The following is a 68,715-nucleotide window of genomic DNA, read 5'->3' as shown; positions in this document are numbered from 1 at the left end:
AGTAACCCGGGAGTGGTTGCGCGGAGTTTCTTTTTTGCGCGCTAAGTGGACGACACGCATCGCGCGGAGCAGAAGTAAACATTTTCAATTCCGCTTGACCCAGCCGTGCGCGAATCGAAAAAAATTTTCGCTCGCGTGTGCAAAAGTTTTTTGCGCATAGACGGCTTGCTTCCACATCGTCATTCTCTCGTTCACAGACGCTGCAGCCTAAAGTGCGCGTAGGCTTCTTCTTTAGATTTTACGTCAGAGCTATTAATTAGTGAGGGTGACTTTTATTTAGTAGCGCAGAAATTCTTACGGTCAGCGCGTGTATTTGTTAGTTCGGATAAAAATCGCATGAAGAGATTTGTGTTTGTAGATGCGCTCATCAAGCTCATTAAAAAAACAGCTTAAATATTTTCGTAGTTAATTGTAAATATCAATAAACTATTTGTATTTTTACGTATCCACTTCAGTTTTTAAATACACTAAATCGCATAAATTTCTTACTGTGTAGAATAGTGTAAAAACTGTACACATATCATGATTTATGACCGCACGTATAACATAACATTTTTTCATGGGGATCGTCAAAGTTTCGTCTATGAATTTAATATCAATCAGGTAAACAAAAATACAGCTAAAATCGTATGTAATTAACAAACTGGTGCGTTAAGTGAATAGTTTTACTTTCAGGACTATTATACAAATCTATTTTATTTGCACGAAAATCTTTGGCAATCGAGTCTTGAAAATTTATTAAAATTTAATTGAGATTGTATATTGCACTTGATAACTCAATTAACATGAGCTTTCAATGTACATTTGAATATAATGCTTGAAAGTTATCGATTGTTCGGAAGCCTATAAAGGTTTCGCAATTACTTATATAATTTGGTCGAAAATAAACGAATGGCGCAATCCTACAATGTCGTTTGTGAAAATCGAAAAATGAAAGACAGAGAGAAGCTGTGACCTAGCGGTGTAAGCAACCGAAGACAGAAAGAACTTTTTTTTAGCCAAGCATTCAAATACGACTCCTTAGGCGCACATCAGAGCTCCTCGGTCGTTAATTATCAAACAGCTAAAAGACGAAGAAACCGCGGCAACCCTCCTTGCGAAACGCAAGAAAGTGGCTTCTCCCGCGAGCGAGACGTAGCATCGGGAGAGAATCTCGGCGGACAAACTCGCTAACTTTTCAATCCCGCTCGAATAATTCGCAGAGAGAGAGGGAGAGAGAGAGAGAGAGAGAGAGCTGGAACGGGAGAGAACGAGAAGTGGGGTGACGGCGTGATAGACGAGCTCAGCCTCGGAAGGTTACCTCGGCAACGATCCGAGCCGCGATTGGCTGAGGCCGCCCTGGCGATATACCCAACCAAAACGCCCTCGGCTCTCTCTCTCTCTCTCTCTCCCACATCGCAGCCCACTTAGCCCCGTGGTTAACTTCAATGAGCGGATAACAAGCCTGCCGAGCCCGCAGCAGCGCCGAGCTGTTTCAACTCCGACGACGATCTAATGGACGACGGGAGCTTTGTCAAATCAGCGGGCGTTTGTCGCAAACGAGCTCGCGCAACTGCTATTTTGCCTTGATTGTGACTGACTGGCATCTCGCGGATGGTTGCGTTAATGCAGGGCCGCCCCCGCTATTGCGAGCTCGCGATCCCTTCCACGGCGAGGCGCTCCGTGGCGCGCGATTTCGCGATCGCGGCCGCAACCGAATGAAAAGCAAGTCTCTCGCCGCGGCTCTCGCTCTTTTCATAAATAACGCGCGCGCGTACGAATGCATTCACGAATCATCCGGCTTTCCTATCCAGTCAAAAAAGATAGCCCGCAAAGAGAAACCGGGCGCATTCACGTATCAATAAAGCGTAAAAAAGATGGCGCACAGCGATGAAAGAGCTGAGAGAGAGAGAGAGAGAGGGAAAAAACGAAGAAGAGCGTATGCCTTTCATGCGCCCGCTCTCTTTCCACGATAGCAGTTATATTCACACGCGCGGGAGATCCTCAATGGGCGAAGGCCTCGCGATTGTTAGAGAGATATTCCCCCGCGAGAGCTCCGCCTCGGCCTCTGTTCTAAATCGCTCTGGCGTGCCGCCACGATGATGATCCGCCTTTTATCTGCATTTTCCAATTTACAGGTTATTGAGTGCCGCCGCCGCCACCACCGCCGCCGCTACCGTCGACGACGACCACGACGACGAGGAAGCCTTTTTTATTTATCCGCTCGCGCGACTGTGCCGCTGCATCGCTGAATGTCGATTACGAGGCTGAATGCTTCCAAATGAGCGGCTGCCACGTTGTGCCCGCGCTTCCCGCGTCTTCACAGTTGATTTTTGATTCTCAAGGGAAAGCTTGACGTTGATTTGCATGTTTGCAATTTGGTCTGGATGGCTTCTTTCATGATTCTATTAGTCATATGGAGCATCGCCTAGCTCACATCGTTTGTTTGTTCGTCAAGTACAGAGCTGCGAATATCGGTAGATTTGTTAGCTGTCGGTTTGTCAAAAGATACAGTATCGAACCAACTCGATGTCACCTCACCTCTGGCATTTCAGTAATTTTTGGTGTCATTGCACGAGAATATCTCGTAAAGATATGACTTTTCTCAGCTCGATAGAAAAACAGCAAATAAAAATAAGAAATTGGTTGAATTACACAGACTTCTATAATCAGGCTCTTGCGTATAAATAAAAATCCTTGACCTGCGGCTAATAGCACGTTTATTCTGTACATATAAAGGTGCTTGCTTTTTCAAAAGTGAATTTTCCGAATGGCGCTGTCTGAAATAGATGTAGATAATTTTCTGTTGCTAGTTTCAATATTCAGACGTAATACGGTTCATTGCCAAGGGAACAGCCACATTTGGAAGGTTGACGTTGTTACAGCCAATGTAAAAAGGATTTGTTGAAGCGCAACCCCGTTAATTGCCATCAATGTAGCGCCGCAGAATCCCGAAACCGCACTTGACGATTCGCACGAGAGAGAAAGAAAAAGTATACATCTCGTCGAATCAATTCTTGCCGCCGTCGTCGTCGTCGAGGCACTCGTCGATAGCCTATGGGAAAAGAGTGCTTGAACACGGACGCTGGTCAGACCTCCTACGGCTCCAATTATAAGAGGAAAAAAAATAACCCAACTTCTTTCCTCGCGCGCGCGTGTGTATTTTTTCCAGCACCCCCGTACAAACGCGCGCGCACACACGGCGATTACGTCGTTGACTTCTTGCGCGGTAATTGAAGTGCCTGTGCACACGCGGCTTTGCAGTCACGTACGCGCGGCTTACGTGGGCATGTTTTGCCGTCTCCCGTGGCGCGTCTTTATGGCGACTGCTTCTCTCCTTTCTCTCTCTCTCTCTCTCTCTCTCTTCTTTAAAGCGAGGGGGTCAAACTGAGGTTTCCTCGACGTTTTGTCGACTCTTTACGGGCTTAACGATCACTTAGCTCCCGCGTCGAGAAATCCGATCGATCGATCGATCGCGAGAAGCCAATAGGACGAGAGGCGACGATAGCGACAGCGTTGCGAAATCGCTCGTGTAATCCGACAGCACTGTGAACAAGACTGCACGTACCCGAAGCAAGTTCACGCTCAATCAATCTGCCAGACGTCGAGTTATTAACAGCCAATGACTGCGCGCCCGTTGATTACACGGCGTAATAGCCTAATAATGGTATAGCGAACGGCCGGGATACCCGGGAAATAATAATTGCAAATAGGCCCTAATGCCGAATGGCTATGTATGCGTATTAGGTTTTGATTCTCGGTGTTCTGGCTCTGTTTACCCCCTCGAGCCCGCCTTCGTGCCCGCTTTTGTGATCGTTATCGGCAAATTGTCCCCTCGGGCCAACTAACAAGCCCCGATCCTTTTACACGCGCGCCGCCAGAGCCCAGCGTGGATATGACGATGACGTATCCGCCCCTCCCCCTCGCCGCGATAAGTGGCAAAGCGAAACTAGAGTAATCTCGTTGAAGGAGGGTAGGTCGTGCCGCTTGCTCAAATCTGTCTCGTTTGCTTTCGATTTTCCATGATGCGCGGTTGGCTTGCAATCAATCCACGCTGCCAATTGGTGCTTCATTCGATGGGCTATGCGTGCATCTTTTTTTTATTTTTTCACGTTCGGTTGAATGATTAACTGGATATGTAATGCGTAAATGCGTCGGAAGCTCTATAACTCAATTATGGATGCGTAACTCAAACGAACAATCCCTTAGCGAACTTTCGTTCATCTCATTCATTCCGTTCGAGCCAAAATGTTTATTACTTAAAAATGATTGATAGCTGCGTAGGTGAAAGTGAAAGATATCATTGGGTACAAGATTAAATAGAACATCAAACAAATATCGAAAAAGATTCAATTGTTACCTGACGTAAGTAGGATTTCTCGCGTGATTTTGACTGGAAGAATGCAGAAATATTAGATTACGAAAATAATGGCAACGAATGGACAATTTCAGCGGTATCATGTTTCGTCTAAGTAGAAATAGCTGAAATAAGAAAGAGGTTTTGCAATTTTTTCATCATTTTAATCACCTGTGTAAACCTATTTTAAGTTTTCCAAGAGAGGGGTAAGAACTGAGTACGAGGGGATGGGATGTCACCACGAATAACCAAATTAAAGATGTATGACTATATGAGAGGAATGCGCCATAGGAAATAATGTACTCGCGAATCGACTGACTCGGTGACTTCGGTAAAGCTATATTTTGCAATCACAGTACTTTGAACGGTTTGTTTTGGATCAATCGATAATATCCTTTTTACTTTGTGTCCGGTCGACCTGTTATTTCATTTGTGACGGTACAAATGTCAATGCTGTAAACTCTGCAGGTCTCAATTACGCGTGTAATTTGTTGAAAATTGCATAGTACTTACAATGCGATCTGTTACATGAACTAAACGTTGTGTTGTGTGTAATCACAATACTTATTACGTGGGCACAGCAATTTGTATGAGTGCTTTGCGCTCGCCCTCTGCCTTTAAACTATAGAAACTTCATTAAAACGTTAAACTATAAACACTGCATTGCTACCTCCTACGAGATGAAAGTTATTATTGCGCTGGCTGATGGGCCGTTACATTATGGAGTGAGTTCGAGTTCAAAAATAATGCGGCTGGGTGAATAACTGAGATACTTTGTTCGACCAATAATTACACAATTTTTTTGCAGTTGCAAAGTATTACCATTTTTATAGCTTCTTTTGAATTACATCGATCATCGTTTAAACATAACACCGATTGCTTCTTCGAGTTCTTACTTTTCTTAAAGGTCATTTTTTAATGTATTAAAGCTACTTTGTCTGCCATCTATGATAGACGTTTGCTTTTCTACGTTTCAATATGTGAGTTATGATATAACTTTTTTTAGTAAAATCAGTTTGGTTAAAGATGCGTGCAAACTGTCGAAAATAACTTTATTAAGGGAGGAATAATTTATCATTATATGATTGTTGTAGCCTTATTGGTATATTTTTTACGTACGTATAAATAATTTATTTATATATTTACGATTCCTACATATAATATCTTCAATGATTATTATTTCTTATATAATACATACGTAATACACATGTCCTGTTTATAATATATACATGTATTACAGCCAAAAAATAGATTGTAATAATTCCTGTAGCTTCTTATAATGCTTGCTACTCTTACAATAATAATTAATTAGGCTTTTATTAGAAATACTCTACAATGAGTTTTTTATTGTTTTTCAGAAAATTAATCCACTGTGGATGAACAAAGCTGAAAAATAAGCTATTATATTTCAATAACATGCGTTACATTTATTGATTTGTTACTTATACGATTAAAACTACTTCAGTTATCGTAAAAATTAAAAGGATATCTTTTTCATTGAAAACATATTTTTTGAAATTATGGATTTTTTCTAGTATTTTCAATACAACTATTTTTTCGAAAGCAATTGAAGAATCTACTTTTCAAAATTGAAGCGGAATTAAAGCATTAGAAAAGTACGTTATGGCAATTAGCTTACTTTATATTGAAAAAACTGAAAATTTCATATAAATTCAAATTTTTTAAGACTTTCTAATAAGAAACGTATGAATCATTTTTCCATTCTACATTGGTTAAAGAAAAATAAAATGGCTATTATGCGACATTTTTTATCGCAGAGAATTCGAATCGAAAATGATTACATAGGTGCATTCCGCACACACGTATCCACATTTATTACATGCAATCCACCAAAAAAATGCACTCGTATAATACCCAAAATTCAATAATTCTATTTTCATTTCCGGACTTTTAAAACGAAATTTTTTTTGTTTTGTATACTATAAAATAATTATAAACGCTGGGGAATATTGCAAAAGTTTTCTGTAAATTTATTTTTCCGGTTATTATTAAAACAAAAAATAAACGAAAAATGAGATTTTCCAGCCAATGGTGAAGCAGCTCTGGAGAAGACTAGACAAATTTTTCAGCACGCAAAATGATAGTAAAAATGAAGACCTTTATGCAGAAAGACGTCTCGTTCACTGAAAGCTATATATCCGGTACAGTACTATAGTCCAACTCGTACCGTCCAATATACTACTATGACGATTTCAATGAAAGTATTTTTCTCATCGATCGCCTGTAATCAATCGAGCATCTGTAAGAGAACCCGATTGTTTGTAAAGGACGACAAGTTTGCAGAAGCGCATGCCGAAAAAATTCGCTTCGAAGCATCGAGCGATCGAAATGTAAAGGGCAAAGAAAATTTGGAGCAGTCTAGCTCGGAAACGCGCGCGCAGTCTTCGTTAGCATTCAAATGTATTCCACTTTGCGTAGTCGGTCGTCGGGTGCAAGACGCGCGCGCGTTTATATATTCGCGAGGACGCCTACAGCCGCTTTAGCGGCCACCCCTTGAATTAATACATCGCATAGCATTACCGCGAAAGCTCGACTGCTGTCGCGCTGCTACTCGTTAACAAAAAATGCCCGTCGTCGCGTATACCATTATACGGCGCTGCTCTGTACGTGTACAAGTGGCAGTTCGCCGCTTTTTTATGCGATACCACGGACTCTCATCCCGAGTAAAGAGAACAATTTGCGTGCTTCGCCCAAACTAAATTGCCTGCGTTGCTTCCCGTTAACGATACGCACGCCGTGAGTTCTTCTAACTATACGTTCTCTGGATACAAGTTTTCATTCCGATCCAAAGCGATTCGGCTTGAAAATCCCGATTCCCGATCCCCGAATCGAAAGCTCTCGTCGAAAAGCGAGCGATAAATATACGCGATGCGTCGGCGGAACTACCGAAAAATCTTTTCAATTAACGCTCGACCGCTACAGTCAACTATTCGGAAATTACCATCTCGCTAATAAACCCGTTGGCAAAAAAGCTCACTCTTCTCGGACGTATCTCCACTAAAGCCACTCGTATCTCTTTGTCCACTTTGCGATGCGATGAAAACGGACGCAGGGCACGCGATCGAGTGCCAATTACGTCGTGCGATCCTTTGCGAGTGGATCGTTGCCCTCGTGCGCGTACGGCAATGAATTGGCGATCGGTTTCATTTCAAAGAAAAAATTCATCTTTGCCGTTTAAACGCAGCCAAAGTGATAATTGCAAGTGTACGAACGTATGTGGAGCGAGAGGTAACCATAGTGAATGCTGTGCGCGAGCCGCCTAAGGTTAAATTACGCTAATTAAACTAATTACCAAGCGATCCGGAAGCTTTCTTTGTCCGCAGGACACATCGATCCGTACGAAGACTCGCGATTTGTTTTTAATGAACTCTCTCGGTTAGAACGGGGGAGGGGGGAGGCATCACGAGTGCTCGTGGATAAAGAGCCGCGGTTCCGCGGAAGACAAACTGATTACGCGCTCTTTCCGGCGACGAACGATGAACGGGGCGCCTTCAGCGCCCGCCGTCCGTGGTTGCCCGCCGCGTCGATTCATTACACATTCAATTTGTCCTACGGCGTTCTGGGCTTCGCGTCGGCTGTCGGCATGATAATCGCGGAGCTTTTGCCGTTGCGCCGCGCCGTCTCCGCTGGCGTTTTGGTTGGCGGCGAATGGCGCGCCGAAGGGGTGGAGCCTCGCGCGAGCCAATGACGTGCGACCAAGCCAGCCCCTTTGCCGGACGGCAAAACCAAAAAAATGGCTGCGCGCGCGCACGCTCGCCACCAACGACTGGCTTTAAGCGGCCGCGATTAATTCGGCCAGCGCACACCGAAGCTACACGACTCTCGTGCGTCTCGCCGCTCGCGGGAGCTCGCTCGCGTGGCTATGTGCTCGACGTCCTCGTGAAGCCGAGGCAAGGAAGGGAGGGAACGCTGGATTTGGCTTTTCGGCGGTCGTCCTCGCGGGGGCAGCTGTCGTGCGTCTCTCGTCGGTGAGTTCCGCGAAGGGCGACAGCGCAGAGCCGAAGAGCTGGATTGGTATCAGTTTTGCGCGTGGCGACAGCAGCTGGCGAGGCGCGAGGCCGAGATGATGCAGGAGCACAAGTCATTTCTCATTCGCGACTTGCTCGGCGACGTCTTGGATCACCGCGTACAAGGTACGTACTTGGGACTTTCGCTTTCTTTACTCACCTGTCCATTACCGTCCTCTCGATCGACTGACAACTTGCAATTCAATTTGTCATTGATGGACACCGATCCAACTATAAATAGTCGAAGCTCGAGACTTGCAGCTTGTGCGACACACTGACAACCGCGACTGTCGCTTGTCAGCGAAATAGCTTTTCCAAGTACCTCGGTAATCCGTTTAGCAGTAAAAAAAACACCGTCTGCCGCTATAGCTCCGTGTACACATTGAAATTGACCGAGCACGCTCGAGATTCGCGTCAGCGCGCACGCGACCCAGCATCGAAAATCCAACAAAAGAATAAATCGCGCGTGGATCGCTTGCTCTAAACGTTTTGCTCCCCTCCCCATCCGAAAGAGAGAAAAAAATCAAGGCGCACCTGTCCCTTTTCCAACGTACGTTTCCCGCAACAACACGTGTCCGACGGATGGCGGTGCTCGTTAGCGCGCGCGATCGGGTGCCAAAGAGAGAGAGAGAGAGAGAGAGAGAGAGAGAGAGAAAAGGAGAGCCACAGATGGTCTCGTTTGCGCAGCCACCCACCGAGAAATCCAGGCGCGCGTTCGTTTAAGCCCCGCAGCACGTATTGTCGCGTACGTCGGGGGCTTGCGGAAAGCCAATTTCCGGCAAAAGGGATTCCGGACGTGGAAAAGCCGCTTTTCCCCGACAGAGAACTGTATTTTGCACGAGAAGGGTAGTAGACATGTGTGCCACCATGTGCGCGCCGATTCGATGTCGTTGCTTAATTGAACGCACTTGGCCGCGTGCAGTTCCCGTCGCTCTCGTTAGCACAGAAAAAAATGCAATGCTTGGAATTCGTCGATTTCGCACCGACACAGATGACTCGGAAGACGAGTCGGCGCTACATTCCGACTCCGAGGACACCATTGATCCCGGGAGCAGCCCGTGCACACGGCTGAGCAGTCCATCGCCGGGATCGGCCACGTCGGGCAACGGCAACCACAACCACAACAACAACAACAACAACAACAACAGCCACAGCAGCGGGAAGTCGTGCCTAGCGACGAGTAGCGGCGGCAGAAAGCCGCGCCGCAGGCGGACGGCCTTTACTCACGCGCAGCTGGCCTACCTCGAGAGGAAGTTCCGCTGCCAGAAGTATCTGAGCGTGGCCGATCGCAGCGACGTCGCCGACGCGCTCTCACTCTCCGAGACCCAAGTGAAGACCTGGTACCAGAACCGCAGGTGAGCGGCGCGTCGTCCGCGATGGGCGCCGATCCGAGACGGGCAATGTCGAGCGCAGCTTTCTGCCGCAGGACCAAGTGGAAGCGACAGAACCAGCTGCGACTCGAGCAGCTGCGCCACCAGGCCACGGTCGAGAAGGAGCTGCTGGTGCGCGGAGTGGGTCTGCACCACGGCGGCATCGAGGCCTACTGCCCGAGCGCCTACGGCCAGCCCAGCCAGCAGCAGTCCGCGGCCGCCGCCTCGGCCAGTCCGCCCGCGCCGGCACCCGCGGCGGCCAGCGCCTCCACCGCCGCCTTCCTGTCCACGGCCGCGGCGCTCTTCCGCAACGTCACCTACGTCCACGGCTGCCCGCTCTAACCCATCGCGCTGCAGCCGTTGCCGCTGCTCGAGCAGCAGCGCTGTCTCCAGCAGGCGCAGCTCCAGCGGGACGTCGGCGCTGCCGCTTCCTTCTCCTCGCTCTAAGGACCGGCGCTCTGCCCCGGCGCTCTTCACCGAAGCTCCTCACCCACAACTATACTCGTTTCGTTCTGATGTTCGTCCACGGCTTTCTCGTTGCGACTCGACGATCTCGGTACCATTAGATGATACATGTAATTTACTCGATCGCCTTGCAATAGGCATGTACATATGTAATTATCAGTTAACAGTTAGGACAACAGTACGAAGGAGTAAGTATATTTGTACCTAAGACATTTATGAAACTAGTCGATTTTATTAAAAAAGTAGCCAAATAATTTGTTCGTTCGATAAACACACGTACACACACGCACGCGCACACACGTACACTATTATCAGAGTTACACCGTCGAGTATTATTGAACGAAGCAACATAGAAACGTGCAATGTCTGTCGACTTATAAATAAGCGTTACTACTCACTAGCTTATCGTGCATATATATATATATATATATATATATATATATATATATATATATATATGTATGTATATGTAAATAATGTGTAATCTCGCACACATCTCTACGAACGACAGAGAAAAGAAATTAATCTTCTATAGCAAATGTATTGTATATTAAATAAATGCGTACGCGCGGCAATAAAAGAAAGCAGCGTGCGAAAATTTCGCCCTTGTATCGAGAAAGAAAAAAAAAAAAAGAGAAACGACAAATAAAAACAAACCAAACAATGAAGGTATTGAAAGAGAAGAGAGAAAGACACAAAGGTGCGCGCGCGCGTGTTTCTTTCGTCGTGAATTAAATCGCCCGTAAACCTCTCGAGGCCCGCGTGCGTAGACGCACTTGATGATTTCAGCGTAAGGGGGTTGGGCGCACACTTGACTGCATCTCTGCGCGCACATTGCGCGTATCGATTGGCGCGTGTCTCTGTTGCCTCGCACGATCGTGGACACGTGCGGACAGCGGTACGCACGCCGAGAGCTGATTCTCCGAGCTCTTCGGATTTAATTAACTGTGAGTAGACGCGTATCGCCGACGATAGAGCCTGCGCGCACGGGATTCATGTGCATCGCTTTCACATCGGGCTGCTTTCGATTCTTTGCGCGGAATCAAATTGTATTTACAGGGTAGACCTTATTGTTTCCAGTAAGATGCTTTGCCGATGAAAAATATTCATTATTATTTTTTTTTTTTTGATATCTCGACGCACGTTAACGAGCGCGCCTTTCGTCGGTGTCCTTCGGGACGTAGGAGCGAAAACGAACGAGAGGACGAGCCTGCGAACGGCCGAGAATCTCCGGCAGTGTAGCCGCACGCGCCGCGTGCCTTCGAGGCAAAAATATCGGCGAGCGCGCGGGATGTTCGCCGTCTTCGTACGCATCGCGCACGCATGTTCGGCACTTGGGCACGCGCGAGATCTTTAACCGTAAAGAGGGACAAAGAGCGGCTCGTCGTGGCTGTCCCTGCGCCGTGGCAAACTACAAGGAAAAACGCGATGTTTTTTTCTTTTTTTGCTTCTTACTCGAATCCGGAAAAAGACGAGTAATTGCGACGAGCGCACGCTTTGCATACGGGAAGAAGACGAGGAAAAGCGTAACGAAGCTCCAAGTTTTTAATTGGAATACATTCAGGAAAGCGGAACGCAGTTTCAGCATCGAGCGAGGCTGAATACACGCGGGCGCGCGCGCACGAGCATCTCCGCCCTCGCGGCGCTTTGTATCACCGCGCGGAAAGAGCGAGAGAGAGGGATTTTTCCTGGCTGGCCGACTCTTGCGGGTACGCGGGCTTTCGCGTATGCCCAATTCGCTGGTACACAGCCTCGACTCTTTTTCCACTGATCAATCGCGCGGCCGGTAGCGTTTGCCTTACTTTTTAATGAGTTCGGAAGTCGATGTATACGAGGAGAGTGCGCATTGTAGCGAACAGCGACGCCTCGACAAATTTTTCGAGTGTTCGATTGAAAGGGAACACCTGTGCCGAGACATGTAAAAGTATCTTTATTCGGTAAGTCTAGGGTTAAAAGGCAATTGAACATTACAAAAATGGCTTTTTTTATTCAATTGTCATTTACAAAAATATTATTTACTGATTATTACACTTATCGAACAACTAAAAATAGCTAGCAAAGTGTTTTTAATTGAATATATGAATAAGAAAAACTGAATATCAACTATAATTTACCTACTCAAAACTAAGCAATGGTACTAAAATAATTGAAACAATCGACTTTTTTAAAATAACATTATCTATATAGAAGGAGTTTGAAAAATTAGCACCTTTCGCCAAATGTTGAAATATTTTCATTAAAGATAACATACAGACGATTATTAATTATAATAATGCGCCACTGCAATTTAAAAATGCAGGTTCCGTTTCCGAGAAGCAAATTAAAACGCAACTTTAGAGGGACTCAAGTGCCATCAGCTGGATTGTCATTTACAACTTTGCTTTTAAAGTCACTGAGACTATCGCGAGCATTCGAGGCTTCATGTTTCTTTGAGTTTTTCCTAAGAATTTTCAAACGAAGGATAGTTCGAATACGACAGTCGAGACTGCGATGGCAAATATCACTCAGAACATAACTCTCCGTTTGTTTAGGGTTTAACGAAGCGTCACTGTCCCGATGAAATAATACAATAAAATACTAAAATACTAATCGCTGTTGTCAATTGGCTGTCGATACCCCGTTGATAATGGCAGTGGCGGTGTCCAAACAGTCTGCACTGGCGTTCAGCGGATTGATCACGATGCTCGGCAAAGCAGCTCTCCTGTCAGTCCAATAGATGGTGGTAGTCTTTATGAACGTAATGGAGTCGCAGCAGACATAGGATACGCACTTACTGCAAAGCTAGCCGAGCTGCCGAACAAGATAGAGTGAGTATATACCGAACCAAACGCTAAGCGAGCTTGCCGAGTATTCGGTAAGCCACGGCGTAACCGAGCTGTCAAAGAGTTCACGCAGTAGTTATCCTTCACTGACAGTCCCGAGTATGGAGCTCGGGTACTTGGGTAGATCAGCCACGATGGTCGAATCTGGTCGAATGTCGAATCTGGTCGAATGTCGAATTCCGCTGTGCTTAGAATGGCCGCCAGCATGGACTTCGAACAGAGAATTTTTCGGCACAATGTCGTCGGCATTATTATTATGCTTACGCTCGCTGAGGTAATGCAGTCTAGCTTCGGACACTAGCGGATGCCCTCGCGGAGTGTGATGTCACAGAACCGCGAGCATAGCGCGTACGCGGCGGGGGGGGGGGGGGTCGTTTCCGCCGGACACGCGTGGCTGCTGCGACAGATGATCAACACGTTGTACCGATGGCGCAGACCGCGCCCAGCGATATCGCCGTGTCGACGAGACCACTCATACCTGGGAATTCGGGGTGAGGTTGTAGGGTGTCGATCGCCGGCAAGACGAGCCATGAACGGCAGCGTAAATATTGGAGGCAGTAAAACTTCAAATCTTGCGGGAGCATTCACCCATTAACGGACGTCAAGCGAGTTAAAGTCGAGACGCATTGAGTTTTCTCGTTCTGTGCGTACAGTTTTTGCCATTCGTCGTGACGTTCTTCTCGAAGGATCGGCAAATGTCGTCATTGCCAAAGTCCCCATTGTCCGGTTTGTGTGACAACGGATTTGATTGGTACGATCATTTCTGTGAGCGTGATGTTTTTGAGTTGTGTAGGCATGAAACAACCTGAAAAATCACATCATTGCAAACACCCATCGCTTTTCGATACGTGACTCCATTACGATAGTGAGCAAATTGTTGGCAGATTCGAGTATGTTTCAATCGATTAAATTTTCGCACTCAGAGCAGAGCAGCAACGAAACGTACGTCTTTTTTGAGCGATGACTATGATGTACACTATAATGCGTTACAAAACCGGCCATTTATGGTGTAAAAGCTACAAATACATTTATGTAAACTTTGAACTCACCAATAAGCGATTGCTTTAACAATAATGTAGCTGGAGATGTTATTATTTCAAGATACTAGATGTAATTAGCACAGAAAATAATTTTTTTCTTTGGAAATGAAATTCAGCTACGTTCTAAACTAAAGTATAATTAATTCAGCTATTTCACTGATTCGCAGAGATAATTGGTAAACAAATTTTATGTAATCTTCAAATTCACGCTTCACTATTTGACAAATAGTCTTGCGTCGTCATTTTATTTCTACAAGTTATAGGAAATAATTACTACAATTATGTAAATTGTTTCTCTAATAGTATTTTTACTATTTATGTAAAAAAGTGTTAAGATTATGCTTGTTTACTATGTATAGGTAAGTAATGATAAAAATCTTAATCGAACAAAATCAAAGAAGAAAATATATATATGGCCGTTATAAAAAAACGTCAGTCAAAAGTGGAAGAAAAGTCATTTAAATATACCCAAAAGAATTATACTTTAGTACATAAAAGAATATGAACTTAGTGGCGAACGTTCAAAAATAAAAAAAGAAAGAAATGATAGAAAATAAAATGTTGAGCTTACGCTGCTCATGTGGATCGATATAACCTCCTCACAGGATATTCGCGTATATCTCCAGGTGACAACCGATAACCCTTGTCAAAAAGTCGCCGTTGTAAAATTGCAAACACGCGTGCGCGCGCGGCAAAGACGCTCCACGGGAACGTATCGAGTCGATTATACGCGCTCAAGACCCTCGAGACTCCGCGGTGAAAACGGAACAAGTGAAAGCACAACGTGATAACAAAACACGTATTACAACAGAAAGGGAAAGCGATAATCCATTATAAGAATAATGAGATTAATTGTACTGCGCCTACTAACAATTGTTAACCAAATTAAATAATTTTTTAAATGAATCTGTCTTTTCATAAAACGAAATTCGAAACTATACACGATGAACCTTTGGCGTCACTTCAGAATTAAGTTTTAACCTACTAGTTTTTTCAATCGTTGCAATAATACATCCCGTCAAATTTAATTTCTCAATTGCATATTTTTCGACATTACATCTCTTAGTGATCATCATTTTGATATCTCGAGTGAAGATCATCGTAATATTTGGAAAACATTAATTTACAGTTTTGATACGGTGCGTCATTATAGCTTGATGGGGTAAGTCGAGATAATATCGATCCCACTAATACTAGCTGTTGATATGCCACTGGGTGGACCATCATTCGTCGTATTCGCAAAAACAGTTCTTGTCGAACCCATTGCAATGCTAAATATGACAGTAATGAAAATGTGATTGATTGCTGGGATAGCATGGTGAGATGCTACCACGGTAAAAGAAGCTGAGCTGAACAAGCTATGCACTTGTAGTTGAAAAAGTTACCATAATAGACGAGTCACGTTAGGTCATGGAGACTAAATATAGTAAATCACCGTAGAAAATGGATCAAAGAACGTAGCTGCATACTTTGATCTCAATTTTTAATTTCAAGAAAATTATGCATTTCTAAAATAGTTAGCATCGATGGAAGCAAAAAATTAAAATACCGACGAGAACCGCGGGGGCAAAGAAAGAGACTAAGAGAAGCAAAGTAAAGAAAGCTACGTGACGGAGGCGCGACAAAACGAAGAACACGTACGCTAGAAGAAAAGAGAAGGGCAATTGGTGCGGTGAGCTGTACGAAGGGAGGATTTAACCAAACGTTAATGGGCTGTTTGCTTGCAAATTGCGCTGTGCAGTCGAGCGCTAAAGGGCAGTAGCAGCAGCATTCTAACTCGTCTGTACATTTCAAGTGGGACTCTTGTTTTGTGTTGGCAATTCTCGCGACATTTGCATAATGTCTCGCGCTCACCCCTCAGTCATGTCGCGATCGCACGCTTAACGCGCCACTCTACTTTAAGCTCGGCTCGACGCAGAGTCACGAACTGTCTCCTCATAACCGTACGGGGTCTTAGGACGGATACTTAGGCTCTCTGTGCCGCTTTTTTTTCATTGCTTTGCATTAATGCAGAAGTCTATGGTTAATTAATAATTTCTGCATTTGACATTTTTATAGATATTGTAAGAGTTAAAAATAAGTTCTTTTTTACAAAAAAAAGGGAAATTAAATGAATAATATCTGGCAATGTGTTCATAGAATACAAAATCATTTTTATTTTTTGTTTGAGATTGATTGGATATTCTAAAAAGTATGTAATTCTATTACATTGTTTCGCGTATATTTTACAGATAGTTAAACAAAACAATACATTTCTGATTGACATATTTTTATATAAGCTCTTAGTGCGGTGAATCGACAAAATAAAATTGCATTTCCACTCTATCTGAAATAAAAACTGAGCTTTATTATAGTTCAATTATGGCTCCTAAGCACAAATTCAAAATATCTTCATTGCTCAAATAAGTCAGAATTCTTTTGAAACATATGTCGGGAAGTGAATTAAAGAGCAGCACTTTCGAATAGTCGTATGCTCCAAGTAATGTCTAATCAACGAGCAAGTTATGTCTCCTTTTATAATATTTTTGTAGATACTAATTTTATTGGGAAGATTATAAAAATCATGATCCTTAATTTGCGGGAAAATAACATGCGGATGTTTCATTATTACGGCGTACAAAGTTATTTTTAATCAACTGAAAAGTTTTAACCGTGTCCATCTCTTCCTCCGATTTATCGTACAACTCGTCCGACTCCAAAATTATAATTAGAATATCGAAATCAACTATTTCTCGATATATCAGCTGTTTCTTTACGAAATTCAATAAAAAGCCTTTGAAACTCCAGGTATACTCGAACGAGAGTGTCTTCACAACTTTTTTCAACGTGTGCAATGTGTGCGCCATGAAGTATTATAAGGAAATTCAACTTGGGTTATAAAATATGGTACGATTTCTCCATCGCCATCGAAAAACTCAAGCAAGAGCTGGCGGATCGATAAGACTGGTTACAGCGCTCGACGCGGCGGCTATGGGTAGCGCTGCTTAGAAAGAGACAAACTTATACGGGCAGAGCATGGGCAAGAGAGAGAGACGCGAAACTACCCAGCAAAATAAGTACCCGAAATTAAATAAAAATGTAATTTAATTGACCTCCATATTAGGTAAAAGTGCATGTAACAAGTAAATAATCAATTATAAAAGTACCAGGCGAGTTAATTTAACCTATAAGTAAGCTTTAACACAAGCGGCGGGTACAACTTAACTAGCCTCTGGTACTTTTATAATTGATAATTTACTTGTTGCATACACTTTTATCTAATAGGGGTGAATTAAATTACATTTTTATTTAATTTCAGGTACTTATTTTGCTTGGCAAACATAGTTTTGTGTCTCTCGGTTGGAAATACCCACGTGGGAAACTACGCGGGAAACTACATGGGATGCGACATAGAATCCCACGTGGAAATTTAATAGAATTTTCCACGTTGGATTTTCAAAAACATGGATAGTTAATAATATATTGAAAATAACAATAACGATGCAAAGAAATTAATAGATTTTATCGTAGATGATTAATAACTATTTTAAATAACGATACTTTAATGCTATATATTCATCAATCAAATATATGAAAACTGTTTTTACCATTGATGCCATAAATTTTACTTTTATATATTGGTTTCATAAGATTAAAATGTCTGTCATTGTCACTACTTTTTTTAATTATCATATAACAATTATTTATTAGAAAAAAATAAAAAAATGTAATGATTCCCTTTTAACCTAGCGTTAACTTCATACTAATAATAATCAAACTATATCATTAAAGTATCGTTATTTAAAATACTTTAAAATCATCTACGATGGAATCTTTAATTATTTTGTATCGTTATTGCTGTTTTCAATACCATATATTATTAAGTATCAATGATTTTGAAAATCCAACGTGGGAAATTCTCTCAGATCCACGTGGATATTTCCAATCGGGCTCTCCCTTGCCCACGCTTGGTTCACCTAAGTGTATCTCTGTCTAAGCAGCTCCACTGATACCCGCCACATCGAACGCTGTCGAGTCTCGTTGGAGTTTTCGATGGAATAGTAGATTATGATACAAGTGCGGGAAAGTAGAATCTTGTCTTGTGTAGCGTTTACGCCCGAGCGAAGCGAGGGTGCAAAGGTACACGAGACGAGAAACTTTCCCGAACATGCGCTGTACCGTAGTTTTTGATACGACGTATGGAAAGTGCGATTTTCAATGCATGTTTTCTGCTGAGCGTACGGGAAAGTTCTCAATTATATCGCATTGGAGTTGGATCTCCTTATATAAAACCGTCTCCATCGAAATCAGTTGAAAGTTCCAGGGAATTATGAAGCAATCAGGTTTAAGGAACCTTCTTTTTTTCTGAAGATGTGATAATAAAATTAGTAAAATATATATCATGATAAAGAAAATCATTTTTATTTGAGATGTATTTATAGATTTCAGGTGAAAATGTATATATGCGATACATAAATAACATTAGTTTAGGATCCACAGATTCCATCAATGAACAGCAATTGATAAAGAAAATGTACTTTATTATTAATAAAGTACTACTATAAACAATACAATTTAGTTTTGAATTAAATTTTCATTATTATAGTACCATATTAGTTAAAAAATTTGGAATCAACAATTTCTTGTATTTCTTTTGGCAGAAAAAAATCATATTTAATGACAATACACTGAATTTCTTGATTGGTAATAAGTTTTTCCACGACACATACCTATTCGACAATAATTGTGAATCTTGCAGTTGGTGATGTAGATTACTTTTGTACGGTGCACATCAAATACAAATAAATTGAAAATACTATTAATATATTAAGTACGAATTTTAAGTTATCATTTTTAATGAATAAATAATTTATTTACCTATCAAAATAAATTAATTTTTTAAAAAGCTTTTCATTCATTAGTTCTAAAAACTTAGAAAAAAAAAATTCTAATCATAAATAAAAGATTTATTTTTTGTCCTGTATATATAAACTTGAGGTAAAAATTTATATGCACGCCATATTTATGCACATAAAAGCAATTTCCGACGTCAAGGAGTATCCCTTTCAATAAACAGCAGCTGAAAAATAAAATACTTTCTTATTGTGTGCCTAACAGTTTCAAATTATATTATCATTCTAAAAGAAATGTATCAGTTAAATAGTCAGAATCAATATTTTTTCATAATCCTTTTGGCTTAAAAAAGCATCATATTGTTTAATAATGTATTAGATGTTTCAATTTATAGTAAGTTTTTCAAAAATACATACCTATTTAATGATAGTGATGAAACTTGTGGACGTCCGTGCCAACCTTGCTTATATATTTTAAAGATCACTTCGTACGTATGTATGTTTGCGCATTAAATATAAATAAGAAACTAAAATTTTAAAACTACTCTTTTTTAGCAAGTACAAATTAATTAGTAAGAAAATCATTAACGAACAAAAATTTTACTTTGAAATTATAAAATAACTATCAATAAAAATTAGTAATTGAATAAATACAAATTAATAATTGGAAAGGAACTTCCTCAATAACAACGACATTAAATAAATTGAAGTTCATTTTATATCAACAATCAACATACATAGTATGAAGATTACTGTGCTGCGGTTGCGGCGCTAGCCGCCGAAGCGGTAGCGGCCGTGGCTTGAGCCTGTTCTTCGCGGATACGATCTTTCTTCAACGTGCCCATGAACGATGCCTTGTCGGCAGCGGTCTGGAAACGTCCATGACCGAATTTGGAGCTCGTGTCGATAAATTTGAGATTGATCTTCTCCAAAGCAGCGCGCTTGGTGTGGACGAGGAGTGACTGTAACGAAACAAAAAATAATTACTAATATATTCTAACAGAAAACAAGTACAAAGTTAATTTTTAAAATTAGCTTCAGTCCTATCATTTAGAATCACGTGGTATTCATAATCCTTTTGGCTCTAGGATTGTTCATCATTTGAAAATTTAATGAACAAAATTTTATATTTATAATTAACAAAAATACATACTTTTCTCAATGTGATAACCCGCTTCTTGGGACCCATGCAGCAACCCTTGAACATGACGAAGTCGTTGTTGACCTCTCCATAGTGCGGGAAACCTCCCATAGGAGTTATACTCTTCTCAGTCAAGTCGTACTCGGTTGAAGCGTTGTTTTTGATGATCTGAAATTATAATTTTATATATTATGATTAGTCCGAAAGATTTAAAAGTAATTAAAATTTTGTATAAAAAATGTAGCTTGATTGGGAATCTCCAAAGTATAAAAGACACAATAGAGAACTATGACACAGCATGTTTTTTTAGCCTCAAGGGGTTAAATATCAAACTTGTAATGAAAACAACACAAGTCTAACTTGTCAGAGGCACTTAATTAACGATTTAATAAAAGTAAAATTACCTTTCCGTCTTTTGTATGGATTTCCTGTCCAATACGGTAAATCTTCTTATTCATTTCAGTACGGTGGTGGTAACCCTTCTGACCAGCACGAGCAACGGTGAAAGACACTCTGCTAGGATGCCATGCACCGATACAGGCGACCTTCCTGAGACCTTTATGTGTCTTACGCGGTAGTTTTTTTGTGTGCCAACGCGAGGTGACACCTGAAAAACAAAAAATATATTAGCAATAATTTATTACTATTATAGATGAAACTTAATTATTATTAATGTTTCAGTAGGAAGGCAGCATGATGTTTTCACCAGAAAATGTCTGATAAGGCACATCATGTTTTTTCATCATACAATAGAAATAATTAAACTATTATTTTATCTGTAGAATTGAATTACCAATACAGAATTACAAGTTAATTAAAAAATAGTTCGCGTTAATTTCAATATCAAATAATTTGGCTGATCCTACACGTCGTAAAATTACAAAAACGAAATGCTGATTTTTACCTTTGTATCCTTTTCCTTTCGTAACACCAATAACATCGACCATCTCATCTTGTGCAAAAACATTTGAGACAGGGATAGGTTTTTCCAGATGTTCCCTGGCCCATTTGACTTTGTCTTCAATGGTTCCACCATTAAGTTGGATTTCCATAATGTGAGCTTTCTTTTGGCGCTGTCTCAACAGTTTCATCTGAAAAAACACATTGATCATTAGTTTACCATTGCAACAGATATGTGCTGCAGTAGAATGTTGTTAATATACTAATGAAATTATATTATATGAAGAGTTATGAATAGTATGGTTTATCTGATCTGTCATTGCCCAATGGACTATATTAAGTTCATGGAATATATTGACCTTTGTCTCTCTTACAAGTAAGGCTCAAACTGATTTATGATGCTGCAGTTAGGGACATACTGCACATGTTCAAACAAATCCATACTGCTATTAATATTTCAGAAAAAAATATTACTACCTTGCCCTACTAAATTAATAAAGGCACCAAATAAACTATTTTGAAACCAACTTACTGACACATGCAATATCAAAAGCTCATTGTACGCACCTGAGTGTGAGCAATAACTCTGACAACTTTGCAGTACTTGATGATTTTTTTTAAGTCCTTTTCAATTGAGGCTCGTCCCAAATCATCTTGCCATTTCTTGGAGGCCTTGGTGAAAGCCTTCTTCTTGCTCTTGTACCTATTAACAAATCAAAAATCCTATCTATGCAGGTAGATCCCTAAGTAGTAATGTGTTGGCCTCATCATAAAATGAGCGGAGATCAATCACATTTGTCAGACCAGCCCAACTGAATATTGAAAAATTCATGGCTAAATCTGTCAATATATATACTCTCATCATTAGAGCGGAGAGCCTTTAAGGGACATGTTCAATAAATTCTGATACTTTTTACAATGTTAAAGTGAATAGAAAAAGGCAAATTTTAATCTTGACTGACCAGTTCTTGTAGAATCGCCGTCTACAGTCTTCAGATAAGTGCTCAGCCCAAACAGTGGTCAAAGCACGAAGACCGTGAGGAGTCTCTATATAACCAACAACTCCAACGACAACCATTGGTGGTGTTTCAAGGATTGTGACAGCCTCAACGATTTCCTTCTTATTGACCTCTATAGAATAAAAATTAATAAGTATTTTTATTTTAAACTATGTAACAAATAATTGTTTTTTATGAAAGACTGTGCTCAGTATGGTTTATCCCTCTGTCTTGGCCCAATGGGCTACATCAGGTTTATGGAATATACTGACCTATGCCACTCCTACAAGCAGGGAGCAATTTAATTTACGATACCACAGTTAGGAACATACTGCACGGAGTCAAACAGCTCCAAACTGTTATTAATTTTTCAGAGGAAACATTAATGCTTCCTCTTACTAGATTAATAAAAGTATCGATAAAGTAGTTACACGAGATTTTGAAAATTAAAAATATATTTGAAATGTTGAAATTTTTAACTATTTAAGGAAATTTGGAAAGTTTTAACAACTTAGGTACTAACTAATAATTAACTACTAACGATCCTGGGAAATAAATGAAATACTCACTTGAACCCGGTCTATCGGCTTCACGTACAACATGGGTCATACCGGCCTTGTAACCAATGAAGGCGGTAAGATGTACGGGCTTGCTTGGGTCATCCTTGGGAAAGGCCTTTACCTTACCACGATGACGTTGCGACCTCTTTTTGGGGTAGAACCCCATAGAACCGTGTCGCGGTGCACTAAATTTCCTGTGCGACTAAAACATGCAAAACACGATGTTTGAAAATTTCAGAGCATACATGTGGTTTCGTCAATTTTACAGTTATACTGTTGATCAGACCGCCCTAGAATATTTTCTACATTGTTTTTCAGTTAAAAACCATAAACAAATTAGATCTAAATCATCATTCAACAGGTTGTTTTTTAAAACATAATAAATTAGTGGACTTGAGAACATGCTGTCGTATAGGTTATATTCGACTTTATAATATTCAAAAATAACAATTTAACTGTTGATTGAATATAAAATATTTAGTTTCGAACGAGCATGAATAACAATAATTGTACAAAAATTCTTAAAATATAAGACAAAGTAAGTGAAAAGAAAGATAATAAGAATAATATGGTATTCAATATACTAAGTTTCTAAGGAACAAAAAATATAATTATTAATTTTATTTGAAAAATATTTGATTGGCAGCTAGAGGAAATTATTGATATAAATTTTGGTTCATTTTGCATCTAAAAAATTGTTAAGATGTTAGAGAAAATAATAGATGAGAAAAATCGTGTGAAGACACGTCTTACCATGGTGATGTCAACGGAGAAAATGGACGATTTGGCCGTGCCGCCGTGCGTATTCGGTTCTGTACTTTAGGTTATCTGCGATTGCTTTAGTTATCTGAAGATAATAAGCAATGGCTATGTATCTTGCGCAGCTGCTTTGCGCATTTTCTCAGGCAATGAGTGGTGTTAATATAATATAATATACGAGTGTGATTATGTTTTGATGTGGCTGTATATTTCTAAGATTATGTATTTTTTTTTAGTAAATATTTTGAACAAGTGTATAAATAGATATTAATAATGTCAGAAACGGATACCTTGAAAGAGTCAATTCGACAATATGAGGAACAGGTACTAGTTCGTGAAGGTTTCATGTATAATAAGTAACCACTTTAAATGTGTTTAAATAAATAATAGCTATATTAATTTTTATTGACAGTTACTACAAGTACAACAAGCACTAGCAGTAGCAAATGGATCAAACAGAAATGACTTAATGAGTTTGGAGTCAGATTTGAATGAAATAATTCAGCTTTCTAAAGAAAGTCTTGGAGAATCAGAAAATGCATCTTGCAGTTCAAAAAATGAATCTAGGAATTGTATTGATGATGAATATAATTTGTTCAAAGTAAATATTTTCAAATTAATAAAATTACTACTTTGATTAAAAAATGAATCCATTTTAATTAATTTGTAGGCTGAGTTAGCACAACTGGAGGATCCAAAAAGCAATGAAAGTTCAAGTTCTACAGCTGATTCGACTAGTAAATTAGAAGTCAGTATCATAGTCTATAAAAGATTTTTTGAAAAGATAATTATATAAAAATTATTATGCTACAGGAAGAACTAAAAGTTCTTGAAGGACAAAAATGTAGAGCTCCACATGGAAGCATTTGGGGAGGCATTAGTTATCATAATGCAATGATTTGTTCTATACATAAAAGTGACAAAGAACTATCTGGCTTACATAACATTATGGTATGCATACGTTTTTATAATAACTTAATATTTATAATCTAATTTGATAAAAATCTTTTTTATTATAATTTCATACAAATTTCCAATATACTGTGTAGGTAAGAGTCCTCTTTATTCATCCAACCCATAAAGAAATGTTACCTTGTCCTTATTTCCTAAATGGATCTTGTAAATTTTCTGAAGAACAATGTCATTTTTCTCATGGAGAACTAATTCCATTTTCAAGAATTATGGACTATAGGTAATAAATTTTAGTTTTTTTAGTATTTAATGCATGAATAAGATTAAAATATTACTTTAATCTAAATGTTAAACATTTTTCTCAGAGAGCCTGATTTTTTATCAATTAGAATGGGAAGTAGAGTACTAGCAAAGCAACCAAATAAATTATGGCATAGAAGTGTAATATTAAGAATTCCTGATGATAAAGATGATGAATATCAAGTTAAATTTGAAGCTAGTGGTAAAGTTTTAAGTGTTGGAGTAGACGAAATCTGTCCATTAGGTAAAATATATATCCCAGATATCTTAAATCTTTATGTTTGAAGAATATCTACTATAAGAAATTTATGATTATGTTTCAATTAGATGATGAAGGTTTAGAAATGTCAGATTCATCAGATGATAGTGATTATGAAAAAGAAGTACAAGCTTGTAGGAATGAAGAATTAGTGCATAATTCATTACTGACAAATGCTCCCACTCAACGTTTAGGAGATTGGGAACAACATACACGAGGAATAGGTAGTAAATTAATGGCTCAAATGGGATATATTGTTGGAACAGGATTAGGGAAAAAATCTGATGGCAGAATAGATCCTGTTGAAGCTATTGTTTTACCAGCTGGAAAGTCATTAGGTAAACTATTATTTTTGTTTATATAGTTTTAGGTATAAAAAAATAATAATTAAATTAATGATTCCAAATAGATCATTGCATGACTTTGAGAGAGAATGCTGGTGGTGATAAGGACCTTTTCAGTGTTGAAAGAAAAATGCAAAGACAAAAGAAGAAAATGGATCAGCAACGTCAGAAAGAATATTTAAAAATGAAACACAGGGAAAAGAATGATGTATTTAATTTCATGAATACTACTCTAGGAGATAAAAGTAGGATTTTTATATATTCAAAATTATTTTTCAAATTATCAAGATATAACGTTGTTTTTTTTTAAATTTAATTTCTAGGAAAAGATTCTGAATCCAGCAGTTCCAAAACGTACAAAGATTTGAAAAAAGAATCTGATAAAAACTTAAGTGTAGTCAGTTACAAAATTGGAGGAGATATTTCAAGGCTAGAAAAAGAATCAAGTAAACTGCAAAAACATTTGAAGCAGTTTAGTCAAGGAAGTGTTCAATATAATAACATTGCATCCAAGTATAATGAAACACAAAAACAAATCAGCAAATTAAAAGCCTCTGAAAAACGGATAGCATCAGAACAAAATCAGCGAAAGTTAAAAATGAAAATGACAGAATTTTAGTATTAGTATTATAAAAAAATTTCTTCCACAAGAAATTTTATTTTAATTTAAGAATTTATGTATATATATACATATTGAAATATTTATATGCAATAAAAATAAATGTTATTACATTCAAGTAAATGTCTTTTTAAGAATTATATTTTAAATTTTAATAAATCATAAATTTGTTAACATTAGTCGAAAATTAAATAAATTTTTGGATTGAACCTTTTACGTGTTTAGAATATTTCTATTTTATCAAGTATGTACACCCAACGTGAATTGAATCGCGATCCCCCCAGTTAGGTTGGTATGAGACTATGAGTGCTACTTTTAGTCCATAACGGTGGTTTTCAGATCGGCCATAGTATAACGCTCGTTCTTAAATTATATAATTAAAACCTAAAATCAAATAATCATGCATCTAAATTCATTGTTCGGCAAACAATTAATTTTAAACCTAAAAACAAATTAGTAACGTTTTAGCTTTTTATCGTATCTTAAAACGAATTTTCATTTTTGAATTTTCCCGCGGTTTCTTCGTTCAATGCAACGACGGAATTCTCATACCAACCTAACTGGGGGGGGTCGCGATTCAATCCACGTTGGGTGTACATATATCGTTTCGAATGGAGGGCTCCTTAAGAATTTTGGCCGTAAAGTTGGCTACATTAGTCAACGTAGCTATGACAACAGCAATTTATATACACAGTCGCTGGATGTTCATTCCACCTCGTTTCAAAATTTCAAGTATCAGTTTGCAGATCTGAATTTTAATGAATAAATGAATAATATAATATAACTAGTTAAAAAGTAAATATATGTGTATATTAAAGATGTTGAATATTTAAAGAAAAAATTGAAGGTTCAATTTAGTCCCTTGATTTAGTCCTATATAATCATAGATATTATGATTTTCGGAGATCTCGTTTATCTATTATTTATCGATTTTCTAAGAAATACAAATTGTAAAATTGTTATTTTTAGACGATTCAAATTAAATCATTTTTGTGTTAGGTCTACCCGATAAAATTTTTCACATTCTACCTTTTGTTGAGTGAGATCAGCTGATTTTGTTGCACGTGGTGAATGGAGATCAGGAAATATGACGTGAAGACTTGATCCACGTGAAATTTCGATGGCAGCATCCAGTAAAAAGTTCGTTTATTTTATTATCTAACTTTTTCGATGAATTAAATCAGTTAATTTGATGAACTAAATAATAACTAGAAGTAAACGATAATTTTTAAACTAACCATTATTAATTACTAATTAATCATCATTACTTATTAATTGATTTAGTTCATTTAGTGTTTATTAAATTTAATAAAAGCTGTTAACGGCGTGTCAGTCTTTCAATTCTAATCAATATTTATTTTTGTTTATTTTAGACTAGACACTTGTGAAGTGTGTGTCGCTAAAAAAGCGAAATATACTTGTCCAAAATGTGAGGTTAGAACGTGCTGTATGCTGTGTGTAAATATTCATAAAAAAGAATTAGATTGTGATGGAATAAGAGATAAGATTAAATTTATACCTTTAAATTCATTTACAGATTTAGACATGTTGAGTGGTATGTTAATATTAGTAATTGTCATAATAAGAATTCTTAATTTTGTAAATAGTAATCTAACTTAATATTTCTAGACTATCGTTTATTAGAAAGTATAGGAAGATCAGTTGAGCAACTACAAAGAGATCCTTTGAAAAAATGTACCAGAGTAATGAATCTTCCTCCTGTATGTATTACAATAGTAATGAAATTGAATAATAGTATTTTTGCAGATGTAATTTTATAAATATTATCTTTTAGCATTTACTAAAACTCAAAAGTACAGCTTATGCTAAAGGCATATTTTTGGAATTCATGCCACAACATTTCAGCCGACATAAAGAAAATACCACCTACCTAAATTTTAAAACTAATGAGTTTTTTTGGAGATTGGAGTTAATCTTTCCACATGCAGATAATTGTAAATGGGTTATCAATAGGTTGAAAGAAAATTCTTTCTCTAAACTATTGAAAAAATAAAAATGAATATATATTCTTAATTAAATTTTATTTTTTCAGGGTACTAGATAAGAAAAGATTATCAACTGTGTTGGAAGAAATTTTGAATCCTGACAAGAAAATTGTTGGAGAAAATGAAGAATATTTAAATAGATTATCAGTTCTTCAAAGTAAGTTAAAATTTTATCAATCACATGGACTGACTGGACTGAAAGCTCTTTTGAGATCTGAAAAAGTGAAAAAATCTGATTCTAGGTAAAATCATAATGACAAAAACACATAGAAAATAGACTATTAAATTTAATACTGTTCTTTTTTTTCAGATTTTTTGAATTGGATATGTCACTTTCTTTAAGAGACAATTTGAAAAATAAAATCATTATAGAATTTCCGATTGTTTACATTACATTCAAAGATCATTCTGATATGTTTGAAGTTATAGATAGTGGTATGAATCTTTTTCTTTGAATAATTCTTCATATTATTATGTCAAATAACTTTGCTAATAAAAAAATATTTTAGATGATGAAAAAGTTCAAATGGAAGTTAATAGACCAAAGAGAGGGAAAAGAAAATTATCAGAAACAAACGTTACTTCATTAAAAAATCACCATTCACTCAAAGATAATACTACTTCATTTAACTATTTTTTTAATACTGATTTCAGTATTCTGTCCGACTCAGAAGATGAAAGTACAGAAGTAAGTTATAAAAATAATGGTGCATTAAATATACCAGATTATAATAAATTAGTAAATATGAAACAATAGGCTTAGAACTGTAAATATTCCTTTAAGAATTTTTATTGCAAATACATGATTTTTATAACTATAAAATCGAACTTTTTATAAATATATTTCAACATTAATAAGTTCATTATAATACATAGTCCCTCTTAGTTACAATGCAGACACTTATTCCACAAAACGTCAACCAAATGCATTTCTATCTTGCAAATAATTTTAAAATTAAATTACTATATGATTACTTAAAAGTTCTATGTTCAAATTATTATTGAAAAATTACCTTGATAGTTAAAAATATTTCTATCAGGTAAAAATAAAAGGAATTATTCAAACAAAGCTGTTCAACGACTTGTATATTTAAATAATAGTTTGATAAATAATACCTTTAACTTTATAGAGTATAAAATCAGCCCTTTACAAAATAAAGAATAGTTTGGCAAGCTTTCTTATCACTAAAGAATAAAAAAGTACAAAACAAATACCGAAAATGCAATTAATCCAGCCACTGCTTTGATATACATTGATTTGCTGTTTAAATAAGCAGCATCTTTTTTGTATTTCTGAGATAACATTGATAAATTCTGTGTTTTTGTATCCAATTCTGAAATAAATTGAAAAATTTCTTATTTCTGAATTAATTAGAACCAGTATCAAATTCTACCTGAAAGAACTGTTCCTCTTTGGAGAACATCATCAATGTTTTGTACCATAATTCTTTGAACATCTTGAAGTTGACTATTTAGAGCATTCATGTTTCGTCTAGATCTGCCATCAGAAAAAAGTTTCTTTGCTTTCTGCAAGTATGTGTCTATAAAAATAATAGGTGTATAAGTATAAAACTTTGGATATTTATACATTAGAATCATACCAAATTCAATGAATGTATATGGTCTGGTAACTGTATTTACTTTTCTACCATATTGACTGTGGAACTCCTGAGCAATATCTTCTAAATAACTGTAAGCTGTGCGTTTACTAAAATTATGTTCACACAAAACTAAATAACATACGTCATTTTCTATTAGATAGCTGAAAAAGAAAGTACAGTTTACTATTTTTCCTCTTTATTTCCTATTATTAAATTATTCAAAAAATCTTTGCTCACTGAAATAGATATGGACCAGTTTCTATGCTACACCGAGAAGGAGACTGAGGACCAAGTTTTCTGAATAACATTTTTGCTTGATTCTGGAACTCCAATATACTTCTACCAGTCTAAAAAGTGAAACAAATTTGTAACATGAACTTAAATCTATATAATTATTATCAAGTCAATCGATAATTCAGGATTAAAACTATCCTAAAATTAATTGTGTGTTTACAGTGAGAATATCCAATTTAAACACTCATATTTAAATATAGTAAAGTATGAATTTAGCTTAAAAAATTGTACGAGAAATTAATGGAGAAAGTGCATAACTATTGATAGTTTCTTGCATCAGAAGAAATTTCAAATTTCCATTGTGATATTACAATCAAAATGATAGTATTACGTAAATTTTTGGTGAAAATTGTCATCATATTGTTAGAAAAAGCATTAATGAATTCTTTAACAATGAAATTTCTAACCTGTTCGTCTTCTTGCATAGCAGCTGCTAATGGCAAGCCATCACTTATTCGAGCAATCATAGTTAGCAGAATCATTGCTTTATTTGATTATCTATTTAGTTTTTTTCAACAACAATTCACTGTATTAAAGTTTGCGTGTATACCATTTGGACCTCAAATTGACGTTGACGTTCTAGCCAACGAAGCTTATGCCGAGCGAATATAATAGTGACCACGGTATGACTAGTGTATTCTACCTCTCTTTCTTACATACAGCAGCGCCAGTGCAAAACTACCACGTCAGTAACTTTAAGTCTTCATATAAGAAAGATAAGACAAAGACCGTTGAATTCATTATGTGACTTTAATTGTTCAACGGCATTGAAGTAATTAAGGAAAGTCTAAATTTGCTATTTTGATTAAATCCAAATTATTTAATTTATACTTGAATGAAATTAAAAAATTCCAATATTCAAATTTATAATAATTAAAAATAAATTGTATGGAGGAAATAATGCGAATAAATTAATATTTTTGGTAGATTGAAAGTTTTTTATTAATTCAGTCTTCATATATTATATATATATTACAGTATCAATAATAAGTAGCTTGATGTTATCAACAAATAAAATGCAGAATAAAAAGAACATTAATATCAATAATTCCGTTAAAAATGAGGTTACAAATTTACAACCTTGTATGTTACGTATTGATGATTACGTATTCATCAATTTTGTTCTAAGTTTAAATATTTTATTGTTATTTATTGAAAAGATACCCTCACTGAAAATAAATATGCAAATTTTATACAAAATATATGTGCAATTTTCAAATGAATATATATATTAAATTTGTACAGACTTTGTACAATACTCGTACAAATTTTGTATATATTTTTTCTGAAAAAATATAATCGATTATTGAGTACAAAATTTGTATGAGTCAATCATTGAATAAATAAATAACACGCGTATTATAGATAAAATAACGTGGGAAGATTTTATGAAAAATGAAGTTCAACAATTTTCAGATCAAGTGTAAAAGATTAAAATTAATAATTATCGTAATAGTGATCGGTATAAAGTATAAGTCTCGTGACTTGAAGACAGCGTTGCCGATGGAAAAATTGCTCTCAGGAACTCTAGAAATTCCGAGATTAAATTTCTGAATGTTTAGGTTGCGTCGGCTGCTCGCAGTGCCGTATTCACCTTCAACTGAAAACTTGCAGAAAAAAATGCGAGCAATGGCAGCGGCATGTTTTCAATTGAAGGTAAATACGGCACTGCAAGCAGCCGACGCAACCTAACATTCGCAGAAGTTTAGTACCGGAATATCTAGGGTCTCTAAGAGCAATTTTTCTAGCGGCAACGCTACTTGAAGGTTTTGAGTTTCATTCTTAGTTAGACCGGTTAATTAAAAGTTTTTTTTCCATTTTCTGTACACATTTTATTTTTTATGGAAGCTACCTACGTTATTTTATCCATAATATGTGTGTATTATTTATTTATTTAATTTTTAGAAAAAGTTGATCATTAAGTAATAGAAATTGTACCAATTTTGTGTAATTTTTATATAAAATTTAGAAAAAACTTGTACCTCACTTGTACAAATTTTGTACAAATTTGTTTGAAAAAAAATATGTTTAAAATTTGAATATTTATTTTCAATGGAGACCGCTTTATTAGAATTAGTATGCGAGAACTATGTGAATTGTTATCAACCAATCTATTGTAAATTATAATTATAATTATTTTAATAGTACATCGACAATTTTCGCGCGTAACTTCTTGTGTTTCTATCAATAATGTACACTAATTTTTATATTCTTGTATATACTAACGGCAGTTTTAACCACTGAGGAGTTATTAGCTTATATACTAAATCGCTGTATGAAATTTCCACACACTGTCTGTATATGCATGAGTGAACCAAACTAGGCGATTTTATTACCAGAATGAATACATTAATATATGTATAGATGGCGTGTAATAAAATAATTTTTCATTACGTTATGCGGAAAGTATGATTTTGTCGCACGCTCGTAGAAAAATGTGCGCTTTCTACACGTTGTTTTGAAAAATACCATACTTAACATATTTAGAAAAAAAAGATTCTCGCCTCGTATGCCTTTACACCTTCGCTTTGCTCGGGCATAAACCTTACACGAAGCAGGAATCTATTTTCCCGCACTAGTTAGGTAATATACTATAGTAATTTAGAACAACTACTAATAACTTGCTAGTTGAAACGGCAATCAGTATATGAGAAAGTATCAAATATAATTATGATACCAATAGAGGATGTTATATGTGAAAACTATCAATACAACAGTAAAATAATTAGATTGTGTATTTTTTAAATGTAAATAGTTACAAGTACAACTGAGTGAATTGACAGCAAAAAATTCTATAACTATAATAAGTTCACGCATACAAATTTCAATGAAACACTTTTTTGAATAAATAAGAATATTAATGAAATATTTTTAGTTCATAGGAAAAAGCGATCAGTATGTACAAATTTCGTGTAAGTTTTATAAACAATTTAAATAAAATGAGCTCAAAATATGTGCGAGATTTTTTGAGCAAATTTTGCATAAACTTTGTACACTTTCTTGTACAAGATTTGCACAAAATTTGTACTTTTACGTCTAATGGGTGTAAATGTGAAAAGTTTTTACCTGTATTCAAATCCTTTTAATACATAGGAATTAGGCATTAAATTGTTTTTAAAGAGATCAACGATTTTACATACTAAAATCCACTTCTAGTAACAGGTGTCAAGTTGACTATGAATAACGTTTATAAAATTAATGAACAATTGATTAATTTTGACATTATTATCGATTAGATATTATTCTAGATAAGTAATTTACGGAAGGTGATTAGTTCCAGCAACCACTGCACTTACATTATATTAATATGCAATATGTACAACAGTACATTACAGTACAAGTGCTTTGCGATACTTTACTGCACTTGTATCGTGATATACTATTTCGTGAATAAGTCTTACTATTGTCATAAGAGTACTCTTAAAAATCTTACAGATAAATATGCTGCACTCGATTCAAATTTCGCCAGTCTTGTATATTAAGGTATCTAATTATTTGATCCGAGACATCATAGAAATTATTAGTAGGTCCAATAATTCGACAGATAGCACGAATAGCTTTTTCTCTTAAAACGGCCATCCGACAACTATAGAGTAAACGTTTAAACAATTTTTTAGAATAGTGCGATTTATAACAATATAGCTTGGTCAAGCGCAATAATTTCGAGACTAGTTTAATGTTTTTCGCTAATCGAATAACTTTGTCTTCATTGACAGTCAAATATTTCAGACTCATCGTTAAAATCTCTGGATGTAATATTTTTTTTGCTTGCTTTAGTTGTTTTCGGTATATATTGAAATGTTTCTTCAGTGCACTACATCTGTTAATTTTATTGCGAATGATGTCATTGATAGGTGTCCCGCTAAATTCGAGTGCTGCGAGATGTGCTAGTATTGGTTTACTCAATGAAATATATCTTCTTCTTTTCATTACCATGTCATAACTAGATTCAAAAAAAATTTTTAGATTTAATATTGCATCGAAAATTGTTGTACCTTGATTTGTTACAAATTGTGCATCCGCGCCGTGCTCTAAGAGAATTTCAATGCATTTTTTCATATCCCTTAGTATTTTGTACGATTCAAATATCATGAATAAAGGCGTGATTCCAGTACCATTTTTTGAAAGATTAGCATTCGCACCTCTATCTAGAAGAAATTTAACAACTTCTAGATTGCTGTTTTGTACAGCCAAGTGCAGAGGGCTTATTCCATCTTTATCCACCACGTTCACATCTAATTTTTTACCTTTCAATACTCGACAAATTTCAGGATTTTGGTTTGTCATCAGATAATGCAAACTATTCTGTCCATTCATGTCTCTTACAGTTAAATCAGTGTATTGCAATAGCAAGTGAACGACTTCTTTGCTACCATAACTTAAGCCATAAAATGTTTGCATTTGACCAGTTGAATTGCATGCAGTTAATATCAGTCCCTGATCTATTAATGCTCTTAAGACATCAAAGTTTTTGTGCCAGAATTGCATCAGTGGTGTGTTTCCTATATAATTAGTTTTATTTACATCTACACCATATTCAATCAGTAACTTGACTTGTTCCAACCTCCCTTCTTTAACGGCAATATGTAGTGCTGTATCACCTTTTAGAGAGTTACAATTATCTACTTCAATGCCATTTTCTAAAAATAACTTTAATACTGCAATATTTTCTAACAATACAGAATATCCTGGACAACCAATATTTAGCAAATTATTTGCTATCATTTTAATATCTTCTGGGCTATTACAATCTACTTTTTGGAAAAATATTCTAGCAACAAATAAAGAGAGTTGAGGTAATTTCATGTAAAATTTTGATAGTACAGTTTCACCATCCGCATCAGCAATGTCAATACTGGCATTGGCATCAAGTAAAGTTGCAATAGCATGAGAAATTTTCTTCTCAATTGCAATCATCAGTGGAGTTCTTCCTAGTATATCTTGTGCATCAATGTTTATTCCAAGAGAGATCAAAAATCTTATTACTGTTACAGAAGAATAAATTACTGAAAAGTGCAATAAAGTTGATCCTGTCAGATCAACCAGATTTTTTGGATTTTCATTTTCAAATCTATTCCTTAGGTATACAAAGTTTGAGGTTCGTATGTTATGCAGAAGTTCATCGTCAAAATATGCTCGTCCATTTCTAATATGGAGCTGAAAAATAAAAATTAAATATTATTAAAATTAAAAGATAATTACACTGTGTCTAACTACTTAATGCTGTATAACAAAACTATAAATAATTATAATAATATAAATAGATTATTTTTATCTTCAAGGAGTAATCTAGTTGCTGATTTTTATATACTTTTGTTTGTTGTTTTTCGATTACTCTACTATTAGATTATCTACTATTTATAATGATATACTAAATTATAATTACACAAGTCTTGCATCCAATTTGAATTACAAATAGTTTGTAAAAAGTATAAAATATCTGCTAAAACAGTATTAATGTTTGTTCTAGATGTAAACATCGCTAGCCTCTTCAAAGCATTAACCTGTTGTTACTTACCAAACTACTTCGTGTATTCATCATGAAATAATTGACTAGTACGTTGAAAAAATTGCAAGTTCTTTTTGAAAAAATTCCATATAAAAAATTTTCCTATTCTATGGGTAAAAACGGCAGTTGATGGTTTTTTTATATAGTTTGTCAAAAATACGAATGCCATGCGTTCGCGGCTGTCAACACTCCACCACACCTCTATACAATCTATACTCTCTACTGTTGGTCATTTGATCGTTCTTTCCGTGATGACTATATATAGTTTCCAATCTTGATCTCCATGATCCATTCATCTTACCCTAGCCGGCGAATTAAATTAAAAATAAAAAAAGTGCCTGTCAAAACATCTCTTAACTACACCTTCAAAGTATGCTAAATAACTTAAGCTGCACCCTTCTAGTTATTAACAAAAAAGAAATAAAAATTAACATACGTTCTACAAGTTGTTGCAAGAGCAATAACATCGTTAATTATCAATATTTTTACGTTGTAAATGTACCAAAAAACTGCACCCCGGCTGGTTTTAATTGCACCATCTTTACTTTTTGAAATCATTGATATAAATAACAAATAATCAATAATAAACACTCTTCTATGAGCTATAGAGCAGACGTGATCAGAGCACATGCGCGAATCACTACATAAAGGCGGGAGAGCTAGGTGTTTTAAATTTGCACGTAAAAGAAATTTAAATTCTGAACGTAAAATTTTCTGTTCTTTTCGTTTCCGTAATCAAAATTAGGGGTTTTTATTAAAAAAAAGTTGACCTTCATATGACCTTGAAGTTCAAGGACAAATCCAAGGCCACCATATGACACTTTCTTCTAAACCTTACAACTTTTGTAATGACTATATTTAAGATTTATGCCGTTCCAGAGGAGTTATTCAAGTGAGAGTGTTGCATTAAAATGGGTGAGTCCATGCACTTTTCGACAGTGATGATATTTAATGGCTTCTAACTTTTAAAAACAGCATTGTAGCGAAAAAGTCATGAGTAATAAATTTTAAGGTTTTTTAAAACCTTTCGATTTCATTCAAAATTTTTTACCTATTATCAATTTTTTCAAAAATACAACTGATTGAAGAAATTAATAAGACTTTGGAAAATTGACACTTTTTAAAGTAATATAAAAAATAGAAAAAATGTCTCATAAAAAGTTAGTATTTTGCCAATACTTAAATTTGCCTTTTTTATTTATATTCTCCAATTAATAGAATCGGAGATATTCTTGTTTAAAGAATGGCTTTTCTTCCACAAAATTTTCTGAAATTTATAACTGGTACTGTATATTGTAAAAGTCTTCACTGCTCATCATCTATTTATTATAATGTATTTTAGGACATTTTTATTATATTTTAAGTAATTTTTTACATTACATCGTAAACATGAACTGTTAGATATTCACCTATATACACATATGCCGCCAATATTTTAAGTGTTTTATAGTTAAAATTTAATAAAACCGAATTTATAAATATTTTATTAATAATGAAATTATTAATAAAGTAAAACATTAATAAAATTAATTAATTAATATTAATAAAATATTATTAATAAGAGCGGTATAAATTCATAATACAGACATAAGTAGTCAATTTTTATTGTTTCCATAACTTACCATCATGACATTATTCATTCATTAGAAATTAAGTTATTGCGCCATAACATTAAGCGCCGCTCACGATAATCTTAAGAAATTCTCAACGCCCTGTCGGGACTGTCGGTATTCACAGTTTTCTTTCATTCCATTCTACACGTTTGTATATACATACATAGTAGCGCGCGCTGACGCGGTTCTTCGAGCAGCTCGAATACTGCACACGTATACAGTTATCGGTTGGTAGTGCAGGTGTATGTTGCGGCATTGGAGGACTTTCAAGCAAGCTGTAGTGAAAAAATTGGTGTGACGTGCACGCGAGAGCGAGAAGACAGCGAACTCCGTTTTTCCGTGGCCGTGCGTGCAATGTCCCCGTGATTTTTTCCTCAAATTCGACAAGTCTTTTTTTTTCATCGCCTACAAAGCTCTACGAAGAGGAGTATCACCTGCTTGTAAAAAAACCTAGGACAAGATAATATGCACCTATGAATCAGCTCATGAATGTCGTCGGGTAAGTGTATGAATACGCGCTTGCTGCCACAGAGCTGTTCACAGCTGGCGACCTCGAACACTATTTTCTCCGACAGCCAAACCATCCTCGGCTACGTGGACTACCACGCAAATTTGCATTCTCACCGCTGATTCGTTATATAATTTCGCAAATTAGCAAATGTTGAGTATGAGGACTCACTTTTTATACGCAGCTTTTTCTTTTTCGTTTGTAAGTTTCTCTTGTGTATCTATCCGCTCACACGTTCAATGTTTTGTAAAGCTGTGGCGAAACGTGCTTTGTCATTAATTTTATTGACTCTTATTTTCTCTACATCAATGTCATCTGACTCCATATTGTTTATTTACAGGTTTTGTACAGATATTTTTTCGTGAAGGTACTGTTTTGATACTAGTATGAGTGTGAGTAATTAATTAATCTTAATAGTATATTTTATAAAATTATCTTTCGCTGTATTATCAGTTGTAATTTATTTTCTAAAGAATCCTTATCGCGTAAGACAAACAAGATCAAGAGTAGATCCAAGTCTCACTGGATATGGAGTTCAAAATCCATGGAATCAAAATGCTGTTCAAAGACCACCAAGTGTTGATCCCAATACAGTATTCCAGCCTCCACCAGTTTCATCAAGTCAAATAACTCCAACAGTTAATGATTCTTGGGAGTGGAAAGGAGATAATGGTAACAATGGCAATGATTCATGGAACTGGACCATTGAACAGCCAGAATCTCAGTCACGTCCACATCAACAACAGCAGCATCATCAACAACATCCAAAACAATCACTTCCCTCAATGCATGGACAATATATTCCCCCAGCTTATCATAACCAGAAGCAACCTGTACCACCTCCCAGTCAAGACAACTTTTACAAAAACCTGAATGGTAATAACAAATCTGGTGATACTCCAAATCAACATGGCTCTTTGGACAGAGAAACTCCAAGGACTGTACCACCTCCAAAACAAATGGATCCTACTCCTCAATATTCCAATTACAGTCACAATCAGCAATTTGTTTCTAATCCGTCTCATCCTCCTCGACCTAGTTCTAACTCATCCTACTCTGGTCCTGTTGAACAGCCTCAGTGGCCTAATGAACAGCATAGCCAGAGCTTGCCATATGTGTCACCAAATCAAATACACAACCAAAAACATCAAACTTCATCTCTTCCACCTCCAATCGCTGTGAGTAATATCAATTGGAGCAACACAGATCAACAGAATGTTCCACTGCACAATTGGCAGAATAACACTGAAACCCCTACATCTGGCTATTGGCAGGAACATACTGCTCCAAAGCAAGATCAGTATCCTGACAATACAGCAAGCTCTTGGCCACAGCAGTCACAGCATCAACAAGTATGTGTATTTTATTAATACTCATCCATTTGCTCATTACTAACACTTAAGTTTCTTGACACTTGATACCTCTAAGTAAATTGTAGATCTTTCATTTGTAAACTTTAAATTTCTGAATTAGTGTGCATGGTAAGCTGAACTTACATATTTATATTTCTTTTATAAAGATATTGATTTTCTTAAATCTCTGTTTGCTAAATATGTCACGATACTTGAAGAAAAAGTCACACTAACAAAAGCTCATTATTTCTCTCGCTAGAGCCAGCAATCATCATCGCATCAAGCTCAGCAAAGAGTCCCTAACTCGTATCAACACCCGATTCAAAACACGATTAACAACGATAATCAGTCGAAATTCTATAATCCCTATCATGATACATCGGTGTCGCAAGACAGCTGGCTGATGACGAATAAACAGTGGCCAAAGTGTAATTCCGAAACTATCACAAACGTTTTACCCCGACAGCAATCGTTGCCCACGAACAACACCTGGTCTCAGAGTGAGGAAACCAACGCGTGGCAACAGTCTGGTAGCATTCAAAAAACACAGTGGAGACAACCAAAACTCCAACCGGGTGGTTCACTCGAGGAGTCCGCTTTGTCTGATCATCATAAGGGTGAATGGCACCCAATTCATGCACCACCTTCACACTTTAATTCCTCAACTACGTCGACTACCTCTGGTTCGCTGGCTAATATGTCAAGTAGTACCGAGCAGCTAGAAGATCGTAAGAGATCTTTGACTCCAGCTACTAGTAATGCTTCTCTCAACGATTATCAGACCCACGTAAATTGCAATCATTTTGTACAATGTAATTGTTATACGTGCCGTTAACATATTATTTTTTAAACGCAGACTAATACCCATCAAGTTGGCATTGCGGAGAACAATATTGCCAACAACGTTGAGCCATACAACGCTCAGAATAACGTTGATCTTGACTGGAATAACGACGGAGACTGGAACACTGTGACTGATTTATCAAATAGTGTAAATAATTTAACGTTAAGTCTTAACGCGAATTATAGCCAGCAAGTAGACAGCTTACAATCAGCGCCTCAGCCGCAATCACCTCATAAGGAGGAGCTGCAGCCAAAACAAATAAATCACGCAGCCAATGACTGGAATCGCCAGACAGCCACAGGATTGAAGTCTGATAACGTTGAAAATACACCGGATAATGTACCGGTGTTAAATGTCGAACATGTCAGTTATTTTAATCTTCTTGTTCCTTGTCATTTATTGATTTGCAATGATACTTAATTTCGCATTCTTAATATAGAATCAGTTGGAAAGTGTCACTGGGATATCACAGGAACTCTTCGAACCGCAAACTTCACCAGGTAGCAAGTCCACGGAAAATGTGACACAAGCGAGTTATGATCAATGGTACAAGCAAAATGTCCGCGCACAGCCAGAAAATGAATTTTTCAGTAGCCAAACTACCAAGCAATGGCAACAACAACCGGAACAGAATGTCGAGAATTACGAGAATATTCAACAAGGTACGGAGTTTGTTAATCTTGAAGTCGTCGCACCCGAGATGCAGGAGAGAGACATCTATGGTTCGCGTGACTCGATCAATAAAGAGACGTTGGACAATGATCAGGGGTTGAGACAAAGTAATACACTGAAAGAAAGCGTGCATCGCGGATTTAGACAGGAACAGAACAATATTGAGGTTCCTGTTGTGCAGCAAATTCAGCAACCTTTTCAAACAGAACAAGTAAATATTCTTGATTAACAAAATATATCTCTGTCGAGCACTTTTATTCATGTTGCGTATTTTCAGGCGCCGGATAATTACGAGTTTGCATCGAACGACAGAAATACCTTTCTGGAGACAGGTGAGCTAACGGATCCACACTCACAGGAACCGGCACAGGTTCCACCGAGTCAAGACGATGAGAACGACGAGGTGCCAAACGACATACCATTCCTGCGTGAAGTGCCAGGACAGTCGAGTAACGTCGATCCACGTCGTAATGATCCCACAGGTCAAGAACAGTATCCGCAAAGTGTGGTTGTCCCAAGAATGCCTGATCCCAGAAGGAACGATCCATCCGGCCAGGAACAGCAACAACATGTTACTCGATCTAATTTACTTGGTAAGGCTTTATTATATTTGGATTTTTTTATAGTCTTCCAGGAAATGTTTGAAATTTAGAATAAGACAAATGTCATGATGAAATATATGAATTTGTCATTTTGTATTACAAATGCATTCATTATTAAATATTTACTTCATATTTTAAGTTTGATTGAATCTAATGAAAGTAAAATAAATACTAGTTTGACTATTTTTATTTGCGACGTTAGTTTACAATTATCAATCATATTTATTTACGTTTGAAATTTGTTTTCATAGCCGATAGAATGACCGATCGGAGAGATATGCCTTCTGGCCAAGAAAGAGCGAAACCCATTCAGTCACCTCCTCCGCAACGCAACGCTGAGTTGGAAACAGTCGAGCGTAGAAACGATCCTTCGGGACGTGAACGATCCTTACCGCCACTACCACCTCCGCAACAATCTCGCAATGAACCTTCCGGAGAAGAGCAACGGATTACACTTTCAATAACTCAGCCAACACCACTAGAATCAAGTGCAGTGCGCGAAATTCCTGGTAGAGGCAATGAATCTGAAGAAACAATTCAACAGCAGGATATTGATATTAGACAGATTCCTGGTGGCGCATCATCTAACGAATCTGTACAAAATATTTCCGATGATAGGAGTGGAGCTCGTGTTGTTACTGGATCGCAGCAAGTTAATGTTCCCAGTTGTAAGTCAAGAAACTTTTTAATAATAACATATTCATTCATAGATTGAAATGATTAGTGTTGTTAAATAATTATCTTACAGCTCTGAGTACTACACAAGATCTCACAGTTGATAATAGAAGTAAGAGAGAAGAAGCTGTTGGTGCTTCTATCGTTGAAACTCAAATCAGTGCTGGTATGCCAAATCGTAGAGATTCTTACGAGGATGGCGATGACGAAGGTTCAGGCAATAGTAGAGATGATAGCAGAGATAGACATAGAGAACCTAGCCCAAAACCTAGGCATCCTCGTTATGATTATAACAGAAAACATACATAGTAAGTTAAAAATAATTATTCGTTTATTGCGCTCGTCTTAAACGTACGGATTTCTTAAGAAAATTATTTCTTTTTATTAGTTATGATCGCGATCGTGAATTCGATGATGACTACGGTTATGGTCGTCGTGGGGCCGACTATGATCGTTCTTACTACGAAGATCTTGGCAGACGTGATTCTTCATTCAGAGACGACGATCGCCGCCATGCTAGTCGAGATGATCTTGATAGAAATGAACGCGATCGCGATCGTCATTCGCGTGAAGATCACGACAGAAGAGGTAGAATAAAGCCAGATGAACTGGAAGATAGAGACTGTAGACGAAGACTTGAAGAGCGTAGACGCGACAGATCAGCAGACCCTAGACACGTGGAGAGAAGTAGTCGAGAGTATGATCCGCGCTATCCTAAAGACCTTAGGGAACGTGATTACCATGAGAGAGAAGGAAGGAGGCGAGATGGTCGGGGTAGAAGATATCCTGAGTACGACTCGCGAGAATCGTTTAGGTACTATGAAGATACTTACAATAGAAAGTAAGATTTTATTGCGAATTTCATGGATTATTGGTATCATGTAGTAGTAGTACACTATGTTGTAATTGATATTTGTTAGCTCTAGACCGTCCAGTAGATCTTCATACAATGAGAGAGAAAGAGATCATTATTACATGCGGCCCAGGGAATCGTATTCTTATGGTTTCAGCAGTACGTATTATCATTGTTACTGTCATACGTAATTTATGTTATTCATTTTACTCTTTATCTTTTTTATGACAGATTATTCATCATACGAATATGGACCCAACTACAATAGCGACTACTATGCATATTTAGAGAATCTACGTAGAACTAATCCCGTAGCTTATGCTGAATGGTATCATAAGTACATGCAGCATCAACAACTGTCGCGCAATCCTGTTGCTAATTATCCAGAGGACAGAGCAAGTGTGCATTCAGGGCGCAGTTCTTGTGAGGATAGGTACTAATTATCTTGTAATTTGTTTAAGGCTCATTCATTCTTTAAGACTCATTCATACATGATTTTATGTTTATTTGCTCAAACGCGCCCGAATTCAATTTCCAATATCTATATGTTTAACTAACAGTATATTTATGTTTGTTGAATTTGCATGCCAAAGTTTTAACGAATATGCACATTTATTTCCGTTCACCGAATAGAGCGTTGTTCGCACTGGGTTTCGGCTGTTCCAGATGGGCCGGAAGTCCCATACGAAGACGAAATGTATTATCTCAAAATCCTTCTAGGTGATTTTACTAATGAAACATATAACGCTAGGATACACATTCTTTCTTGCATAATTTTTTATCGTTGCTTGTATATAATGTTGCATCGATAACTCGAAATAAAATCTTTAATTTTAAGAAGCAATCACTCAATAATTAAATTGAAACCTTCGTTTGTAGAAATTCTAGTGAGAAGCGTAATTTGACAGACGTATCGTTACTTGAAGATCAAACCACAGCTTCATCAAGAATGACCCCAACGAAATTCTCTACAGCTCATACAAAAGGTAGATCATTACGTTAAATATTTGTATTGAGCGTTATTTATTATGATAATAATTTGTTGAATATTACAATTTTTTCATAGGCACATTTTCTATTGGTGCACTGATACATGTGCACCCGAGTTATCCTACTGACGGTGAAAGAGCTAGAATAGATCTTTTGAAAATTGATGAGCTATTCCATCAAGATTCAACGTTTCGCGAACTGCGTTCTTACCCTGGACCATTGATAAAGTTTGTAAAAATTGTTCAAGACCTTTTTTCTAATTATCAATGCAATCAATGTTTATTAATACAATGAAATTACAGAGGCGTCACACATAAAAAGACGATTATCGAGTACTGCGAAAATAAAATAAAAAAAGCACCACTGAATGAAGAAATTTTCGAAGTATCGTCATATGTTCTTTTGTACGAATTAATGATAATGCTTATTCAACAAAATGGGGTAAGCTAAATTGTTATTTTTTATTAATTTTTTTACATTAATCTATGAGTATTTTATTATCTACTATTAAATTTACAGAATGTGGTTGGAGTGGACATTGCTTCGCTTCTGTTAAGAAACAAGGAGGCTTATCCATACGAAGCAACCAAGCCCATGAAAGAACCAATACGTCGAGAATCTACAATCTCTGAACGGTCTGGTGCTTCCGGTAGTGATCGAGGTATTACTGCCGATACGGTTCAGTCGCTTGAAAAAGAAGAAGTGAAACCTAGAAAGACTGTAGAGCAGCTTACGGACGAATTTAGGAATACTTTATTGTATGGTTTAGTTCGAGAGGCTTTGGGTAAGCTTAATATTTAAATGAGGATTTTTATATTTTTAACGAACATTCATTAATAAAAAAAATGTGTTTCACTTAGAATTTGCAATGGTTGAGGGCTTATGGGGCCACGCTTTGTTTTTGGCTAGTAAGTTAGATAAACGTACTCACGCGTCAGTAATGACTCGTTTTGCTAATAGTCTGCCAACTCAAGATCCATTACAAACTTTGTACCAACTTCATTCTGGTCGCGTTCCTGCAAGTGTCACTGTGAGTTGATAAATTTTGACAAATGATAAATTGTTCGTTAATATTAAAACAAATGTAAGTTTTAAATTGTTATTTAATTATAGTGTATATCTGATGCAAGATGGGATGACTGGAGACCACACTTGGCGATGATAATTTCCAATACTTCAGCCAATCCGGAGATCAATCGTCGTGCTATTTCTACTTTAGGCGATACTTTAGCTAGCCGTGGTGATGTTTATGCCGCTCATTTCTGCTACATTTTGTCTCAAGTAGATTTTGGAGCTTATGGTCAAAGCAATGTCAAACTCGTTCTCATTGGTGCTAATCATCACAAGCCTTACTCCGACTTCATCAGTACCGATGCTATTATGTTGACAGAGATTTACGAATATGCTCGTAAACTCAGTGAACCATTCACTCTGATCGAATTGCAGACTTTTGAGTTTAACAATGCTATCAAGATGGTAGATTATGGCCTCGTGGAGAAAGCTTTGTTGTACATTGAGCAAGTGGCTACCAACATCGTCAGTGAGCCTGAAAAGTACAAACAGTCTTTCATCAAAGACGTTTACTTGTTAGGTGATCGACTGAAGTACCACGATCCAGTATGTAAAGATTCATGTGAGGATGCTGTTAATCTTCCATGGCTGAACAAACTCGCAAATATCGTTGACAAGTGTGCTACCGGCGAAATTATTGAGAATAATTTCCACGCAACGAACACTGTTGCGCAAGGCACCATCGAGTCAACTGAATATCAGCAATCAAAGTGGAGCGACGATTACAGTGTAGTGAACAGTAATGTTCCAGTGCACGTAAATCCTAACGTAGAATGGCAAATTAATCAGCAAACCACCAGCGTACCACATTCTTATGGTCTTGCTGCTGAACCTCAATACAACGACGAACCGGCCAACGACGTGCAGATGCATTATCAGAATTATCAAGATTATTGGATACAGCAACAGCAACAGCAACAGTCGTACGATCAAGAAGATTATTCGCAGCATACTAGTTTGCAGTATGGCGCTGAGCAGCACGAAGAGCATAACGAACATCAGAATAATTGGGCTTTTAAGGTAGGTTTATGTGAATTGATTATGCTAACAGGCTATAATTTTTCTTAACAGCTTGCGGTTGATGATGAGTTTTCATTGGTTATTTACTAATCTAAGAATAGCGATGCCTGGGCCATCGATGAGCAAAGTAGCCTGCACTGATATAACTTGCCAAAAGTTATTCAATTCGAATCGTTGGACTCAAATAATGCGTATCTGAAACAATACTATTTCAATGTAATATATTGACTGAAACAATTGTTTATATAATTTGTGCGTACACTTTGGAATTGTCGAATCAAATAACTTTTGGCGCAGTGAGGAAGAAGGCAAGCATTATATGAAATTCTAGTTGACAAGAGAAAGCCTTCGAACTCACCTAACACTTAAGGGATATCTGAAAGCTAACATAAATAAAATTAATGCGAGATCTCGCCTCTTTCTTTAACGCTCGCTGGCGGTCGCGCACAATGGACGCACGTGTCTCGCACGTCACACATAAACACACAGTCGTCGGACGAGAAGTCGTCAGCGGTTGTGGCGGTGACGAAGGCAGAGGCTGCCGCTCCATTGGCAAACTCGACCGCAAGCCCAGTCGAAGTAAGTAGTCCCGCCTGTCACCTAACTAGTACCCCCAAGCTCACTCAAGACTCGACCACGCTGCGTCAACGTCGACGACCACCGCTGCTGCTCAATACCGACGACGTCGCACTTGCCTCTTGCTCATCACAGCCAAGACTCAAGTATCCGCGTGTCAAAGCCCGTCCTGAAGAACCGCCTAAACGCAAACCATCTACATCCGACGAGGATGACGAGGGTATCGATGAGGAGGCAAAGAAGAAGCAACCAACGGATTTGGATATTCAGTTTCAACAGATGGAGTTGGAGAATTTCACTGCGCAAATTCGCACGGCTGAGAGACGCAAGACCAGCGCGCTAAGCAGCAAAAGCAGCGGGCAGTCGTTGACGCAGTACTGCAATTTTGACGAAAAGAAGGTAGTGAAAGTAGCACCGCACATACGCAGGAAGGATGTGATTTGCGACACGGTGGACGCGTGGAGTGGCAGGCAAGGCAGTGAGAATAGCCTTCGGCCAAGATACAGACCTTTGATCTTCGGCGGCACGTATCCCATAGATCTGCCTTTCGACGATTATCAACAGCAGAAACAGCCAAAGACCTTTGACATTGACAGGCCAACGAGCTTGGAGTAGTTGTGCGATGATTAACGTATTATTTGTTGTTTAAGTGCGCGAATTTTTAGTGCAGACAGCTCTCTACAAATATTGTACATATTTATTATTGTCTACTCTCTGTCTAAGTGACTATGACTTTATTATATGTATCGAATAAAGTGTATATGACCGAACACAGTGTGATTTTTCATTCACAAAGTGAACATTACTAATAAAATTAATAATAAAGCTTTGACTACTGATCATGGGTGTGTTTGGGTGTTGAAGTATTCGATATTTGCCGTAAATTACAATGTGCATATAGCAAGAAGCATGCAAAGTCTCTCCTTGGTTAGCTCTCACTCCCCAGGAGATGACAAACTCAAGGTCAGACTTTGCGAGGGCAAATTTGCGATGATCCATCTTTTCTTTGTCTTCTAGCAGCAGCAGCCGCAACAATTGCCACCACAGCCAAACGTCTCAATGGGACCTACCGCTAAGAAGCAGTACGATCCTTTGGAAGAGTTGGAGCAGATAGAACCTTCGAAATTCGGACCAGGTAAACCGGCGTCCGAGGGAAAAAAACCACAGGACAAATCACAGGAGAAAAAAGCGACCAATGGCGGAAGTTGGTTCGGTGGACTGTTTAGCAAGCTTGCGATCAAGCCGAAGAATCAGATGATATTACCAGATGATAGTAATCCTGCGGTAAGAATTTTTGAAAGATTATTGCACAATAGTTTTCTTTGGTACTCGATAACACTGACAATGAAGGGTATTTTTGTGACCAAGGGCTCGCATGGATACTTTTGGTAGTTTGATTATAAACAAAAAAAAAAGGCCAGTACCTTGAAACGTGTTTAAACTATGATTAACAGTATTTTATAGTTACCCTTGATTCTATTAAGCAAGCTTTTTAGAGTTTTTATTAGGAACTGCGAGCTTTGCTTTATAAACAATCTTTAATTTGAATTATATTCACAGATTCTTCATTTAACAACACCGATTTCTTACTTTCAGATCGTATGGGATCCAATCCAGAAAAAATGGATGAACAAAGACGAAGATGAAAATAATTCTGCACCTCTCGCTCCGCCACCAAAGATGGCTGATTTGCCAGGTTTCAAATCAGCAGACTCGATGAATCAAAGTGTTGCTCCTCCAGCTATTCCTGCTACTGTATCTACATTGCCGGCTACAAATGTAATAACGGCTATAGGAGCCGATGAAACTCTTGGTCTTAACGGGACGAAATTGATTGCTGGAGGCGGTGGCAATATGTATAAGATGAATCCGCGTGGTAGAAAAGTGCGTACGAACTACGTCGACGTATTAAACCCCGGAAGTGTCAAGAGTAGCAATACCAGCTCCAGACCTATACCCGCAAGTTCGCCGCCCGTACCGATGGCGGCTTCTTCTCCTCAATTTTTCACACCTACACCAGGTAATTACTTCTGAAATATATTTTATGACACTATGATTACTTTTGTATGTACGACTTTTAATTCAATGAACAAATTCATTCTTTTCCAGTTAATGATCCAAATGCACCCGTAGACTTTTTAACACCAGCTCCGACTGCAGTTTCGCAGTCGAATGAAAATGCCCAAGCGGTAAGTTAGTTACCCGAGTACCACGTCGTTTTATTTCTCATTAGCATTTGTCATTTTTATTATTCAATTCCACATACATAACACTATTACAAACATTACAGAGATTTAACAGTTTCTTTTTTATTGTTTTCTACATATGGGAACATAGTTTGCTGTTATATTTTAAGATTTTTTGGAGCATGTGTTGAATATTCTATTTACATTGTTGAATAGGATTTCACATCTTATTTTCCTGCGAAAGTGAAAGATTGACAGATAACAACATTTTTTTAAATTTATCTTATACATGTTATGTAAAATAGTAATTTTATTTTCTTTTGTCTACATCTTTAACTCTCGCTTTATTTTAGTGTTTTTTTATTACGCATTATACCTGTACGATTATCAATCTTCCACTGTGTTGTCCATAGTTATAGAATTAGCATAGTTGTAAATACATTTTCTTCATGCAATGTTTCCAATTAGTAAATAACATTAGAAAACTTGAAATTTTGTCCTAGCATGATGTTCTTGCATTCAACAAGCAAAATCGTATAAGTAAAAAATGTGAATGACAAAATCATTATTTTTTCAAGCAAAAACGTTCCATTATGAAGAATAGATTCATGTATTGATAGTATTTCATTTTAATTTTAAAAATGTGAACTGTTATGTATAGTATATGTACATTATAAGGTCTAATGGGTTCATTAAATGTTACATAGACTTAGTGATAAATAATGTTGAAAAATGTAACAAAATTAATGTTTATTAATTATGTATAAAGGAATAATGAAAACAAATTGTAAGCAGATATCCTTAATTCATGTTAAAAATTTTAATCCACCTTTCTTTTCATGTCTTCTGCAAGCAGTTGGGAGAGCAGAATGACCTAGCCAAATAACAATTATTATCGATAGTAAGGATAAAAATATCTCTATAAACTTCATTTATGTTGTATACTTTTCAATTTTCTTATTTAAAGAACTAATTGTATTTTTTATTTCTTGTAATTAGTTAAAAGATTTTTATCATTGTCGTTAGGTTGTTATGCTTCTATTGCACGATTATTCATATATTTTTGCACTTTGCTTAATTCGTTATTTGTGCTACCTTTTATGCTATTATTTTTAAGCAGAAGCTTAATGGTCAAAAATATAACGTTAAAATTTTACTTTTGCCTCTGAAGTTTTTCCACATTTGTACATATACGGAAAAATCACCGTATTTCATTAAATATGAGCATTAATGCAATTTCAATACAGTTTTAAACAAAATCTACAATCACATTTAATATTAAATAAAAACGAGACTAGGCTATGTGTGTATGGGTGTGCTTTAACCTTGGGTGTTGTCTTATAAGAATACTTCAATGTTCTTTAACATTTTCTCTCCACTTTACCTTCAACCTTGTGTTTTCTAACATATTTAAGTTTGGTAGTTCTATAATAAACACAAAAGTTCAACGACAGTAACGAAAGAAAAAGGAAAAAAACGAATTGATCGATAAGAGTACACTTACAAAATAAAATAAAAAAAAAAAAAAAAAACAAGTACGACACAGAGAGTAAAAAAAGTAAGAGAAACTGTTATGTTGTTTTGCCCATGATTATCGCAGCTCTCGCGCTGGAGCTCGACCAGCTCACTATCACGAGAGGTACAGAGCTACACGATGAGGGATCCGCGGCTTCTTCAACGGGACAAGGTAAAACCATTGCATTCTAATCCCATCCTCTCCACCCATACAAACACCTACTATCTCTATCTATCTCATTCTATCTCTACGCGCTGTGGTTGGAATTCTTGAGATTCTCCGCGCGGCTATCCATAATTGAACACGGTAATGTTGTCCGCTTTATTTGCATTGGCTTACGCGCGCTCGCAATCACACACGCGCCCAACTTTTCAAATTAAACATTTGTTATCGAGAGAGCTTCTTACGCCCAAGAGCTCTCACAACAAACATTCGCTATTGTGGGAAAACTACTAGCTTTAAACACCTGTATACTATGAATATTCCTAAATGACTGTATCTTTTCTTGTTGTTTGCTATATCTGTAGTTTTAAGCTGCTTATTTATTTTTCCATTGTCTGCTTTCTTTCATTATTCGTATTAAATCTTTCTTTTTTATTATTTTTCTGTACACATCTTACACGTTAATCATTATTCGCTATACTGATGTGATTATAGATATTTAGAATGTAAAAATACAATCAGTGGAAACAATTATTATTTTAATTTGGTAATTCAATCTATTTATTGCAATATTACCAAAGATAAACGATTAATCTTTCATCTTTTGTGACACGTAAGTTTATGCAATTGAACTTATGTGCAATCTGATTGGATTTTTATGTAAACTAGTCGCATTACTGTTATGAAAAAAATTAACAACAATGTCGGTCACGAGTTGTGCAAAGAATTGCAGTTGTAAACACGGCTGAAATATTTGTATGTAGGGACCAATGATGTACAACCCCGTGGAGTTGAAGGATCGATCGACGAAAGCTCAAGCTCGCAGTAGATATCCACCACGATAAGGATCGAAGGAACTTCCCTCCGAGTACACAAGAGAGAGGAGATATTTACTGCCTCGTGTATGTTCACTGCAAAGCGATTCGAGGGATATGTTTCTACGTGTGTGCACGCGAAACAATTTTTTACATAGCTAAGATTTTTTTAGACAAATAGTTACGCAAGCACGCGTCAAACGTTCGCGGATTGTTTTGATACATCTTTGTGCCACGTGCATTTTTTTCTTCCTTTCTGTTTCGGGTTTATTCTTTTGTCATTGTTGTTCTTCTTCTTGATGATGGTAAGCACTCTTCATTCCTAATGTGAACAAGAGTACAACTTTTACAGTACGTGTTTATTTTTTTGTTTCTTTCTTTAATCTTTTGAATAAAAATAATTAAAAAAAAAGCCAAACGCTTGGTCATTAATTAGGATTTATGCAATTATGCGCAAGCTGTCCGGACGATGTTCAAGCGTTATATATACGTGTGGAAGTCTGATTTTATACCCAACAATATCGTTATGTATGCTAATCCACCTGGTTATGTCGATTTTGATTTGTTCGAAAAAAAAAATTGTGCTTTTCTTCCTTCGTGAAAATGTGCTATGTAAATTGAATTGGTTGGGCACAAAAGTAAAACGTGTATTTTTCTTGTTTCGTTGGTGTTATTATCTTTCGAGCACGCTTGTTAACATCCGACTTTCATACTGCTTTTTCCCTTTTCGTTCACTTCGAGAATCAAAAGTTAACGGCATTGAATTTCCACTTGTAGTTGATATAGGTTATAAGTGATAGATGAATTGATAAATTTGTACATCGTTGCTCTGACGAATCACTTTTGCAGACATACTTGTTAGATAATATAAAATAGACGTTAGGAAAAAATATAAAGTTGAAACATATATGCCATTTGAGAAATGCTTGACTCGGTGCATTTCTCGAGAGAAAATTCATTGTTTTTATGACTATTCAACATGTACGGGAATCGAGATATCGTGAAAAATTATCATCTACATAATATATTTTTTTCTTTTTATTCTAGATGTAAAGAATAGGATCAGCATATATACATATCGACAGTCCTATTCAAAAACTGTTATTTCCATAAATATATTTTTTCGGTATCTGTATAATTTCTAGTTAATCAATATTTTCTTTTTTTTCAACATAATGTAAATGTGAAGAGGGGAAACACAGGCGAGGAGCTTATAATATCGGAATTGACAAAAGTTTATATGTATATTAGTAGAAGAGAGTATGTGAGAATGAAGTTATATTATCTGTAATGTTGAGAATTTTTGGTGACATAAATTTTTATTTTATTATCATAACTTTACATGAGTATCTACATAAAATAATTGTAAATAAGTAGCTAGATTTCTTTGCAATTTAGTTGGATGATGTCTTGTCAATTTAAATATTTAATCGACAGTTAACTGATTGGCAGATTTAGTTTCTAATGTACAATTGAGAGAAAAGTTATTGCAAGAACGATGTTTTAGAAGTTTGACGTAAAACAAAATTGTAGACAAGTGAGTAAATCTAAGAAAATCTTGATGATTATATACTAAGTTTCTTAAAATTTATTTTGTTAAATAAAGTGTCAAGTTGTAAATAACAACTATCAGTTATTAAATTATTTCTGTGTCGATGAAAAATTAGTACTTCACGATATGAGTTTCGGAATCTTTAGTTAATGAAAATGATTAGTTTCGGTGAATAAAAAAAATGAATCTAAAGGAATATTCCAGATAATAGTTTAAAAATAATGCACATAAATATCTCGAAGATTGTCATTTACTCTTGTACCACTTATCTACTCTCAAAGCTAAATATAAATTAAAAAATTGTGACGGTTGATCAATCTCGGTTATTGTCCAACGAGCGATAAAGGAAGCTTTAGCACGAAGGGTAAATACAATGAAAGTTGCAAAGTAATATGAATAAAAGTATGATACGGAGAGAGAGAGAGAGAGAGACAGAGAGAGAGAGACAGACAGACAAAGACAGATGGATTTTGATATTGTGTGGCGTTAAAGTTGAACTGAAGTATTATATTGAACTGTATGTTATGTATAGGGATGGTTTTATATAAGAGATGTACTTTCGGCTTGAGATGTATATATCATATACATTATATAAGATGTGACGAATACAGACGCACTCGCGGGCATGTGTACGAGTGTCTAGTTGAGTTGCAAGCATCAGTTTAATATCTGTACGATTCCTGAATATAAGCTAAATTAAACAAAAATTTAAGATAATTTAATTCATTCTATTCTTCATTGATACCATTGTAAGAAAAATAAAAATATACACATCAATCACTATCTTTCCTTTATTTAACATAATGTTACTCTGCAATGCATTTTTAAAACTCTGCTCCGTATGCATGACATTTGTTATTTTAATCAGACTTTAAATCGAAAATATGATTTACATTAAATTCGTGCTTATACTGCTGAATATGTTTTCATCTATACTTACTATTTTTACAAATTTTGATCAATTAAAACTATCTATCATTTAATGCAATGTACTAAATTATATATATTATGATACAATACTAAACCTTATTTAATATTTATGGATTGCTAAGGTCTCAGTCTTAGTAATACACTTGATATAGCTGTATTATTTAGTTGTTTCATTGAAAACATCTATGCTGAAATATCCTTTAAATTTAATGGATTTATTATTCTGATAATTTGTTTCTGTTTCCCACATATACTTTTTGCAAAAATAAAAGTACTGCAAAACATCAAAGTAGGTTTTTCTCTATTTTATATTCTACAAGTGTTACCTAACGCGCTTCGCGTGCTAATTATTTTTTTTTCGCATTCATGATAATGCATGAATATAGATCAACAGTGGCGAAATTGGAAATTCGTAAATTAACAATGCATTAAATATTTCCTTGATTTGATATGATTTATAGCTGACGATATTATTGATTGGTAAATAAATCTGCAGTTGCATATTCGTGATTTAAAAATGTTTTCAATGAAGCTTCATGTTTGTAGCAACGAAAGTTACAGGTTGTCATTCAAAAGTTTAAAAAACACGACAAAAAATGTAATATAAATTCTAAAAACATAGTTTTCTATAATCATATCCGTCATGATATATATATATATATATATATATATATATATATATATATATATATATATATATATATATATATATATATATAAATAACATAGTTCACGGTTGTAATTCGTGAATTTTTAAAAACGTTTTAATATTTTACGTAATTTCGTAGAGCCGAAATTGCTGTAGAAAACTTTATCACAATAATTTATCGATTTATATCTTTTACTACTGCCTACTTTGTTTATTGAAAGCTAAATTTTCGGATAGAATAAAATTCAATTAATTTCTTTATCTAGGTAGCAGTTGGTTTTTATTTTGAAATTTCGTATGATTAAATTAATCAATTCGTATTAAATGCGTGCCAACTATATTGATACTTTTTTCGAAAGTTTAATCTATGAAAAATTGCAGTAATTTTTCATGAGCGTACAAAATATATATATGTACTATCACATCACAGCTAATCACATGACAGCCAATCAGATCACGAATAAACTGGATTGATTTGGTCAGGTTCTCTTTTTTATAAAAGGAGGGGGAGGAGAAGCATTCCCTTTCTCTCTCTTTTAACCAACTTACATCACAACATTAATTTCAATATCACAGATTGGAGTCAAATTATCGATTTTTACTAACAATTCCAGCATAATTAACAAAACACAGTCCCTCCTTTTTTGAAAATGATTTATTAACAACTGCGTACTTCAATTTTTAATTAATATTGTAATTAATCTTAAATTGTTGCCAACTTTTTAGAGATATTTTTCCAAAATGTTTATATTCTCTCGTTGGAAATAGTAATATCTTTGCAAAAAAAAGAAAGCCATAGTTTATTTCGTTCGTCACGGAAGCGTTCTGCCAGTGGAGTTGATAGCGTTTTTTAGGGAAGCCCAGCAGATGACCGAATCGATTTCCAAACAAATGTTGCATGATTCGGAAACCCACAGCTGGGTTACCAACAAATTTCTAGCATGTAACAGAAGTAGTTTACAAAATAATAACCTCGAAATTTTGATTATTTGTGAGTTATATAAGATATTTTATAACGTAGCCAGTGTCATGAAGAACCTGCACAATTGGGTATACACACCAGTTACATCCAAAACAGCCATATTAAATTGTACGGTGCCTTGCATAGGTGCTCGTGCAACAGCATTCAACCACACAATGCAAACAAATTCAATTTTCTTGTTTTATTTTATAACTGGCATCTGATTCCATTTTGTGAAATTTCATTCATTTGGTCGATAAAAGGTCATAGAAAATGTATCATATTTGGTTTATTAAGCCCACAACACACAAGTATGGTTTTCTTAAATCGAATACTTAGTGGAATTTCATTCACTATAATTTGTATTGGTCATATCAAATATTTAGAATTTTTTTAAGTTAGATTTCCATTGCTTTTGAATATCATAGTTAAATAAGATTTTAATATCAGCCGGTAATGATGATACAAATTGTTTATATCTTTGACCATTATAAATATCGCAAAGATCAACATTTGATACTTTTCTTCGTCGAGAAACCACATTAATATAAAACTCCTTATTTTCTTCGACAAGATTTTGTACTTCGCTTACTATATTGATCGTAACAAAATAATCTCTATAAAAAAAATCTTTCAACCTTGCGTCATCATTGCACACATCATAAAATATTCTTCGCTGCCTCTTTATCAAATATTACAAGACAACTTTTACACACTTGTTATACAGTGTGATATTTTTTCTGGGAAAACGGTCTTATTGAGAAACATATTTTGCATTTTAAACATATCTACTGTTCTTGTGGTTGGTGCATAATACTTTTTGCAATATTTCATCAGTTAAAATCACTTTTATTTTATTAACATTCATCTGTAAATTAAGAGGCTTCTTATATTTTTCATCTTGTATTATTTTATTCAATTTTTGAAATCTACTTTTAACGGTATCATTGACACAGATTATTGAAAATTTCTTCTTCGTCATTAATATCATGAAAATGGCGTGCATTGGACTGTTTGTTAATTCACACTGACTTAATCAGTCAAAGGATCTGACTCATAACTGGTTGCTTAACTTAGTATAGAGAGGACCTAACTTCAGAAGACCTTAGTGTGATCTTTCCGGAACCCAAATATGATACCTCATCTGAACGCAGAAACTCCTGCTCTTTCTGAATCCTTCTCAAGATCATCTACTTTAAGCTTGCCGATGGGGAACCAGTGGAAGCACCACGCGGTACCCCAGCACGACCTCCCGTAGACGAGCATCTGGCAAAATAACCCACTCCGTAGAGCCCTCTTGCTCCAACGACGCTAATGATCTTTCGCAACTCTCCTCCTACTAACACGTTACCAATGGTTTTGCGCAAAAGGTTGTCATTCCCTTCATTTCCTGCGAAGCTCACTAAGGAGAGAGTACCTGTGGGTTCGAACACTCCCGTTAGAAATCATAGACAGCTATGTCGGAGCTGGACTGACCATGCGATATCGCATCGCTGTCACGTGAGATGTGTACTTTGGCATACACGTATATATTCTCATCGTAGGATTAACTTAAGACGACAAAAACTTAACGCACAAGTTAGATTACAATTTGCAAATTACACAAGTATATCGAATAAATAAAATAGGGTATATTCCCAGAATTAAACTGGTACATCCTTATGTTTATCAAAGGATCTCACGCATGAATTTACACATTTTAAATATTCAATTTTTAACATAATTTATGAATTATTGTACAGGCATGTAAATATTATACTTTTATACTGAGTTCATTTTTTTAAATCTAAATAACAAATACTGTACCAAATTAATGGTTGAAAATATTCTTTTTCAAGAATGAAATGACCCGTGCATCCACACCCATGAAATCAGTCGATGAAAACATCGTACAGCATAATAGCGACAATGATGACGATTCCACAAGATCTTATGAAATAACTTCGGATGATTATTATGAAGCGAATGCCATCAACGTACTACAATTTTCAAAATATTCACGTGATAGTATTGTCATTGGATAAATCTCTGAATATTTCTTGTAACGAAAATGATAACGAACAGATGAATAAAACGCTAAAGTCGAGAATATAAAGCAATAAAAATATTCAATACTTATTGTATAATTATATATATATATATATATATATATATATATATATACATTTCACATATGTGGATTAAAATAAATGAATTTTAAAGTAATGTGGCGTAATAACAACAATCCCGAAGAATTTTTTAACAGTAGATCGATAGCTTCGTATTAGCTTAAAGGACTATTATGCGCAGCCTAACCAACAGCAATTCTTTCCTTCGGTAGAACGTTGCCTATTGTCTATGTCATGTTATCAAAACGATGTTGCACCTAGATGCCAAGTGATTAAAATTGGCTAAGAAGTAAATAAGAAGTAAAGGACTAAATAGATCGGAGGCTTTTTTGTAAATGTTCACGAGCCGCCACTGTTTAGCCGGTGGTCGTACTGGTATCCCTTCTCGACGGAAAACGACAGTGCGCAGCGACGCAGCAGGTAAGAACGCTTGCGCGCGTCCCGGTCGGCGATTGGCCGCGCGGGGCGCGTTTGAAATTCAATTGGCGGGGCTCGGAGGGCGCTCGACGGCCGAGAGCGGCGCAGTCTTTGGCTCAGTTAGCGTAGCGAGGCCGAAGCAGCGAGTGCCAACGCCGAGTCGTCCCGGTCGATCGCAAGCTCGCGCGGGCGCCGATCTTTCCGTGACTCCCTGTTCCGTAGCCCGCAGCGCTCGCTCGCGTGCTCGCGTGCTCGCAGAGTGCAAGTTGCTTTTCTCATTTTTCTTTGTTTCCGCTTTTCGTTTCGATTGGGCAGCTGAGGCAGATGCGACGGCCGATCGCCAGCTTCAAGATCGCAGGTGATTACTTTTGATTGCGTCCTTTGTTTGTCGGTGCGTGGACCGAGAACGACACGTTCTCGTTGCTTTTGTGGGTCGTCTTTACGTATGCTTTCCTTGGGCAAGGACCGAACGGAGACTGGCTGCCCTTATCGACTGCTGTGATTTCTTTTACTTTTTATCGGCAGCCAAGTGCTCGAGTGAACTCCTGTGTTTTCTCTCTCTGACACTCAAGCGTGACAACTGTCCTTTTCTGTGCACAAACTGTTGATGTTCAATGTTTTGTAAGTGCAACGGCTACCTTGCCTTTCAGGCGAAGATTCTTATGCCCCGTGTATCCTTACTCAATCTCAATTGCCGTGTTAGCCGTTGCATTTACAAAGACCTCTCTATGTATACACGTATATATTTGTGATGTATAAGTGTAAAGCTCAAAAGGCAACAAACAAAAGTCGCTATCGACCGACGTTCAGAAACATTCTGTATCTGTGTATCTCTCAGTGTATCTCTTTTTCTTTTGCAATTAAACTGTGGAAAAAATGTGATAACCAAGTGCTAGCAATTTGTAAACTCTCTTCTTCCTCCATTCCTCGCACAACTCTTAGTGACTCGCGGTGCACACGCCTGGTCCAGCGTCGTTATCAGCGCGAGTCGAAGGAAAAAACAAAAAGCAATATTTTCGTCTCCTTCTGGCGATAACAAGTCGGTTATATCTCGGTGACATAGCTGCCGTCCAACCTGTTGGAACCAGCAGCTGTGTCGATTATCTTTAAAATTCGCCAGAGGATTAAAAGTATTCGCTTTTCCACTCTGAAGAATGTCAGATGTCTCTCGGGTTAATCTTCGTGCTTCGACCGTGTTGTTTCCCGAACTCATTTTCATCGACGGGCAATTCAATCTCGGACGGTTACTCGATAGCTTTTCGTTGCGGCGGAAGGGCTACGTTATCTTGGAAAATGCTTTTGTACGCTTATTTCTTTGGAATTTGCCGGAAGGCGATTCGGAAATCACAGAGCTTCACATCGTATGGCACGTAATCACTGAATCATAATAACGAGATGTATCTAAGAGCGTAGCCAATTTCTTTTCATCAGCAGAGCAAATTACTTTACTTGGCGAAGCGGACACGGTTAAAAAGTGATTTTGCATTCTAAACTTTCAATATACTCTGTCCATCGGTGGCTATAAATTTTGGTTCTGATCAAAGGTGTATGAATTCGGAATCCAGGGGAATTCACATTTTAAAGATGAATTTATCGGCAACGCGGCTAAAGTAATTAAAATTATCTGCATAATTTAAGCTAAAAGTTGATTTTCCAATTTGATGAGTTTTATTTTCCTTTTAAAGCCGTATTATACGAAATCAGCCATCGAGTCATTCTCTGCTTGCATTATGTCAATGAATCGTCATCCATCTCTATTTTTAATTTAAAATGGAAGTAGCCGGAACAGAAATTTAACATTTCATTATTACAACTTTCCTGCACTGTATGTGTATCCAATCAACACCAATGCATTTAGAAAATGTTCGGGTTTTAGCGCGCACGAGTGTTAAAACTTAGTTCTATAATGCAACAATATATTGATGAAAATGGTGATTGTCGCAGTTTCACAGCTCAGTAAAAACAAGCACCTGTGTGTTCGCCAATCAAAATTATTTGGCGAGAGTTTCGTTCATAAAGCGCTTAACGAATGCGCGTAAATAATTACTCAACGAACAGCGGATTTAAGAGGGCTTGTTAAATTTTCAACCGATAGAAAGCCACTTGCATGATAAAGCGTTCTTTTGCGATGTTTTTTTAACGAAAGTTCAAGGTTTTCATTGATTATTTTATGTAGCATCGATCGATATAGCCGCGCTGTATTCCAACATTTTAATCTGTATTTTGTACAAGTGACGTTAAGATGATATTAACGGCAAAAGATTATTTGTAACATTGGCATGTGTTTATAAAGTTTAATGAAAACATGTTAATCAATGTGTATCTAGTTACACACAGAGTATGCAGTTTGATTAAGATTTCATTTTCACAGTAGAAAGTTAAAAGTATCAAATGTGATGAAGAAGCTATGCTGTACATATGAAGCGCTTTAATAAAAATCACATTATAGTTGTTTTATTAAAATAAGCCGCGTTTTTTTTACAAATCTATTTATTGCAATCTTCTGCAATTCATCACGACAAAGTTTTCAAAAAGATTACGCTCGACCACATATTATCAAGTGTACACCCATGTGTTTTTTCATGACATTGAGTTCACAGCCCCCACATGCGAAATAAATTCTAATCCGATAAGCTGCACGCGCGCAAAAGAAAAAACAGTGAAAGAGAGAGAGAGAGAGAGAGAGAGAGAAACGGTGAATTTAGCATTTCGAATGGAAGTTTCATGAACGAGCTCACATTGAAAGCGTGCGGCGCGCTGTGTCTTTCTAATTATTAATTAATCAATAGATCATAATGGCTGCATGTTACACACATACGCAATTAGTATGTCTCTCCGTTGTCGATCGATTTCATCATATTAACCATGAGACTCTGGCTGCACGCACAAAGTCACTGTCAACCGCATTTGCGTCGCAGTAGGAAACCCTAATGGACATACACGCACGCACGTGGCGGGTCAATCGAGTTTTACGAGGGACAAGCCCGCAAGTTCAGAGCCCACTTTTTCAACTTCGAGCAACAAGTTTTTCCATTAATTTCACTTTGTTTCGAGTCACGAGCTTCGGCCCCCTAGTAGTAGGCTTAGCTAATCGCCTTAGACACGACGCAGCTGAGAATAGTTTGTATGCTTTTGTACGAGACAGAGAATATGTATGGGGTACTTTGTGATCTGCTTCATAAAGTTACTCTCTTTCTGCCTGCGCCCAAAAAGAAAAGAACATTTTCAACAAAGAATAGATGCATATCTTATTTGAATATCAATGATAATTTAGTTTTGTTTTTCTCAGTTTCAGTTTATTTCGTAAAAAGTAAATTACTAAAAATACAAATTTAAAGAATAATGCAAATTTCAATTATTTGTAACTCTCTCTCTCTCTCTCTCTCTCTCTCTCTCTTTCTCTCTCTCTCTCTAGCCGGCAATGAAACAACGACTAGAGCGAAGAAAAAATGCAAACTCTCAGTTTTGTAACAAGAGAGCCAAACGGTTTCATAGCTAAAAATAAAAAAAAAGAAACTTCATGGCTCGCGCGTGCAACCTTTTCGAGGATAATCAAATGGCAAATGAGAATTTACGTTTTGGAACGTTGGTCGAAAAGAAAAGAATACCAAAAGTTTCGTAGCTTGAAAAACTATCCGAGCTTTCTTTTTATTACACCGTGCATTAAATGAAAAAACTGGCGAACGATTTATATGGTAATTGAAACGAGAAGGTACAACTTTCAGATGGTTTTTTTTCATTTACTTTTGAAAATAAAAATTGATACAGTGGAAAAAAATTGTATTCTCATACTTCGTCTAACTAGATCAATGTTTGTACTACGTCCAATCGTATTAACGTTCGTACTACTGATTTAATATTTCAGCTTTCCCATCCGACAAGCAGCTCGCGCGCAAATAACCGACTCTTGAAAAAAAATCCAACGATACAATACACTCCAGCTCGCATATAGCGACATCGACGAGACTCTGCACTACTTGTTGCACCGAGCGCACTGCGTTGCAAAGGCTTTTCAGCGCGAGCATTAAACTATACATATACGAGAGCTTGTCACATTGAGCCTTAGCTCGTTAGGACAGCTTTTCCCTCGATCGCTTGAGAAAATAGCGCACAGTACCGGGCATGATGCTGCCCTAACAGTGACAGTCATGCCTTTTATCCGTGTGCACGCTCTGAAGGATTTTAACGGGTAACGATGTTTGTCCCCTGCGTTCGTTTTACGTTACGTGTGGATTTTTTGTCCTCCTCATGCTGTTGGAATGTGTCTTATTTTTATCTGTTGAATGTAATTCAAAATCCTTTATTATGCTTTCTCAGTGCAATCTTATACAAATTTCTTGTTAGGACTTGTAATTTCGAGTGCAAAATTGAAACGAGTAAAATAAAGATAAATTTTTGTAGCCCAATATGATAAAAGTCAATACAAAATTTTATAGATTCGTATTGATGTGGATAAAATTTACGAGCAACTAATAATAAAAGGTAAAAATGAAAAGAAGAACAATTCGAAACAAATATTGCGCTCGCCTATAAATTGTTTCACGAGCCAACTTTTTTATTTGGACAAAAAAAATTAATAATAACGCATAAAACCTAAATTCTATCGAAAATCTCCAACCAACATTTAGTCAACAGTAATACTTTATTAGGAGAAACGAGTAGACCAACTGCATCTCTGATAAGTCTTGCCGCCATCCTTCTTTTTTACCTGTATAAACTTACAGCCCCCCTTTAAACACGCGCGATGCGACGAAGCGTTATCGAGATGATTACGTCGTTTCGAATTAAAGGCTTCGTATCCGCACACACGAATTTTATTTTGCTTATACGAGCCGTTTGTCATTTGCACTTTAATTAAAACGATCGATAATTCCACTTTCGACTGATTTTTTTATTGTTTGCCTCAAATGAGAATTTCCTTCTCTCTTTTTGGGCTTCCTTTCTGCGCAGGATAAGAAAAGAAGCTCGTTAGGTAGATTGGACAATTAACGTGATTTCGTGTCGCCGAGTCGTATTGGTTCCGAAGTAATTATCCCTTACCGCGGCCCATTCGGGATTATTAAAGACGATAGATATTTCCTTTCGTTCTTTTAGCGAAATAATTCAAGGGGCTGTTTCGCGATAAGACGGTGCACACACCAGGATTTTTCTTCGTCAGATAAAAGTGGAGGGAAATAATTACGCTTGAATATCAGATAACGAATGCACGAAAGTGATTAAAGTGTTGTTTAAACAGAAAAGACGGCTGATTAACGCTGACTAACGATTAATTTGTTAGTGTGCTTTTTAACGGCAACGCCTCCCGAAACTACATTAGCTGCACGCTGGCCCTTCATTATGCACATGTTGCGGTTGACGCTGCCTATGTGTCGTCGGCTTGGAGGTACACCTGCGACGTCCATTCCGCTAACCTTGCCAAGCTCTTAATTAGGAAAAAGCTTCTGTTCGATTTTCAAAAGTAATGCCTCCACTTCGTTTTTCAACTATCGAGAGCGTCAATGATGATTTTTTTCACAAAGGCTCGGACCGCGCGCGTGGCCACACCTTATACTCATGCTCGTAATACGAAGAAGCACGTGGAATACGTCATCGCGATCTTACGACCGAAAGCTATTTATCGCGCTTTGAAAGCTGAAACGCTCGTGTTTGCAGCCCGGGGAATTCGTTGGAATGCATCTTTCTATTCAACCAAGAAAGTTCGGGCTCGAGAGCTTGACGTAAAAATCGTTGAAAAGCTATCGCCGCACGTTGCCATTCGATGGACAGAAGTGAAGTTGTACAGTCCAAGAATTTATCTCTACTGCGGAATTCTGTAGAACTGCGCCTTGGAGCTTGGTCACTTAATCAAATGATCTTCTTCAGTGGAATTGCCAACGAAAGTAAAATAAACGAGGCTACGAAGCGTCGCTTCCAATGAGAAAACTTTTGCGTCGACGCATACTTGCAAGCGCGCGTATAGAAAACGGGGGCGGGGGAGCATGGTGCAATATCAGCCACCCGCAGCGAAATACACCTCGGCCGCGCGCGTGATCGCTACGGCAAGATCTCTACCCGGCGTTTCGTCTGACCTCTTTCCTTGAGTAATTAAGCTTTGCGTACACGTCCTGTCCGAGACTACGGAGTAGGTTAATGCGTTCGTCGTTGATAACGTTGTCTTTCTTTCTTTGTCTAGATGTGGTGTAATGTTGAATAATTTGTCGACGTACTTTACGCTCGGAAAAATACATTATTGCTTTTGCTGTGCTACTCGCAGGCAAGCGCTCTCGTCGACCTCCTCAGGTAAGCCAGCTGCACGTGACCGCGCAATCGTCAGTAAGTCGGCCGGCCGTCTAAATCTGCCTTGAGCTGCCGTCATGCACCCAGCTCCTTGACAAATCCGTCCTAGTCCTAAGCCATCTTCTTTTTGCTTCATATTACTTGGACGGCTTCGTTCATCGTTCACTCTTTACAAAAATTGCGTTGATTATCCGCAGGCCCTCCTGCCGAGTGAATCGCCTCGGTCTCTGAGTAACACGCAGAGCTTGTAATTTCGCCTGTATATGTAGCAGGCTCAGTGGTCTATCTTGCTAAACGAGAAAACACATATATCAATATCGATAAGTTCATCGATAACAGCAAATAACCATAAAATTCACGGTTTGTTCACCCGGAACTCGCCTTGAGCTTCCAACGAATGCAATAAACGACAACAGCTGTCGAGGCGAACAGGTCGAAGCTCTTGTCTCGTGCGCCAGCCAAGTAACGAGTGCGGGAAGAAGTTAAGCTATCGTGCAAGACGTACACACGCGAGTACATCGCTCAAACTACGCGATAAATGCGTCAGCCACAAAACAGATGTCTATAACGAGCTGTGCAATTAAATATGATCGCGAGACAGGAACACGGCGTGAGCAACGATTGTTTTTCTCGTACTACATATCACCAATAATTGGCTGTCTGTCGGCTTTCCACGGCTGCAGACGAAGGAATATTGAGTCAGCAAAAAGCTCTTTGTTGACACAGTGTTTAGAGCGGGGAATATAATAATATGAATTTCGCAAAATTTTGCGAGAGCGTATCATTGCCAGCTTAGCAGTGCATTATTAATATAATTAACAATGCACAAGCTTTCGTAAAAGTTAATTAAACAACGATTTATACAAACTACGAAGTCCCAAAAGGGAGAAATTTTAATTACTTCTCGTAACTTGAAAAAATAATGGAAACGAGCAATATTCGTAATAACGTCAAGTTAATACAAAAATTAAATCGCGAATATTAGCTAAAGATCTTTTTCTCTCTTTCTGTGGGACATAACTATTATTATTACAATATACACCAACACGCAGGAGAAAGTTTTCATCTTGATCTTTGATCGTTTCCCTAGACCGCGCAAAGCCACAGTATACGGAAACACAGATAAAGGAGAGGACTCGTGAAAGGAATACGGACCCTGCGCTTGGTGTAACACATATACTATCTAGAGCTCAATGAACGAGTGTAATTGCAGAAACCACATGTGGTTCCTCGCGAACGAGTAACAAGAGAGAAAGAGGGAGAGGGAGATACGGTGAAAGATATATAGACAACCTGTTAATTCCAGATCCCTTAGCTCTATCGATCTATTATTTTTCTAGGGATTGAAGCGTCATTGGTGAGATCGTCGAAATGGTGGCATTATGGGGTACAGATTGAAAATTTTTTCGTTTTATGGCTTTGCAGATGTGAAATCATTAGCCGAAATCTTCTGAGGATGTTTAGCACCTACCAGCACTCATTTCCGATACTTCGATATGGCCTGTTCTGATCTCATAGAGTGTCCCATCGAACTCTACATTTCTTAGTTTATCAATCCTGTAGTCTCGTCAACCTCTTCTATTCGTTTTTTTCGCCTGTGCTTCTTTGGTCTTGATTACCTGCCTTATGTAGATGGTTGTTAGGATTCATTCGTCAATGGTGAATTTTCGTTTATTTTTCTACTTTCCTGCTGATTCTCGGAGTACATAAACAGAGTGTTCCACATTATTACCGCCTCTTTTACATAAACGGCAGCTACGCTGGGTCAATGTATCACCAATAGAGCTAGGTCATAAACGAACTCGACCAAGTATTTGTTGGAAGGTTGAAGGTATTCGTGAATGTTGATTCTGAAAATGAATTGCGATTAAGTCATAGTAATGGTATATTTACAATTGTGTTTGGATAACCTGTTTATCTCAGTCATAGGTCTTGCGTCATCCACAAATTCGATTCAATTAAATTATTAAATTTGTATATTGCAAACATTTTTGTCCGTGTGACAGGTGATTATCTAAAATAACGAAATATACGTAAAATATTAATTAGCAGAAGTGACGGTTTGATGCTTAATTTGGGTAAGACCGGTTTGACAAGATTACAGAATCCACGAAAGCTGAACGTCCCACAGCCACGGAAAAACTTTTTAATCCTCGTAACCCAGCGAAGTTAGTCCATTAACTCTTAGCTGCTGCAACTAGTTTACGTTTTTATTGCTAGTTATATCGTGCGAGGATTGAGACGTAACTTTCGATGGCAAATGTAGTATCGACGGCTTAGCGATCATTAATTGGAGCCAGCGTTCGCTTTCTCTCGCTAATCTCAGATGTTTACTTTATAACGGTATTAATGCTCGTGCATATACAGCAGCAACCGGAAACGCTTAACGCATTAAACTCAAACGCAACTTGGTTAACTTTCAACTCATCATGAACGGATATAATGCTAAGGGGAAGAAGATCTACGATTGAGTTTGCTTCAGTCTCCATATGTTATGCCCTCTGTAATCAATGTATTGGCATTCTTCCAATATTTATACGAATAATTCAATATCTTTGAAACTTTTCTTCTCTGATAGCCTGATGTCAAAATCGATAATGCAAATCTTGCAAAATAATTTTTTTTATTTGAAACTTTTATTACAAATAATTTCAATAAAAATGTTTTATTTATATGCTGACTAATTCTTTCTTTCTAAATACAAACAGGACACTTTGATAATAGAGCATTGAACACGAAGTGTTTATTGGTATATTATTGGATAGTTTAGTGTGTATTATGTGTATTATAGGTGATGTTCACATGTCATTACACGAAAACCTTATTGCATGAATGTGAATTAGTTTGTTATTGGAATGTAAATTTGTAAGCAAAAGTTGAAGTTTAATCCAAAATCATTTCTTAAAATAAATTTAAATGGAAGTAAAGGAAAACATCAATTTATTATTGAATATTATTATTATTCAATTAATGTAATGTGTGATATAATACATTAATAACCGACGAGACTTGTTTAAATATTAATAAAACAAATTGCTACGCTATAACATTCAAATATCGTAGATAATACAGAATAAAAAAGGGAATGTAATAAAGTTTAAGATCTGGTCGGTAAAATATGATACGAAACAAAGAAATAAAAAGAAAAATACAGAAAGGAAAATTAGAAATTGAACGAATTCGAGAACGAAATTAACTGCCTATTAGATTATTAATTGACCGACTTTTTGATCGTTTGCATATCTGAATTCCAAAAGTTGTCTCAATTAACATTCGTTGCCAAAACTCAATGAATTTATTTAAAATCTGATCGTGCCGCAATACTGACATTTTTTTATCGAGCGAGCGGCGCCTCCAGTTATCACAACGAACTCCGGAAAGATAATTCTTTATTAAACTTATCGCGGAGTAATCTTTCGATCCACAATTTCGAGCGTACGAGAAATAGAAAAAACGGAAATGCTCCGTGTGCCTGTCAACTATCTTATGGGTCATTAATTAATACAATACTATCTGTATCAAAACTTCCTCCACGACCAGCCAAACGCATGTCGTATACACGAGATTAAATTTGTCTTCCCTAGTAGTTGCCATATATGCAAGTAAAAAAAACATGAATTTGGTGAACTCCTGCTTTTCATGTTGGCGATACGATAATCAGCCAGTTTTTTTTTTTTTGAATATTAAGTGACGGACGATCAAAGTGATTATTCTTCGTGTAATAGTGGTATTTGTAGGTGAACTCTAGGGTTTATTATCTTGCGTAGTTATCGCATAATGAAAGGGGTTTTATTTGTGAGCAAGTTGACTAATCCCAATTGAATAAGCTTGTGATTTAAATGAGGTCATTTTTATACACGCAACTTCGTCGTAAAGCTTGAAAACATTTCATTCAAATACAAAGGAATTTATCAGATTTACGAAGATCGACAATGGATATGCACGAAGTTGGCGAGAAATTTCTTTTTTCCTCCAAAACCAGTGTTGCGAAATTGCTTTTCCGCTGCCGCCAAATTGTCGCGAATGGTCTACGACAAAGTTTTCTTTCTGCTCGCAAGGCGACCGTAGAAGTTAGCTTGCAACGGAATAATGAACATGGCTCGCAGGCACTTCTCGACATTGCTTATTTGATATTTTGCCTGACACTTTCCTATGTATACTTTCGTTGTCAATTCCGAAAAGAGTGTGTGTACGGATAGGCGAGAGAGGAGAGAGAGAGGTAAAAAAGTGCGCTTGCAAATTTCGTTTAGAGACGATGTTAAAATTTGTGAGGCTTTTTTCAGATATATAACGTATATAGCTGGGACGAGAAAATGTGAAAGATATGGATTTCGATGTTAAAAAAAGCTTGTCCTTTGCAGAGTAATGCGCTATCGAGTATTATTTTTGAAGTTGAAATCTTGATCAATTATTCAGTGAGTAGTAATTATCATTCACCTATAACCATATAAAAAAATGAAGTGTATCTTATATAGTGATATTATTTACGAGATGAACTAACACAACAAAGCACTGACTAAAAAATTCAAGGGCAAACAATGAACAGGTAAAGAGCAGTGCCGAGTTTTAAAGAGTGAAATGAGGAAATGAACTCTGAAATTGCGCATTGGCTGTCTATGTGAATAATCTATTTTAATTTAAAAAATAAACAAAATCATCTCGTCAATTCGAAGCAGCCAACCGCTAATTTTACTGCCGTCGCTTTTCATTAGGTTATACGCACCTGAGTCGCTTAACACCGATGCTTTTTAAAGAAACTGCTATACCGCAACCGAGCTCGTTACTTTTTTTAAAAATTAAACACGAAGTAATTGTACCAGCGACAAAGTTGATTTGCATGCTAGGATTTCGTTTGCTGACGCGCTCGTTAAAACAAAAATTTTTTTCTGCTGCACGCGTTATGTTGCGATTTAAAAGAGGGCAACTCATTATTATTGCGAATCTAATGAAAATTCATGCGTTTAAAATCGTAGAATGTAATTGCTTAATACAAAACAGTGTGGTAGATTCTCGCGGGCGAAGTAAGCGTAACGCTGTGGGATCATTTATTTTAGTCGTGGTTTTTTATTGGCCCTGTGTGAGCCACTTCATCCTATATAAATTGTTGGTGCTTTTTAGGCAAAGATATTTTTACAATCTAGGCCAACGAGAAATATAATGTTTGTAAATTAATCGACTAATGAAAGATTTTTTTAATGACACTCGGCGAAGATATTTTCATAAATGCGTGTAATCTCGTTAGCCATCTACCGTCAGATTTTTAATCTAAAAA

General features: G+C 36.8%; 7 protein-coding genes and 1 non-coding gene across 15 annotated transcripts; 4 read left to right on the top strand and 4 right to left on the bottom strand.

The window, feature by feature from the left end:
* The first annotated feature begins 8,054 nt into the window (after positions 1-8,054).
* Positions 8,055-10,603, top strand: LOC131670802 (barH-like 2 homeobox protein). Of its 2 annotated transcripts, none has more exons than XM_058946729.1 (3): positions 8,055-8,490; positions 9,356-9,719; positions 9,778-10,603. In XM_058946729.1, exons 1-3 carry the CDS (start codon positions 8,421-8,423, stop codon positions 10,298-10,300), a joined length of 957 nt encoding a protein of 318 aa, XP_058802712.1. In that variant the 5' UTR covers positions 8,055-8,420; the 3' UTR covers positions 10,301-10,603. The 2 variants fall into 2 exon arrangements, with proteins under 2 accessions (XP_058802712.1, XP_058802713.1); XM_058946730.1 differs by having other exon boundaries at positions 9,791-10,211.
* Positions 10,604-19,574: 8,971 nt separating this feature from the next.
* On the bottom strand, positions 19,575-23,386 carry LOC131670798 (large ribosomal subunit protein uL3). Its single transcript, XM_058946724.1, has 8 exons — positions 23,246-23,386; positions 22,502-22,694; positions 21,897-22,065; positions 21,502-21,637; positions 20,939-21,125; positions 20,439-20,641; positions 20,047-20,202; positions 19,575-19,855 (listed from the first exon to the last, which is right to left on the bottom strand). Exons 1-8 carry the CDS (start codon positions 23,246-23,248, stop codon positions 19,643-19,645), a joined length of 1,260 nt encoding a protein of 419 aa, XP_058802707.1. The 5' UTR covers positions 23,249-23,386; the 3' UTR covers positions 19,575-19,642.
* On the bottom strand, positions 22,769-22,846 carry LOC131670855 (small nucleolar RNA U43). The gene has a single exon (XR_009302485.1). It is a non-coding gene; the product is annotated as a small nucleolar RNA U43 (small nucleolar RNA).
* Positions 23,387-23,437: 51 nt separating the features above from the next.
* On the top strand, positions 23,438-25,798 carry LOC131670796 (zinc finger CCCH-type with G patch domain-containing protein). The gene is made up of 9 exons (XM_058946722.1): positions 23,438-23,575; positions 23,664-23,852; positions 23,922-23,999; positions 24,065-24,202; positions 24,301-24,443; positions 24,529-24,707; positions 24,791-25,060; positions 25,132-25,311; positions 25,390-25,798. The coding sequence occupies exons 1-9, from the start codon at positions 23,525-23,527 to the stop codon at positions 25,683-25,685; spliced, it is 1,524 nt and encodes a 507-aa protein (XP_058802705.1). The 5' UTR covers positions 23,438-23,524; the 3' UTR covers positions 25,686-25,798.
* A 590-nt stretch (positions 25,799-26,388) lies between these two features.
* On the top strand, positions 26,389-28,514 carry LOC131670801 (box C/D snoRNA protein 1). The gene is made up of 8 exons (XM_058946728.1): positions 26,389-26,480; positions 26,685-26,825; positions 27,059-27,240; positions 27,315-27,406; positions 27,481-27,659; positions 27,739-27,933; positions 28,002-28,126; positions 28,201-28,514. The coding sequence occupies exons 2-8, from the start codon at positions 26,806-26,808 to the stop codon at positions 28,446-28,448; spliced, it is 1,041 nt and encodes a 346-aa protein (XP_058802711.1). The 5' UTR covers positions 26,389-26,480; positions 26,685-26,805; the 3' UTR covers positions 28,449-28,514.
* A 40-nt stretch (positions 28,515-28,554) lies between these two features.
* On the bottom strand, positions 28,555-30,225 carry LOC131670804 (vesicle-trafficking protein SEC22b-B). Its single transcript, XM_058946733.1, has 5 exons — positions 29,994-30,225; positions 29,530-29,639; positions 29,293-29,453; positions 29,086-29,232; positions 28,555-29,025 (listed from the first exon to the last, which is right to left on the bottom strand). The coding sequence occupies exons 1-5, from the start codon at positions 30,066-30,068 to the stop codon at positions 28,877-28,879; spliced, it is 642 nt and encodes a 213-aa protein (XP_058802716.1). The 5' UTR covers positions 30,069-30,225; the 3' UTR covers positions 28,555-28,876.
* A 1,276-nt stretch (positions 30,226-31,501) lies between these two features.
* Positions 31,502-35,646, bottom strand: LOC131670835 (putative ankyrin repeat protein RF_0381). 2 transcript variants are annotated; one of them, XM_058946803.1, is made up of 3 exons: positions 35,532-35,646; positions 35,105-35,397; positions 31,502-34,743 (listed from the first exon to the last, which is right to left on the bottom strand). In XM_058946803.1, the coding sequence occupies exons 2-3, from the start codon at positions 35,126-35,128 to the stop codon at positions 33,016-33,018; spliced, it is 1,752 nt and encodes a 583-aa protein (XP_058802786.1). In that variant the 5' UTR covers positions 35,129-35,397; positions 35,532-35,646; the 3' UTR covers positions 31,502-33,015. The 2 variants fall into 2 exon arrangements, with proteins under 2 accessions (XP_058802786.1, XP_058802785.1); XM_058946802.1 differs by having other exon boundaries at positions 35,105-35,494; positions 35,585-35,645.
* A 1,304-nt stretch (positions 35,647-36,950) lies between these two features.
* On the top strand, positions 36,951-52,824 carry LOC131670805 (protein transport protein Sec16A). Of its 6 annotated transcripts, XM_058946736.1 has the most exons (25): positions 36,951-37,207; positions 37,557-37,608; positions 37,690-38,394; positions 38,491-38,568; positions 38,828-39,355; positions 39,425-39,775; positions 39,852-40,295; positions 40,362-40,677; positions 40,938-41,354; positions 41,435-41,669; positions 41,750-42,202; positions 42,282-42,373; positions 42,446-42,647; positions 43,094-43,200; positions 43,281-43,431; positions 43,507-43,645; positions 43,724-43,988; positions 44,065-44,234; positions 44,318-45,295; positions 45,785-45,874; positions 46,889-47,155; positions 47,468-47,891; positions 47,981-48,060; positions 49,658-49,744; positions 50,500-52,824. In XM_058946736.1, the coding sequence occupies exons 2-25, from the start codon at positions 37,603-37,605 to the stop codon at positions 50,578-50,580; spliced, it is 6,666 nt and encodes a 2,221-aa protein (XP_058802719.1). In that variant the 5' UTR covers positions 36,951-37,207; positions 37,557-37,602; the 3' UTR covers positions 50,581-52,824. The 6 variants fall into 6 exon arrangements, with proteins under 6 accessions (XP_058802719.1, XP_058802720.1, XP_058802718.1 ...); XM_058946737.1 differs by having other exon boundaries at positions 37,690-38,568; positions 39,035-39,355; XM_058946735.1 differs by having other exon boundaries at positions 37,690-38,568; positions 41,750-42,175.
* Positions 52,825-68,715: the final 15,891 nt, after the last annotated feature.

This window comes from Phymastichus coffea, unplaced genomic scaffold, assembly GCF_024137745.1.
Source record: "Phymastichus coffea isolate CEN01 unplaced genomic scaffold, Cenicafe_Pcof_1.1 PCOF00116, whole genome shotgun sequence".
Lineage (NCBI taxonomy): Eukaryota > Metazoa > Arthropoda > Insecta > Hymenoptera > Eulophidae > Phymastichus > Phymastichus coffea.
The sequence above is the reverse complement of the archived record's forward strand: the minus strand, read 5'-3'. Positions and strand labels throughout refer to the sequence as shown.

Excerpts from the sequence above, each read along its gene's own strand:
- LOC131670835 (XM_058946803.1), bottom strand. The coding sequence starts at position 35,128 with ATGATGAATACACGAAGTAGTTTG. Across the intron at positions 34,744-35,104 it reads TGAATACACGAAGTAGTTTG|CTCCATATTAGAAATGGACG; the intron begins GTAAGTAACAAC and ends TTTATTTTTCAG.
- LOC131670796 (XM_058946722.1), top strand. The coding sequence starts at position 23,525 with ATGTCAGAAACGGATACCTTGAAAGAGTCAATTCGACAATATGAGGAA. Across the intron at positions 23,576-23,663 it reads TTCGACAATATGAGGAACAG|TTACTACAAGTACAACAAGC; the intron begins GTACTAGTTCGT and ends TTTTATTGACAG. Across the intron at positions 23,853-23,921 it reads ATGAATATAATTTGTTCAAA|GCTGAGTTAGCACAACTGGA; the intron begins GTAAATATTTTC and ends ATTAATTTGTAG.
- LOC131670801 (XM_058946728.1), top strand. The coding sequence starts at position 26,806 with ATGGCAGCATCCAGTAAAAA. Across the intron at positions 27,407-27,480 it reads GAGTAATGAATCTTCCTCCT|CATTTACTAAAACTCAAAAG; the intron begins GTATGTATTACA and ends ATTATCTTTTAG. Across the intron at positions 27,934-28,001 it reads GTGAAAAAATCTGATTCTAG|ATTTTTTGAATTGGATATGT; the intron begins GTAAAATCATAA and ends CTTTTTTTTCAG.
- LOC131670804 (XM_058946733.1), bottom strand. The coding sequence starts at position 30,068 with ATGATTCTGCTAACTATGATTGCTCGAATAAGTGATGGCTTGCCATTA. Across the intron at positions 29,454-29,529 it reads ACTGGTCCATATCTATTTCA|CTATCTAATAGAAAATGACG; the intron begins GTGAGCAAAGAT and ends TTTCTTTTTCAG. Across the intron at positions 29,233-29,292 it reads ATATACATTCATTGAATTTG|ACACATACTTGCAGAAAGCA; the intron begins GTATGATTCTAA and ends TTATTTTTATAG.
- LOC131670805 (XM_058946734.1), top strand. Across the intron at positions 40,296-40,361 it reads AACCTTTTCAAACAGAACAA|GCGCCGGATAATTACGAGTT; the intron begins GTAAATATTCTT and ends GCGTATTTTCAG. Across the intron at positions 42,648-43,093 it reads CGCAGTTCTTGTGAGGATAG|AAATTCTAGTGAGAAGCGTA; the intron begins GTACTAATTATC and ends CTTCGTTTGTAG.
- LOC131670802 (XM_058946729.1), top strand. The coding sequence starts at position 8,421 with ATGATGCAGGAGCACAAGTCATTTCTCATTCGCGACTTGCTCGGCGAC. Across the intron at positions 8,491-9,355 it reads CTTGGATCACCGCGTACAAG|ATGACTCGGAAGACGAGTCG; the intron begins GTACGTACTTGG and ends GCACCGACACAG. Across the intron at positions 9,720-9,777 it reads ACCTGGTACCAGAACCGCAG|CTTTCTGCCGCAGGACCAAG; the intron begins GTGAGCGGCGCG and ends TGTCGAGCGCAG.
- LOC131670798 (XM_058946724.1), bottom strand. Across the intron at positions 20,203-20,438 it reads TCCATACAAAAGACGGAAAG|ATCATCAAAAACAACGCTTC; the intron begins GTAATTTTACTT and ends TTATAATTTCAG. Across the intron at positions 19,856-20,046 it reads GGGTTATCACATTGAGAAAA|TCACTCCTCGTCCACACCAA; the intron begins GTATGTATTTTT and ends GTTTCGTTACAG.